The sequence below is a fragment of the Zingiber officinale genome, chromosome 2A (genome assembly GCF_018446385.1).
Source record: "Zingiber officinale cultivar Zhangliang chromosome 2A, Zo_v1.1, whole genome shotgun sequence".
Taxonomy (NCBI): domain Eukaryota; kingdom Viridiplantae; phylum Streptophyta; class Magnoliopsida; order Zingiberales; family Zingiberaceae; genus Zingiber; species Zingiber officinale.
Window position 1 is genome coordinate 20,324,975 of NC_055988.1, and position 72,089 is coordinate 20,397,063.

Sequence of the window (72,089 nt, forward strand, 5' to 3'; positions counted from 1 at the left end):
GAAGAAACCTGTGGGACTCTGAGGCAATATGGGGTAAAGCTGAATCCCCTGAAATGTTTGTTCGGGGCCAGAGGAGGGAAGTTTCTGGGATACTTGGTGACTGAGCGAGGGATAGAAGCCAATCCTGAGAAGGTTCAAGCACTTCGTGACATGCAGATCCCACAGAATCTGAAGGAAACACAGAAGCTGGTCGGCCGGATAACAGCACTATCCCGATTTATCTCCAGATCTGCAGATCGAGCTGCGCCCTTCTTCAAAGTGCTCAGGAAGGCAGCCAAGTTTCAGTGGACGGAGGAGTGCACACAGGCCTTGGAGGAGCTAAAGAAATACCTGGAATCCTTACCGTCGCTGTTTAAGCCTGTTGTGGGAGAGCCTCTTTGGGTCTACTTGTCGGCTACCCCTGAGGCCGTGGGGGTTGTGCTGGTTAAGGAGCAGGACAATGTACAACGGCCAGTGTATTTTTTCAGTCATCTATTGAAGGGGGCTGAGTCTCGGTATACGACCCTAGAAAAGTTGGTTTACGGACTTGTTCTAATGGCTCGGCGCCTCCGACCGTATTTTCTGGCGCATCCCATCACCGTCCTGACAAACAGTACTATGGGTTGAGCCCTCACCAAGGTGGAGGTAGCGGGTCGGCTTATCAAATGGGCGACCGAGCTAGGGGAATATGATATACAGTATCAGCCCCGAACCGCGATCAAAGCACAGGCTCTGGCGGATTTCTTGACAGAAGTTTATCAAGCAGACTCGGAGGAGGTCTGGAAGATTTATGTAGACGGATCAGCTACCCATCGGGGAAGTGGTGTAGGCGCACTTCTAATATCTCCACAGGGAGATATTATGCAGCTGGCTGTACGGCTGAATTTCAGAGCTACTAACAATGAGGCAGAGTATGAAGCCCTATTGGCAGGTCTGCAAGCAGCTCGGCATGTGGGGGCAAGCAAAGTTGTGATATACTCAGATTCACAGCTAGTAACGCAGCAGGTGGTCGGGCATTTCGAGGCAAACAATGAAAAGATGCAAGTTTATAAGGAGGCCTATGAGAAGATGAGGAAAGATTTTAAAGAGGTCATAGTCACCAAAATTCCCAGGGCTGAAAATGAAAGGGCAGATGAACTAGCTAAAATGGCCAGCTCCCTGACTACTTGGGTGCTGGACAGACCTATAGCGCAGACCTTCCTTATAGCTCAGATCGATCTGCAAAATAATCTGGGAGAAGTAATTGATTGGAGGGCGCCCATAATAAGTTTCCTCCAGCAGGGAATTATACCCACCAACTCAGAAGAGACACAAATGCTCAGGAGACAGACCCATTCTTATGTTATGATTGGAGATCAACTGTACAAAAGATCCTTCTCCAGACCTTTGCTCAGATGCCTGAATACGGAAGAAGCAGATCAGGCCTTACGAGAGATACACTTGGGGTGCTGCGGTAATCACGCAGGCGGGAGAACGCTGGCGCAGAAAGTACTATTGGCCGGATATTTCTGGCCTACCTTGCAGAAGGACGCACAGAAGTTGGTGAACACCTGTCTGTCATGCCAAAGGTACCAGAATCTGACGCACCGACCTACAGAGCTGCTGAGAACTTCTATAGTGTCTTGCCCATTTGACCAGTGGGGTATGGATATAGTGGGTCCTTTCCCGATGGCTACGGGGCAAAGGCGTTTCTTGCTGGTAGCAGTGGATTACTTCTCCAAGTGGGTGGAAGCGGAAGCTCTGGCTAAGATTACTGAAGATGCGGTGATCCAGTTCTTATGGAAGAATATCTTTTGCAGATTCGACTTGCCTCACAAACTGGTGTCAGACAATGGTAGGCAATTTCAAGGGCGCAAGATACAAAATTGGTGCAAGGGGTTCGGCATAACTCAGGCCTTCACATCGGTGGCGCATCCGCAAAGCAATGGTCAGACAGAGGTAGTCAACCGAGAAATAGTGCGGGGGCTCAAAGTCAAGCTGGATTATACGGGAGGCAGTTGGGTGGATGAGCTGCCAAGCATTTTATGGGCCTATCGTACAACACCCCGGGAAAGTACAGGTCTGACACCTTTCCATTTAGTGTATGGCAATGAAGCAGTGGTACCTCCTGGAGGTCGGGATACCGTCTGCGAGAAGAATGATGTATGATGAAGGGAACGCAGAGCGACGGCTGGCTGAGCTAGATTTCATCAGCGAAATTCGTGAACAAACAGCGGCCAGGTTGGAGGCCTACAGACAGAAAATGAGGCAAAACTATAATAGAAGGGTGATCCCTCGTTTCTTCGGAGAAGGAGATCTAGTCTGGAAGCAGGTGAAGCCCTTGGGGGAAGTGACGAAGCTAGCACCACAATGGGATGGACCATACAAAGTCATCAAGAAGCTGGCATCAGGGGCCTATTATTTGCAAGACGCTCAGGGAAGGAAGCTAGAGCGACCTTGGAGTGCTAACTACCTACGGCCCTATCGGGTGTGAGGGATACCGACCCCGTTGCTGTAAGCCAGGGCAGCCAAGGGGGCTAGAGGTAGCATGGTAGTCAAGCCAAAACTCGAAGATACGTATGTACATGTAAAATTTTCATCGGATTAAGAAGTCGATACAGATCATTTGAAAGGAGCAAAAATATCATCTGGAAAGCCTTGAATGATTTGATGGCGATCCAAAAAGTCTGCCGGGGGGGGGGGGGGGGGGGAGCTCAAGAAGCCCTGCGCGTGTAACTGACGAATAACCCCGGCCGCCGTGTATGGTATGGTCGCAGAGAAGCGTGCCCCAGCCCGGGACAAAAATTCGACTTCGTAGGAAACGGTCCTCCTCTCCTTCTTGATAGACGGTCAAGGCGGTGGATACTCCCGACAGAGCCGCTCGAGACTGGGATAGTTCTGCCTTCAGAGCCCTCAGTTCAGCTGCCTGAGTCTCCAGTTGGGCCGCCTGCACTTCCAATCTCTCGCCCCTCTCCTGTAGAAGAGTATCCTGGGACTGTAGTTCCTGAGCCTGATAGGCTAGTTGTTGCTGATACCCCGCCTCAGATGCGGCTCTCTCCTCTCTCACAGCTCGAAGCTCATTTTTGACCTGCGTCAGGGATCGCCTCTGCCGGTCGGTCTGATTAGTTAAGGCTTGGATTTCGGCTCGCAAAGCATAGCTGGCTTGGGCAGGGTCGTTCAGCTGCAGCTCTAACTCGGAGACCCTCTCCCGCAGTTCTTTACTTTTATGATGGAGGGTGTGGAAGGATTGGTTCAGCACCAAAGATTCTGCATGAGTCTGGATGGAAGACATAACCCTCAGCTAAGACAAGCTAATGCCAAGTATAAGGTGAAGAGTACTTACTTTAGCCCAGGACTTCGAAAACCTATCCATCTGGGCTAATGGAGGCGAGTCACCCATTTGATCCATACTCTCCGCCCAAAAACTGTCGAGGCAGCCTTTCATCATCAAAAGACTCGTCGGGGCGTCAGGCCGCTGAGCTAAAGCAGCTTCAGAGGGGATGGTGGTCCTGTAGTGATGGCGGGCGGAGGAGGAAGGTTGAGAAGGGTCGGCATCAACATCAGGAGGAGCAGGAGGTTGGTCAGGAACGGGCTCTATTGGCGTAGGGTTTTGATGACCGCCTGGAATGTGTTCCTCTACATTGCTAGAGGCAGAGCGGAACGCAGCGGGTCGCCCCCTGTAGGGGTTGGGAGAGGCTGCCAGATGAAGGAAGCAAAAATGAAGAGGGAAGGATGTCATAGCCAGTTATGACGGCAGCAAGGGGGCAATGTGGTAGTATAAGGAACGGAAGCAAGCGTTGATGAGGTCGGACCTGGTCTTCGGCGCCGCCTGTAAAGCAGGGGCTGGTTGTCAGAGTCAGAATCATCAAAGTGAGGCCGGCCCTGTGAAGAGGTTGCCGCAGCCCTGTCTGTGGCGCCCCGGCCAGAAAAACTTAGACCTGCGCGAGGAAGAGCTGCACGACCACGTCCAGAGGCCCGGGGGGCTCCTCGGAAGACGCGCCTGGCCGAACGGCCGGTTGGAGTACTACCCCGGCCTCGGCTCGGAGCAGCAGGCGGAGGAGAAGCGGCGTGTGGGGCAGGGCTGGGAACAGGCTGAGTCGCTGCCCCGACTGAGGCAGATCCAGGGTGAGGGAGTAGCCTCCTGTCCAGGATTGCCCGGCCGCACCGCATTATTTCCAGGTCATCGAGGGGCAGAGGCAGAACCTCCGACGCACGATGTAAAACTTCAGCTGAAGGCATCAATGCGAGAAGTCACTCTCACAGGGAAAGTGATCGAAAAGGAGGCATTCAACACGAACTTACCTAAGGAGCGCGGTGTGTCAGAGGTACAGCGGCTCAGCCTGAAAAAAGAAAGTAGGTCTTCAGACAGCAATCTCGTCAGATTCAAGCGCTAATCCTCCATTTGAGCAGCAGCCGTGACATAAGAGAGGTCCATGTGGAATTCGTCCAGCGCTGGAGTCATAGGCAGTTCAAGTTGCCAATGCATGGGCCAGTCTGTTCCCTCCGGAAACCGGAGAAAAAAGAACTTTTTCTTCCAGTTAGCACTGGGAGGAGGAAGAGGAGAAAAGAAAGTAGTCTGGCTGCGGGCTTGGAAATCAAAAAGACCATCGGCACGCCGAACGAGAGCGAAGAAGCAATGGAAAAGGGGAGCTGACCAGGAAACCTCACAAACTTTGCAGAGTATTACAAAGCCACATAAAATCTTTATGGAGTTGGGGGTTAGCTGACCTAAGGGAATCTTAAAGTAGCAGCACACTCCAGATAAAAAAGGATGCGGGGGTAGACGAAGGCCAGATACGAATTGCTCAGTAAAGAAAGTACAAGAACCCGGCGGGGGATCGAAATACAAGTTCACACCGGTAGGGATGATGGGGCGAAAGCTGGTAGGGATTTCGTAAGTGTACCGTAGGTCATCCCAATCCAACTCAGCGAAAGTTGAAGCGCCTGGGAAGTGTTCCGCCAGCAAGGAAATCCAAGAAGGAGAGGCCATTGCAGGGGAGATTATCTCAGGAGGCAGAAAGAACAGACGAAAGGAGTAAGCTTAGAGAAAAAAGAAGAAGCGCGGCGCAGTCTCAGAAATGATCAGTCGCGGCGGCGACGTTTGAGTACTTCGTGGCGATGGCAAACCATAACAAAAGGGAGAGAGGAAGAAGATATTTATAGGTATGGTGGAGGAAGGATATTTTCGTAAATCAACAACGGACGGTGGACGCAGGGGCGGAGGCAGGCAGGGAGCGCTTTGTGATGAGCCTCGGAAATATAACCGGAGGGCATTATGGGAAAGGCGAGGGCTCGAAGTACGAAGCGTCCCCTAAAAGGAGGCGCTCCAACCAAGACAAAAGTATACGGAAGAACCAGCAGGGAGACAGGCGGTGCAGGTCAGCAGGCTTCAGGGACATGCGAGGCAAGAGTTGGCCCGGGCCGGGCTAGGTACAAAGGCAGCTATCGGAGGAAGAGCTACGTGGCCGAACAAAGCGAGCAAAATGAGCAAGGGCAAATAGATTAGCATAGATCTACTAAAACCACGGACGACCTGCTAAGGAAAGAAACAAGTTAAAGATGCATGAAGGGGAAGCGAGACAATCATCCGAAATTCAACACGACCATACGATCAAGTACAATCATGGGAGGTTCAGCATCAACACCCAAGAGGTGAACATTACAACACATCGCTCGTCATACAACATCCGGGGGAGAATGCGCAGAATCAACGGAAGCCGGAGGAAGGAGCCCGGGGTCGGCTGTCGCTATATCGGAAGACGCAGGATCAACGGACGCATCAGATGCAGCAGCAGGAGGGGCCTGGGCAGAGATATCCCCGAGAGCTGGATCGGCCGCAGGTGGAGGAGCCTCCAAGAGGAAAAGTCCCTCATCCGCTTCAAAAGAAGGGAAGGTGTCCTGCGGCAACGTGGCGGGAGGGGCCGAGCGTAGGAAACCCTGCTCAAAGGCTTGTCTGACCCCACCAGCGGCCCCATGGCAGAGTAGCAAGATCATCCAGCGTCCCAGCTTATGGAGGAAGAAAGAAGAATGGACGTAGGCCAGCCTGTAGGCCTTCAGCCGCTCTGATTCGCCAGCCCAGTATTCCTCCAAACTGTTTTGGGTCGCCACAGCCTCGGCTCGCGCCACGGTTAAATCGCCCTGGCCTCGAGACACTGTTTCCTGGGCCTTCAAGAGATCCGCTTGCAAGGATTGAAGAGTGGCTTGGCACACTTCCCATTGAGCCCGCATGGTTGTTTCTCGAGCAGCAGCAGCACTAGCCAGGGCCTGGGCATCGGCCAACCTCATTTGCAAGAGCTCCTGACCTTGTTGTAGAAGCGTCAACTCCTCTGATTGGGAGAGCAGCTCTGCCTCTTTGGCTTTCAGCTCAGAAACTGTCGCTTGGCGATGATCCACTTCAGAAGCCAGGGAAGACTCACTTGTCTTCAAAGCCGCCTCCAGCTGTTGAAGTTTATCGAAGGCAGCATGGGAAATGGTCCGAGCAGAGGCCGCTGACTCCCCGATGGCACGCAAATAGGCATCCAAGCTTCCCAGAGAAGGCTCGGGAGGAGGTGATGAAGCCGCAGGGTGCTCCAGTTCCTGAAGACGTGCCTTGAGCACCATGTTCTCTCGCTGAAGCTCGGCCGCACGTTGCACGGTGCTCAGACTCACGGAGCAGGTCTGTAAATAGCCGGAAGAGGAGAAAAGGGGTTACAAAGACACACGGACACCAGGAAAAAGAAGAGAAAAAGCTTACCGCCACCAGAGAACGAGCAATTTGATCAAACTCCCCCATAGGGGAACGACTCTCCCAGAACTGGTCACTGGCCGATTGCCAGGAGATGGCCAGGTCCCCATAGAAATCAACCCTGCCGAAGATGGACGACGAATCGACAGCGGGCGTGTAGGCCGGATCAGTCTCCGAAGGGAGCCGCCATGACGCTTCAAAGGCCGGGTCTGTAAAGGGCAGGTTCGGAAGCGGCATGGCAGGGCTCGGAGGCGCTATGAGAGGAGATGCGGAGGGCATCGGTAGGTCCAGGGGCTGATCGTCAGGGGACAAGGGCGGAGCAGGTAATGTACTCTGAATCGGCAGTGGAGCAGGTAGGTCCGAAGCCGGGTCAGAAACCTCCGGATTGGAGGCCTTCTCCTGGACCAAGCTTGCCTCTTGGACCGAGCTCGTATCCGAGGACCGGGTGGGGGAAGAAAAGCTCACTACACGTTGGCGGCGAGGAGGTGGAGGAGAAGTTGCAGTGGCTGGGGCCGTCCGTTTGGCCTTGCGGGTCAGGCGCAGCTTCATAGTCGGAGGAAGAGAAGAGACTTGTTCTGCAGGCGACGGCTCGGCCGTAGGTTGGTCAGAGGTACAAGGCAGGGCTGAGTCCGCTGGATTAAGTGCAGGCGGCTCAACAAGCAGCGGAGCCTCCTCCGCATCAGAAGGCCGGGGTTCCGACAGTTGCGGACCGGAGGCGACGGCGGGATCAGAAGGTAGACCTTGCGTCAGCTCTTCGTTCAGAGCTTGCAGAACGGCCATCGCAGGTGTCTCTTTGCTAGCAAAGGAGCGGAGTAGGGCGGCCACTACAAGAATAAGGGGGAAAAAGCACCTTAGTTAGCGAAGAGCGGCATATAAAAAGTAACATCTTACCAAAAGGAGCTCCGATTTCTGTGGAGACAGGACTAAGACCGAAAGCGTGCAGAATGCCTTCCAGCATCAGCACGGACAGGCAAACAAGAACACCTCTTAGCTTGTCCGCAGCTGCGGAGCAGGCAGGTTCGTGGACATGCGAAGGGAAGTCCGAAGCGAGGAAAGAACGCCATTGAGAAGGCCCCGTTAAGGGGGCAGGGGGCTTAAGGAAGAAAAAGCGAGACCTCCAGCCTTTATTGGAAGAAGGGAGGTCATCAAAAAACTTAAGGCCGGCTTGGCCTGAACGTTGAATACCCCCGCCTCAGCTCGCCGGAAGGAATAGAAGTGATGGAACAGTCTAGCAGTCAAGGGGATTCGATAAATGCGGCACAAGATGATGGTTCCGCAGACTGCGCGGAATACATTGGGGGCAAACTGAGAGATACCAATCCCGTAATACTGACTCAACTCAAAAAGAAAAGGATGTAGCGGGAAGCGAAGACCGCCTACGACCTGATCCTTAAAGACAGTGATAAACCCTTCGGGGGGAGAAGAAGGATGTTCGTCTGTCGTGGGAAGGCGAAAATCATATGCCGGGCCTACCCCCAGGTTGGATTGCAGTGCAGACATGTCGTGGTGGTCTAAATCAGAAATGTAATATGAATACCAGAGGGGGTCCTTACCATCCATGGCTGTGAGGAGCAAGCAGGCGAGGGGGATGAAGACAAGAAGGGTCACAGGTCAGGCGTAAGCAGGAAGACGAGGAGCTGCACTGCTAGAAACGGCCGCGAACGAAGGGAGGAGGAGGATGGCGAAGCGTCGGGGTAAGGAAAGCGGACTGCCTTTAGGGTTTATAAAGCCCATTCATTCCTAGGAAACATCGAGAGTTGAGCCGCATATCTTTTTGGGGCAACGTGCCTCAACGCCGTCGGATGGGAAATAAGCGCCGAAGGGTGCAAAAGGGGGTCAGATGCTGGCATCACGGGGCGTGCGCAGTAAAGGCGCCAGACAGGTGTCATCGCGAGAAGGAACGCATTAAAGGTCGACAAGGCAAGGTAATCATGAAGAGGCGTGGCCTAAAAAAAAAAAGCATTCTTTGTGAAAGGCTCGAGGCTAGGCGGGAAGTTTCATGAAGCTACAGAAGCCAAGCAATTCAAAAGGGTCGCGGGTAAGGCGGCGCAGTGGAAGCGATTGTCAGACCAGAAAAGTAGCAAGCAGGTCTGCGGGGGTGTTCCTCGTGCGGATTGGCCGAGCGAGTAGCTCTGCGTGGGTAGCCCCGATCTGAGCAACTAACCGGGCGCGTCGCGAGGACTGCGGGGTCACCATAAGATGCAAGGGCACTGTGGCCCAGGGGTTGAGTAAGGGTTTTTACGCTCCCTCTTCCGTTCTTAATTCTATACTGTGCGTAATGCAATTGCAGGAAGAAACGCGACACAAATGAGTATGCCCAAAGCTAGCAATAGCGACCAGATTAACTAAAGCAATAAGGTCGGCGTAGTCGGCACGGATGGAGGCGAAGAAGAGTGATGCATCTAGGCCTTTGCCGTTTGGGAGTATTATTACTGGTCTCGGACCAGCGCCATCGCCACCGGTCTCGGACCGGAGTATTCTTACTGGTCTCGGACCAGCGCCATCTCCACTGGTCTCGAACCGGAGTATTATTACTGGTCTCGGACCAGCGCCATCGCCACCGGTCTCGGACCGGAGTAGCCCCAGACTCTCGCCCCAGTGCGAGTTATAAGTGAGCTCTGCTCTCACGCCCAACGACCTTTCAGGTCGGCTCCCATGCGAGAATTAAAAGTGAGTCTTGTGCTCACGCCCAACGACCTTTTTAGGTCAGTAGTCCCAAACTCTCGCCTCAGTGCGAGTTATAAGTGAGCTCTGCTCTCACGCCCAATGACCTTTCAGGTCGGCTCCTATGCGAGAATTAAAAGTGAGCCCTGTGCTCACGCCCAACGACCTTTTAGGTCGGTAGCCCCAGACTCTCGCCTCGGTCACGAGTTATAAGTGAGCTCTGCTCTCACGCCCCTTCAGGTCGGCTCCCATCTGAGAATTAAAGTGAGCCTTGTGCTCACGACCTTTTAGGTCGGTAGTCCCAGACTCTTGCCTCGGTTGCGAGTTATAAGTGATCTCTGCTCTCACGCCCAACGGTCGGCTCCCATGTGAGAATTAAAGTGAGCCCTGTGCTCACGCCCAATGACCTTTTAGGTCGGTAGTCCCAGACTCTCGCCTCAGTGCGAGTTATAAGTGAGCTCTGCTCTCACGCCTAACGACCTTCCCAGCCCATGCGAGAATAAAAGTGAGCCACGTGCTCACGCCCATTTTAGGTCGGTGGCCCCAGACTCTCGCCTCGGTGGCAGGTTATAAGTGAGCTCTGCTCTCACGCCCAGCGACCTTCCTGGTCGGCTCAATGCGAGAATTTAAAGTGAGCCTTGTGCTCACGACCTTTTAGGTCGGTGGTCCCAGACTCTCGCCTCGGTGCAGGTTATAAGTGAGCTCTGCTCTCACGCCCAACGACCTTTCAGGTCGGCTCCCATGCGAGAATTAAAAGTGAGCCCTGTGCTCACGCCCAACGACCTTTTAGGTCGGTAGCCCCAGACTCTCGCCTCAGTGCGAGTTATAAGTGAGCTCTGCTCTCACGCCCAACGACCTTTCAGGTCGGCTCCCATGCGAGAATTAAAAGTGAGCTCCCATGCGAGAATTAAAAGTGAGCCTTGTGCCCACGCCCAACGACCTTTTAGGTCGGTAGCCCCAGACTCTCGCCTCAGTGCGAGTTATAAGTGAGCTCTGCTCTCACGCCCAACGACCTTTCAGGTCGGCTCCCATGCGAGAATTAAAAGTGAGCCTTGTGCCCACGCCCAACGACCTTTTAGGTCGGTAGCCCCAGACTCTCGCCCCAACGCGAGTTATAAGTGAGCTCTGCTCTCACGCCCAACGACCTTTTAGGTCGGCTCCCATGGGAGATTCAAAAGTAAGCTCTGTCCTCACGCCCAACGACCTTTCAGGTCGGCCCCATGCGGGAATCAAAAATCAACCCCTCTGCGAAAATCATAAGCGAGCTTGGTGCCTATACCCGACTACCTTTCTGAGGGATGTGCCTCACATTGAGCGGAGCATTTTCTATAATCAGGTCAGCTACATCTAGCTTTATTTTATGCAAATTGCAAATATACAGCAAATGCGCAGGGCAAAGGATGTGAGAGGCCATCTGCCCTACTCCTACAGCGTCGATATTAACTACGAAATCAGGTTTTCCACGTCTACTACAGTTTTTAAGCTTTATATCAGTTTTACTATCCAAAATTCATACATGAAAAGGAATCATGAAACAATTCTGGGCTCTTACATACGGGCCAGTTTCTAAGAAAATACTTGCTAGATGAAAATTGAGCAGGAGAAACTTGGCCAAAAGGGGACAGATGTACAAGCATTGTAGCACAATCCAATAAGAAGGCGATACAGCCAAGGCCACAAGCAGGAACGCCGTATGGCAAAGGAGCCACTGAGACAACTATTCCCCAGGCCGGCTTTGACTCGGGAAAGGAATTGGCCCTGGGGAATGAACACTTCCGCGTGAAGACCTGTCGAGAGATTCAGGGGCGTTCACAGCTCGAGCCAGCTCCGCGCGTAAAGATCTGATGACCGTTTGCTGCTGAGTGATAGTGTGTTGCTTATCCTCGAGGCCCGCGCGGAGGAGGGATAGCTCCTTTTCATGCTCTCGACGCAACTGTTCCTGGAGACCAAGTTGACGCTGCAGGCTAGCCTGGCACTGCTCCTTCCTCGTCTTCTCCACGTCCACGCAGTACTTTGCAAGGCGATACTGGTCTTCCATGGAACGCAGAGCAGCTACCTGGCGATCTCGATCCTGAGACACGCGATTTAGCTCGCGCTCTCTCGAGACAAGTAGCGTGGTGAGTTCGTTTACCAACATTCGGGAGGGTGGTTGGTCAACTTCCTGAGAAGAGGGAGGAGAATGCATCGTGTGGGGAAGCGGTTGACGGAACGCGGGTAAGACAGCGTGATAGCACGGAGAAGCGACCTTAAGGCTCCTTATAAAGAGGAGTAGCAGCTAAGTCAAAGCAACTGCGTGGGCGCGGCGCCCCAAGCGGCTGGCGACGCAATAAAGGAGGCATGGTATCCCAAGCGACACGACACAAAGGTTGATGTGAGAGCCTAGGCGACGCGACACAAAAGTTGGTGCGTGACGCAGGAAGCAGAAGCGCGCAGAGATATGCTGAGATCACAGAGATGTGCTGAGGCAGGAGCACGGAGATATGCTGAGGTCTCAGAGATATGCTGACGTCGTAGAGAAGTGCGAAGGTCTAGTCAGTCAGACTGTCGTCCTCCTTCGACTAGACTTGTGAGGGAGGCTTGTGATACGGTTGGTAATGGAGGGGCCCATGAGGAAAGGGTTGGAAAAGTCAAGGCCATATGGCAGTCAAAAGTCAAGAGGACGTGGTGGTCAATAGTCAAGGTGATGTGGCAGTCAAGGGTCAGGCTGACGGGGCGGTTAAAGGCAAGCAGGGATGATAGTTAGAGGTCAGGCAGGCTGGTCGATCAATGGGGCAAAGTCGTCGGAAGACGGGGGAAGACGTCAGGCGGAACACAGGTCGCGGGTCGGCATCGGCAGGGCTGATCAGAAGCAGCCCGAGTTACAGACCTGCGGTTAAGGGCCAGGAAGTACAAAGCGCAGGATGCAAGTCGGGATCGGCTATGCAGAGGCCAAGAACTGGAAGTATAAGCCAATGGGTCGGAAGCGGCAGAGATGATCAGAAGCAGCCCGGGCTACAAACCTACGGAGTAGGGCCAGGAAGTACAAAGCGCAGGATGCAGGTTGAAGATCAGCGTAGCTGTGTCTAGACAGCTAGGGCTGCAGGTCTGCGAGTTGGAGGCCTGGAAATGCGAACCACAGGTGCAGGCGGGTGCAGGGACACAATGGATCGGAGGAGCTAAGTAATACGATTGTGGAGAATCTCAACGGTCCGTCGAGGAGAGTCATTACATATCAACAATGCGGGCGAAAGCGGAGGTTCCTAAAACGAAAAGATGCCCTCATAACCAGTAGTAGCCTGCCAGTTGTCCCTCACTACAAGACAAAATCCATGTACGAAGGCGGAGGTTCCTAAACGGAAAGATGCTTGCGCGACAAATAGCAGCACGACAGGTGTCCAGAACTAGGGGACAAAGCCCAGCGTCTAACGTTTTTTCTGACAGGATGGCAGGCTCCAAAAGCAGGAGGGCATAAAAGGCGAGAAATCCCTCGTATGCAGGTACGCGCACACACTCTCTAGTCACTTTTTTCCACAACTTTTTTTCTTCTTCTTCTCTCTGTTCTTTCTGGGGAAAAAGGACCTGACTTGAGCGTCGGAGGGCCTAATCCGGGGACTTTTTCCCTGGGTTTCGGTCTCTAACGTGAGGGGGGAGATTGTCTGAGTGTGTGCAGGGTCCTGCAGCAGCGTCAGCCACCCGTGGGAGCCGAATCATCTTCTACGACCTTCCGTCAACCATCGGGACACCTCGACCAGCCTCCGTCCGACTCAGCCTCCGGACGGGATCATCTGGAATTATCAAAAATCGCCTACCCTAATTTAAAATTCTAACTACAACACTACCCATGGGAGATGGTACGGTCAAACTAGGAGTGAGATATCGATAAAGGTGGAGGTGGTAGACTTGTGCAGGTTGCATACCCGTGCTAATGAGAAGGATTATAAGATGGACCCGAATGTAGGGAGAAAAAGGGATGTTGGTCTTAGGGGCCAAGGAGGGTGGTGATGACCCACATCATTTTGGATTTGCATCATAACTTAATAGTCCATAGATTGTGGAACAAGAACCAAAGAGTATTGAATCATATAAACCCATTGTTAGTGTTTGTTCTTTTCTCCAATTGTGTTTATATATTTGTTTGATTTTGTAAGAGAAAGATGTTGATGATGCAGAAGTGGTTTGGATCGCTAAAGATGAGAGGTGAATAGTATACCTATAATTAAAATTTTGTTTCACTTGCTACTGGTTTAGCAAGAACACAAACATTAAACAAATAAACAAAACATAAAAGTTAAGGACATGTGGCATCCGGTCGCCCGATCGGGATGTTCAATTGATCGATTTTCCTTTAGTGATATCTTGTAGATAGATAATATTTTATCTCTTGTATTGGTTGATCGAATCGTTGGTCCGATTGACTGGTTGCCATAACTTCTTGACTCAACCAATTACGCCTGAGTTTGCCTAGAGTTAAGTGTACCCTTGTCCACAACTCACTTAACTCTTGTCTCTAGCTTACATTACACATTCATCCTTCGGCTTCTCATTCCTCATATGTCAAAGTATTCTTTTTCAATTCCTCGTCCCTCAGATGCATCAAGTTCGTCGGTTCCCTTTTCATGTTATCCTTCTCACTCGTTGAGTCTTCTATCAAGATCTACCATCTTCGATGCTCCTCATTCTTTTCGATCTCTTGGATGTTCCATACCATATGAATTCACCGGAACCAAAGTCATTTCCGGTCACAATTACATCAATCTCAGCATATTTAAAAACAAATTTAAACACGTATCTCATCCTAATAAATTCATATACTATATTATTTTCCAAAAAGAAAAATGAAAGAATTTTATCAATTACCATTTAATCTGCTTCCATTTTATTCATTTTTTATTTTTTTAAATAAAAATGAACTATTTTTCTATTTACATGGTTGAACCATTCCTTCAATCTAATACTAAAATAGAACATACTAAAATGTCATTCAATGCAGTGAAAGAGAGACGAATGAATAAAAAAATTGATTGGCTATATTTAGAAACATATTATTGGCATGACTAATAATAAAATAATCATAACAGTCTGACGATTCTTTCAACATTTTATATCGATAAATTCTAATTCATTTCATTCTAATTGTCCTTGGCCTTGAACTATATGTCATATTAATTTTTCTTTTTTTATAATTCAGACGTTCAAACTTCTAACTTTTAAAATATTCATCTTATTTAAAATTTATATTATAATACTCTTCAGCATACCCATGATGTTTTTGCAATTTTAGTATTAATTTTTTTCGTTACTTTATCTCCAAGTAACCAATAAGCGGACCGTTTCAGCGACAGGATGAATGTTGAAAGGCAACGACCTTTCCTTGATAAACTAAACGATCGCCATCAATACTCAAACCGATTTACCAGTCAAAATCACATTCTGACATCTTTAACTGCATGTTTGTTGTCGTATCTGAAGATTTTAGTTTTTAAAGTAGGTGACGAAAGTCGTCATCATAATCAACAATTTCGGCTTCGATTCATAAGCCATGCGTGATAGACCTAACAACAAGAACAAACTGTGGATTCTTGGGAGACATGGGATTGGTCCCCCCGGTACCCCGATTGATTTGTGAAAGATCGATTTGTTATAATGCGGTGGATTTTAATTGTCGATGGATATATACTATCGAATAAAATTCTTTTCATTCTTATTCATTTTGTCCGAAAATTGAGTAGACGGAGAAGGACAGTAAGGTGGTTAGAATGTTGATAGAGGAGAGACCTCGAGCTGAGAGTTACGGATCTAGAGTTAGAATCTGTGAACCTATGTATACCACTGACAAAGTCAACGGGAATGTTAGAGTGAGAATCAAAGAGGGAGTCTCTGACAAAGACACTCCGACGCTCAAATCAAAACAGTAGTAGAGCGAAATGGAGAAGAAGATGACCATAGAATAATGACATTTGAGTGTCTTTGGATGCGTTCGAATAAGTGAGTGTACCTAGCTAACAGAGAGAACTCATTTTTATACTGTCTCTCAAAACTTCCGAAATTAATGAGCTAGCAGAGAATGTCTGGTGTCAGAATGTGTTAAGAGATGGAAGATGTATAGTCATCCTCCGAAGAAGCTTGTGTGGTCATTTGAAGAAGAACCCCCTACCTAATAAGTATAGGGATGTAGTTTAAATTTAAACTCTAAAATCCAAATTTTAGATTTATCTGTCGAGATGACTTAAATAGATAATCTCAAACTGCCAAGTAGGACAAATGAACTACTCAGGATGATTAACTATCATTTGGAGCTTAGATGAATTTTCTCGGGTTTAAATGTAATTCCATCTTTGATGGGGAATGTTGATTAGATTAAATTGTACTGTATTTTGAAATATTTGTCTCAATTCCTTGATTCCCAAATATTCACAAAGTCAAGAATAGACCAAGAAATTCTAGTTCACGACTCCTACATTGTAGCGGCGATGCATTTGTCGAAGTCCTCCGGAGTCATGGTGATGTTGATTGCACCGGCTGCATTCATCTTTACATTCTAGAACAGACAAAATTCCCACAAACGGTGTCAAATTTGATCATGCCTAGAAGCTGAGTAGACGGAGGGGGCCAGTGAGGTGGCTGGAATGTTGATGGATGAGAGACCTCGAGCTGGGAGCTACGGACCTAGAGCTAGAATCTACGAACCTACGTACACCACAAATAGAGCCAACATGAATGTTAAGGTGAGAACTAGGGAAGGAGTCTCTAGCGTAGACACTTCGACACTCAAGTCGGAACAGTAGCCGAACAAAATGGAGAAGAAGATGAAAAGTAGAACAGTAGAACAACGAAATTTGAGCGTCTTTGGATAGGTTCGCGTAAGTGAGCATACTTGACTAACGGAGAGGACCTTTTTTATATTGTCTCTCATAACTTCTGTAATTAATGAGACAACATAGAATGTATGGTGCCAAAAGGTGTTGAGGATAGAAGATGTACAATCATTCTCCGAAGAAGCTTACGCTACATGTATATAAAGCGTCTTTTATAACCTCCATAATAATACGTCCTGATGTCAAGTAATGGAAGATGTACAACTATTCACATAAGAAAGTTCTATTGCATGCCTATGTCAGAGTATCAGAGTATTCCTTTATGAGCTACTGTTATTCTCTGATATGTTATGATTCCCTGACAATGCTATCCCCTAGAAGTAATTTGACTGGATTTGGATTTGGAGAGATGTATGCTGAGAGATTTGTACAAGAAAAGTAGAGAGCTATGCCCCGTATGTCCAGTTGGCTCTAGAGTCCGGTCCCGTATGTCCAACTGACTATAAGATCACCTGAGTTTATACTGAGAATCTTACATTGGAAGAGTGGAGAGTTGATCTCTGTAAATCCAATCAGCTCTGTGGCTACCTAAATTTATGTTAGAACCCCTACTTCTCAGTGATGATTTATTCAGATACATATGATCAAACTTTAACTATCATCTTATCCTACTTTTAACTATTATATCATCTTGAGCATCAATTTTAAATTAGCTTTGCATCCACTCACAACATATCATATCACCCATAATTTATTTTCCTCGACATCATTTATAAACTTCACATAATTTATAAACGGACTGACTGCAAAGGGCGCTTGGAATGCAATCATATTTTTTTTGTTATAATTTTTTAGGCAGGGGATTGGGCAGAGGCCTAACGCACCCTTTCAAGTCGTACATCGTCCAAGTTGACCCACAGTCAACAAGGGCGGCCCTTCTGTTTCGCACTAGACAAGTTGAGAGTCAAAGAGGATTACTTGTCTGCTATAAACTAAGACAAATCCAACAAAACAAGCAAAGTTCGAGGTCATTCATCGGAATTGCAGAGTTCTGTTTCGCTCCGACGTTCTCAGGAGAAAATATAAAACGGGCAATTGCTTAGTTCAGGATCCTCTTCCTCTTTCAATGATCGAAACTAGATCATGTGGCGAGAGGAAATTAGATTCATATGCTGTTGTTGGCTGCTGATTCTTGTTTCAGGTACTATACTTGGCTTCGCTCTCTTCCTGTGCAAATTTTGTTACCTTAATTAGTATTCTTATCCTGCAGGTCAGTCCCTGGACAAGGACAAGCAGGTTCTGCTTGATCTGAAGACCCATCTCCTGGACAAGAATCGCATACGCCAAGGCCCCTACGCTCGCTGGAACCAGTCCGATCCCTTGCCTTGCAACTGGACTGGCATCGCCTGCGACCATGCAGACCGTCGTGTGGTCCGCATCGACCTCAGAGAATCCAACATCTCCGGCGACATCTTCGCGAACTTCTCCCTTCTCACTGAGCTCGCCCACCTCGACCTTTCGTCGAACACCATCGGTGGTATCATCCCTGCCGACCTCAGCAGATGCAGCCGTCTCACCTACCTCAACCTCTCAAACAACCTCATCGAGGCGGGCTTCGACCTCGCCGCCCTCACCAATCTGGTCACCCTCGACCTCACGCACAACCGGCTCAACGGCAGCATCCGCCACAATTTCCCTGCACTGTGCAGCAATCTGGTCAGCCTCAATATTTCCGCAAACCGCTTTACGGGAGACATCACCGGATGCTTTGACCAGTGCGCCGGCCTCAAGTACCTCGACCTGAGTTCCAACCACTTCATCGGGCAGGTGTGGCATGGCTTCGCCAGCCTCCGGGAGTTCTCCGTCTCCGAGAACAACCTCACCGGAGAATTTGCCTTCACATCCAGCTGCGACCTCGAAATCTTGGACCTTTCGGCCAACAATTTTTCGGGGGCATTTCCGAGCTCCATCGCGAATTGCTCGAAGTTGACATCTTTGAACCTGTGGGGGAATGAGTTCGCCGGGCCTGTTCCCTCCGGCATCGGATCTCTCTCGGAGCTTGAGATACTTAACTTGGGGAAGAATCAGTTCGACTCTGATATCCCTGAGGAGTTGCTGAATTGCCCCAAATTGGTGTTTCTCGACTTCAGCAAGTGCAACTTCAGCGGCGATATCCAAGAAATCTTCGGCCGGTTCAAGACGGTGAACTATTTGATCCTCCAAGGGAATTCATACACCGGAGGCATCGAATCGTCGGGGATTCTGTCGCTTCCCGACCTCGTCAGACTCGACTTGAGCTCGAATCTCTTCTCGGGCCAAATCCCGGTGGCGATCACGGCAATGCCCAAGGTTAAGATCCTCATTCTTGCAAACAATTACTTCTCCGGTAACATCCCGCCGGAGATTGGAAGGATGACCCAGCTTCAGCTGCTGGATCTGTCGTACAACAATCTCACCGGCGAGATCCCTTGGGCTGTCGGTAATTTGACATCCCTCCTCTGGTTGATGGTGGCAAACAACAACCTTAGCGGTGTGATACCCCCCGCCATAGGCAACTGCAAAAGCTTACTGTGGCTGAACCTCGCCAACAATCGGCTTTCCGGTTCGATTCCTCCTGAGATAACAACGATCGGGAGCGATCCATTCTCGACGTTTGACAGTAATCGCCGGGAGATGGCGGGAGCCGTCGCCGGATCAGGAGAGTGTCTGGCAATGAAACGGTGGATCCCGGCCAGTTATCCTCCTTTCAACTTCGTCTACGTGCTGATGACGAGAAGCACCTGCCGGACTATTTGGGATCGTCTCCTGAAGGGTTACGGGATCTTCCCCATCTGCACCAACTCATCGTCCCGGTATCAAAGCTTAGCCATCTCGGGCTATCTACAGTTGTCCGGCAACCAGTTGTCCGGTGCCATCCCGCAGGAGATCGGGAAGATGACGAGCCTAAGCCTGATCCACCTTGATGACAACAATCTCTCTGGCCAACTCCCACCGCAGATAAGTGAGCTGCCTCTCGTCGTCCTCAACGTCTCCGACAACATGTTGTCGGGTGAGATCCCATCGGAGATCGGGTCTTTACAGTGCCTCTCTAGTCTGGACCTCTCGCGAAATAATTTATCCGGCAAGCTGCCCGAGAGTCTGAATGGTCTCTCCGAGCTGAACAAGTTCAACGTCTCCCACAATCCTCTCCTCTCCGGCGAGATTCCTATCACCGGCCAGCTTGCAACCTTTGAACATGACTCCTTCATCGGCGATCCCCTCATTAGCTTTGCCGCATCGGCCCGCGGAGCGCCGCTGCCACCCACTAGCCGTGGTATTGCCCATGGAAGTGGCCGACATCGGAGGGTGGTTGCATTTTGGGTATTCCTTGGGGTCTGCTCAGCCTTCCTCGCGTGTGGCGTCTTCACCTCAGCGATCTCCATTTTATGGGGAAGAAGTGTGGCAGTAGACCCATATGCTGATCCGGAGGAGTTCGACCCGGAAGGAGTTCTACTGGATGGCATCAAACGCCGGAGTGATGCGGCCGGATCATCGTCAACCACAACTGTCTTATCTTCGTCGGCGGCGTCAAATTGCGCCGCTGTCGACGGTGCGGTTAGGGTGTTCCCACTGGAAAAAGGAGAAAGGGAATGCGCGTTCACTTACAATGACATAGTAGCAGCGACAAGGAATTTCGACGAGCAGATGGTGGTCGGGCGAGGAGGGCACGGGGTGGTGTACCGTGCGGTGCTGCCAGGGGGGCGACAAGTGGCAGTGAAGAAATTGCAACGAAACGGGAGGGAGGAGAAGGAGGACAAAGGGGAGCGGGAGTTCCAAGCAGAGATGGAGGTGATGGCAGGGAGCGGCCACCCAAACCTGGTGACGTTGCACGGGTGGTGCCTGACGGGAACGACGCGACTGCTGGTGTACGAGTACATGGAAGGAGGAACCCTGGAAGAAGTGATCGAAGACCGGAAAGGGTTCGGGTGGGAGCGGCGGTTGGCGGCCGCGACGGGTGTAGCACGGGCGCTGGCATTTCTACACCACGAGTGCACACCGGCAGTGGTGCACCGGGACGTGAAGGCGAGCAACGTGCTGCTGGATGGGCAAGGGAACGCGCGGGTGACCGACTTCGGGCTGGCGCGCGCCGTGGCGGCGGGGAATAGCCACGTGAGCACAGTGGTGGCGGGGACGGTCGGGTACGTGGCGCCGGAGTACGGGCACACGTGGAGGGCGACCACACGGGGGGATGTATACAGCTACGGCGTGCTAGCAATGGAGCTGGCGACGGGCCGACGGGCACTGGATGGTGGGGACGAATGTCTGGTCGAGAGGGTGCGGCGGGCGGCGGCGGCGGCGACAGAGGAGGAACTAAGGCTGCACATCGTAGGGGTGCAAGAGGGCGAGGGCACCAGGGTGATGTTGGGCCTCCTGAAGGTTGGGCTTCGATGCGCAGCCGAGGCACCGCAGATGAGACCGAACATGATGGAGGTGCAAGAGATGCTGCTGAGGGTAGGAGACAAAAGTGAAAGCGAGGGCGGTGCTTCTTCTCCAAATTGGTCCCCCAATGCATCCTCCCCCTCTGCATCATCAGGGAAAAGCAATTCGGAGAGATTCTTTTCATCGGAAGCAAGATAGTGATTTTTTTTTCCGAATGCACAGATTTTTTTTTTTTTTTTTTTTTTTTTGCTTTGATACAAAATTGTTAATTTAAGAAACATACAAAAGCTTTTTTATTTTTAAATTTGATACGTCATTTTTACGACGAATAAAACTTATGTCGTCAAACTTTCTGGCAAATCGATGGTGATATCTTTTAGAAGATAACGGTTCTTTAGCATGCCTCGTATGTTTTTTATTTGAGGTATCTAACTTTTACCATTAATCCCGAAGATGACACATTCTCACATAAGTTTTTTTTTTGGTGTAATAATTCGCGGATTAAGGTTAACTAATTTTATTAAGTTGGAACTTATTTGAGTTTGAGTTTCAAATATTTGACAATATATATAAGAGAGAAATCAAGTATATTAAAAGAGGACTAGACGCTTACTAAGAAAGTCTTAATCGAAGGTTAGACAACGGAAAATCCTAACTAGAAACGACAACGAGAAACCCTAGCAGGACTAGACAATGAAGACTTAGTTAAAAACTAGGCAATGGAAGTCCTATTGGAGCTAGGTAATGAAGCTCTAGCTAGAAACTAGGCAATGAAAATCCTAACGAGGTTAGTCACGAGAAAAATTCAAGTGGATTAAAGCTTGACCGAACACTTTATGATCAAAAGTCCAACAAAGATTTGACACAAGATGGAAAGTTCAAGTGGGTCTGATCGGACACTTGGTGAAGAACTCTTGACAGATCAAGGTTGACCAGATGCTAGGCAACGAGAAGTCCCACAAGTCAAGGTAGACCAGAGGTTGGGCAAATGAACCCTAAACTCGGATTAAGGGAGTTAAGGTTGGCCAATCAATTAGAATAATTAATCGAGAGAGTTTTAATGAGAGCACAAAATGTATTGGAATCGATTCAGTAATCAATTTAGACAATGCCAATCGATTGAGACAATCCATTAGGCTATGCTTATTTCACGAACAGTAAGTCTTCTAATCGATTGAGACAATTAATTAAGGCTAAGCTAATCTATTGCCCCGAGCAATTGGGCAATCAATTATGCAACTTTTCTTTCTCAAACAAAAGCTTTGAAATCGATTAAAAGTTGTCAATCAATTGACATAGCTCATCAATCGATTGGTAGGGCGAAAATGAGTTGTTCTACAGGTTTTAAATAGTCAAGCTGACATGTTAATAAATTAGGGATAATCCAATCAATTAGAAGGCGTCGAAGGAACCCTAAATTTCAAGAGGTTTTTGTGGAATTTCTTCAAAATTAGTTCTTAAGGATTTGGAAGAAAAGTTTTGTTGCATTTCCAACCACCGAGAGGCAATCTAAAGTGATAAGCATCTAAAGCAAAGAATTCATTGTAAAGTGTTGTACTTTCATTTTTTTTTTTATTCATTTTGGTGTTGCTTGTATCTTGTTCTTGTGAGTACGAGGTTTCTCTGTCTCTGGAAAGTTTCCAAGAAGGAAGGATCTCATAGTGGATGAGATCGTGAGAGTCAAACTCTTGGATTAGTCACCTCAAGGAGGTGATAACCAAGTAAATTGAAGGTGTTAGCTTTGTGGTGTGCTCAGCTTCAGTCCTAATTGTAGGACCTTAATGCATTCCCTAGAAATACAAAATGGGCATCATTAGTATATGCCTACTATATATTTAAGGATTTAGAATATGTTATCTTAGAAGAGTTATTTTCAACTTTTGAAGTCTATGAATCAATATGTGCAGATACAAAGAATGAGCTGAAGCACGACATTGCCCTTAAGGTAAAAATGGACGAGCAAGATTCAGAGTCCTCTCTTGACGATGACAAAACGGTAATGATGGTAAGCCATTTTAAAAAATTACTTAAATCTAGAAAATCTAACCATCCGTAGGGTAGAAAGAGAAGAACAATCAGATGCTACCACTGCAATGAAGAAGAGCACGTTAAAGACAACTGCCCTAAGTTAAAGATCAACGAGAAGGACAAAGGCAAGAACAAGAAACTCATCCAAAAGAACAAATACAAGACCCTAAAGGAGACGTGGGACGAAACATCGTCCGAATCAGAGGTTGAGACCTTTTCTGGACTTGCGTTGATAGTAAGTCATCAAGAAGATGAACACGAAGAAAGTTCGTCCGAAATAAGCATTGAGAACATCGATGAAGGAGGAGTGTCAACAGAAGAAAGCAGCAGTCCAGGGGGAGCTACAGACAATGAGATCGACAAGATAAGTCAGACACGATCTCTTCCACCTGATAAGTTGTTTGCATATGTTAAATTATTAACTAAAGACTGTTGCAAACTTGAAAAACAAAACAAAGAATTAAAAATAATTTTAGCTAAATCCTGCTTATTAGAAGATTTTGAAAAATTAAAATTGGAAAACGATAAATTAAAGATACAAGTAGAAAACTTGAAAAACCATATATGTTCAATTATTCAAACTCAGAATTTTAAAAGACTAAGCTGGTATTTTAGATTTCACAATGGGCAAATTAGAAAAGTTTCAAAAAGTTATGTACCCCTCAAATTTCTAACTAACCCAGTAGGAAAGAACCTATATTGGGTTCTTAAAGAATATTTGAATTGAGATTTTCGGTAGGCTTTCAGAAAGTAAAATTAAATGTTTAAATTCTTTAAGAGGCTTTGTCTAGAAGTGGTTGATGATACAATAACCAAGAAGGCCCAGTACCTTGCCACAGCCTAAAAGTCAATTACTAAATTAATATTTAAATGACAAACTGATAAGCATGTAATAATTAATTAAAATAGTGCTTTCAATCTTTGTGAATTTCATAACTTAGATTCTTTTTTTCAAAACTTAAAATATTGACATTGCAATTTTTTTAATAACAAAATTACTTTCAAAATTTGTCAAAATTATTTTCAAAAACTTGATAAGTTTTTATTTTTTAAAAAAACCTAATTTTTTTTTTACCCTTAGATTTTTTTTACCCTAATTTTTTATGTGATCAAAGGGGGAGAAAGGAAGGTTAAGTCTAGGGGAGGTAGTAGTTAAATTTAAATTTAAAAATCTTTTTGTACTTTATTGCATATTTACAATTTTATTATATTTACTTGGTATTACAATTTTATTATCTCTACTTGATAGTTGGTTTACCATAACTTAACTTGGGTTGCTCACATCAAAAAAAGGGAGATTGTTGAAACCCCAAGGTTGTTTTTGGTGTGATCAACCAAGTTTGGTTAGATCCTGTTATGTTCTGATTTCTGTGTCTAAGTGTATAGGAGCTTAGGAGTACAGGAAGTCGAGCAGAAGACGCGGCTAGCGAGAAGAACGACATGGGTGAGAGCCTATGGGCTCAGTGCGTCTGAGGGATGAGGTGTTGCCAGAGAGTACATCGGTGGACGAGAAGAACGTGTGTGACGTTCGAGGGACGAGAAGCCGGGAATGAAGGCTGCTCGAGGAGAAGGCCGAAAATTGAGTTCGAGTGAGACTTATTTCGGTTGACCGCAATCACCCAGGTGATCGGAGCATCGGAAGAGCGAAAGAAGCTGATGAAGACTGTCGGAGGTGCCCTCAACAAGGGTTGAAGGCGCCTTCGAGGTGCGCCTACACCTCCTCCACATACATGTGGAAGGCGCCCTCCATAAGCATGGAAGGCACCCTCCATGAGTATGGAAGGCGCCTTTGGCCAGTTAAAATAGTCGTTCGCAGTGGATAAAGTATTATCCACTGTGTCTTGCTATAGGCACCTTCCAAGCCCTTTGGAGGCACCCTCAAGCTACGGATAAGATTTTTCAGGAGCTATAAAATGACCCCTGGATCTAGGAAATAAACAACAACTTGTGTATTCACTTTCCTAGTCTTTTTTGAGCTTTCATTGTGTGTAAAAGGGTTCTCCACCTTCAGTGAAAGAGATTCTTAGTGATGTTGGATCGTGAAAGTCGATAGAGGGGGGGGTGAATATCGATTGAAAACGTTCGTAGAGAGTACACAACGGAAAAGTAAAAGAACAACGCTAACAAGAACCAATTTACTTGGTTCGGAGCATTGGTCGACTCCTACTCCAAGGCTCGCACTCGTTGAGTGCTTTCGTTGGACAATTACTAATAGTTCGTAAAAGATTTACAAATTTGAGTACAAGTACTATAAATAAGAAATACTAACAACAATAGAGAAAAGGAAAAAGAGCACGTTGTCGGAGAGGCTTTGCAGCGTCGCAGGGGCACAACACAGTAGAGCAGATGTCGTTGTTGTATCTTGTTTCAGGACTCACCCTCCTTATATAGGAGGCTCCGGGTGCCCGGATCCATTCCGAGTGCCCGGATCCATTCCGAGTGCCTGGACCGTGACGTCGTCGAACCAATCAGCGCACTCCAAGTTGTCGAGGATAAGTTTTGCCTTCCGGGCGCTCGAACCACCTCAGGGCGCCTAGATCCCTTCTGGGCGCCCGGACCACCTTTCTCCAGAATGTCCTTCTCCTGCAAGAAAGAGTTAGGCTGAGGCAAAAATAATAGTTTAAACTACCCTGCAAAACATAAGTTAGCACAATAGAAGAAGAGTAGTAATTAGATTCCGTCTCACCGAGACCGGAATCTAGTCAAGATCTCAACTTAGAGTTCTTAAATGATTCTAAGTTGGATCGGCGCCTAAGTTCCCTGACCGGGAACGCGTCATCACCAAGTCACTTCCCTCTAGTGACTTACCTTAACTTACCTGCCAGGCATCCGGTTAGCCCATCGATCCGTCTGGACTTTGTGCTAGCTATCAGGTTAGCCCGTCGACCTAGCTGGACTTCGTGCCATACATTCTGTCAGCCCGTTGACTAGTCTGGGCTTCGTGTCAGCTATCAGGTCGACCCGTTGACCTAGCTGGACTTCGTGCTAGACATCCGGTCAGTCCGTCGACCAGTCTGGGCTTCTCCTGCACACTTAGTTAAAGTGTTATATCATAATGAAACTAACTTAACCTACTTTGTCATTCATCAAAATCTGGATTAGACCGTTTGTCATGCCCCGGGGAAGTCCCTGCCAGAAAAATTTCGACAACATCTCCCTTATACGGGTAACAATATGAAACTTATCTACATAGCTCTCAGGGCTCACACTCATCAGCCAACATGGCTGGAATATATATGACACACAAAAATAAATAATCCACGTAGTTATAATATATCAGCCTCCGACTGTCATCACAATATGAAAAGAAATCGTAAACAACATCCAAACTTACCTCTTCTACCTACCGGTAGGCGCGTAGCAAAACATACCAAATAGAAAATCCACCGAGCAAGCAAAAGTTCAACCATTACAATGTCTTAAGACAAACCACACAAAATACAGAATGCAAAACCAGAACAAGTCTAAAAAATAACTCTAAACAAATAAACACAAAACCAAAAGACCAAAGCGAAAATCCTTGTGGCAAGGGGACTAGAAACTGGAACCTCCTGACGGCTTCAACCTGAAATAGGAATAAATCAACGATGTGAGTTCAACAACTCAGCGGATACCGGATAGACACGTATAATAAGTTATAACTAATAGTAATAATCATGTGGTACAGTTTTCTGAACAATAAAAGGGAATGCAAACTGAAAAGGATGAAGAAAATTGTACTCACCAGGACCTCCTATCTGAACATAAGAGTCGTTAGACCAGATATAAAATGTCACCTATATGCATGTCAAACATATGCAACCCAAACAAATACAGCATCCAAAATACAACAATTACAAACAATAAATGCAATCCATGTATGTGATGTAAAAATGACATGGTCACCCCTGACGCCAGTCAACCATCTCACACGCGATGGTGAGACCGAGTGGGTAGGGCTATGACAACTGTCCACTTTACCATCACTGCTCCTGAGTGACCGAGTGGACAGGATGCTGTCAGAGTATACTTATCCTCTTACCCCAAACAGAGTGGGGGAGCTCAATGCTCTCATCTCCCTGAGATAGTCCAGAGGAGGGATCCCTGCCCACTACCATGCTGCAATCACACTACCGATGAGTGGACCAGCGGAGCCCTGATATAGCAAACTGCACACACCATGCCTAATATACCACTAACCCATGAGTGGTTGTGTGTGCATATTATGTAACTAGCGACGTGCTCAACAATAATGGAGCTGACAATCGCTCAGCATGTAATCATGCAAGATGGTGCATAACACTAAACATGTAGATACCGACAGCATACACCTCCATAAAATATGTACCAAAAAGAAAATAAATTCACATAATGATCTAGGTAACAATAAACCAAGTAAACAAATCAAATATGTCAAATAATCAGTCTACTACACAGTAGGGCAATATATGTCACTATTTCTATGAACAGGAGTAAACATAGAAACAATCAAGAGAATATACGCATGAATACATAACAGATAAGAATATAGGCAACTACAAGAATTAAATAGTGACATACCAAAGCATATGCAAACACAATCATTACTACTAGCTATAAACTACTATGCATATCTAAAATGACCATATCAAGGAGATAAGTCAAAGGTACCCGCCTCTAAAGAAGATCGTATCCAGAAATCCTACGTCAAGACGCTTGTCTCGGATCAAAGTCCTGCATCAATCATATGTATAACTTTTATTTAGCTAAAATCATACGAGTTAAATGGCTAAATAAAATCCTCTAATCGATATAATCACTAACCCGATCTATTGATTAATCCACTAATTATAATCCATAGGTCAACTAGGTTAGATCTACTAACCCTAAGTATCCCACTATTCAATTAGATTAAATCTAAACCTATCTCAACCTAAACTAACCCAAATATGAATATATCATCTACAATATTCAAATCAACCCATGACCTACAGTAAAGATCAATTATCTACACCTTACCTAAATTTCACAGCAACTGTTGATCCACAACTAGGGATGGTTGTTGCCAGAAAGTGTAGCTGCTGGGACCAAGAAAGCACCACTACCAGATTGAGATATAGCAACCAGATACCCCTGGTGAGCAAGGGGCAAGAACGCTTGGTCACATAACAATCTTAACATCCAACAGAGCATGAAATCCGATCCCTATTAACCTAATACCAATCAAAACTTCCCCAAATCTGATCCGTAACCTCCTCTCTAATGAAATCCCAAAGTTGCTGTGGTGGTGAAACTAGAGCAGAGGGCGGCGACGATAGAAGATCGGGTGGAGATGTGATGAAGAAGAAACAAGGGTCGGCGGTCTAGGGCACAGGTGAGGTGGAGACTCGGATGCTCGATTCCCGGTGAGCTCCAGTGTCCGTGACCAGGAGGGGAGAGAAAGAGGCTCGGCTGATGGTGGCTCGAGCGTCGTCGGCATGATCAAGTGGCTGATGCGGCGTTGATGTGGCCACTGCTCGGCTAACTCGAGAAGGAGTGTGGCAGTGGCGTGCTCTCCCGCGACCAACGGCTAGATCGAGAGGGAGGGGAGATCGGCGTTGCTCAAGCGGAAATGAGGAAGAGAAAGGGATGCGACGGCGATGAGGGAGCGATGAAGAGGGGATCGACGGAGGAATAGATTAGGGCACGGGTAGAAATAAGAAAAAGGAAATTAAGAAAAGGAAAAAAATAAAAAAAAAAACTTAGGGTACGAACTCCAATTAATTCCCAAAAAAATCTAAAAAATCTTTAAAATTCCATTAAGATTAGTTCTCAATTAAACTTTATTATTTTATCATTATTTGTTGCTGTATTTTACATTCTCCCCACTAATAAAAATTTGGTCTCCAAATTTTCATTATTTACCATCAATAAGTACTAACAATAGCTAAACAGTATAAATGTTGAACGAAAATCTAACCCACATACTTCAATTAAATAGATGGGGTATTAAGCTCAAATCGTATTCTCGAGCTCCCAAGTAGCCTCCTCGTCAGAATGATACTGTCATCCGACTTTAACTAGTTGGATAGTCTTGTTTCGTAGCTAATGCTCTTTGTGATCCAAAATACGTATCGAAACCTCCTCGTAGGTAACGTCAGACTGAATGGGAACTGATATATCTGACAAAACATGTGCCGGGTCGAACACGTATCTCCTTAGCATGCACACATGAAATAGATCGTGAACGCCTGCTAGAGATGGTGGTAATGCCAGACGATAAGCTACCGCTCCAATCCTCTCCAAGATCTGGAAAGACCCAATGTATCGTGGAGCTAGCTTACCTCGGAGGCCAAATCTCTTCACCTCTTTTGTGGGTGAGACTCTCAAAAATACATGGTCACCAGTAGAGAACTCTAGGGGTCTACATCTTTGAACCACATAACTCTTCTGGCGGTCTTGTACCTCTGATATCCTCCGTCTGATAGTGCAGACCAACTTTGCCTCCTGCTGAGCTCTCTGAGATCCTAGCAGCTGGGCCTCCCCAACCTCCTCACAAAGGGTGGGTGTCTGACACGGTCTACCATACAACGCTTAAAACGGTGTCATCTGGATAGCCGAATAATAGCTATTATTGTAGGCAAACTCTACTAATGGCAAGTGGTCCTCCCAGCTGCCTCTAAAATCCATAACACAAAACCTCAGTAAATCCTCTAATGTCTGGATGGTCCACTCTGACTGTCTATCTGTCCGCAGATGGAATGTTATGCTGAATCGAAGCTGTGTGCTCAAGGCCTGCTGCAGACTCTGCCAGAATCAGGACGTGACCCGTGGGTCTCTATCCGATATAATGCTCAAAGGGACACCATACAATCTAATGATCTCCCGATAATACAGCTCTGCCAATCGATCCAGAGAATCGATTTTTCGGATCGCTAAGAAGTGTGCGGATTTGGCTAATCGGTTAACGACTACCCAAATCGCGTCATGGCCTCGTCGTGTCCTAGGCAATCCCACCACAAAATCTATGGTGATGTGCTCCCATTTCTACTATGGAATCGAAATCCTCTAAAGTAGTCCGGCAGGTCTTTAGTGCTCGACCTTCACCTGCTAACAGACTAGACATCTAGCTACAAACTCCGCGATGTCTTTCTTCATGCTGTTTCACCAATAGGAACACCTCAAATCTCGATACATGTGAGTTCCTCCTGGGTGGATCGTAAATCGAGAGCGATGTGCCTCCTGAAGTAGTTCCTCCAAGACTGGGTGAGATTGAGGTACGCATAACCTGCCTTGGAAATAAATAATGCCCTCCTCATCTCGAGTGAACTCAGTCTGCTGCCAATGGACTGTAAGCGCTGATCACCGGCCTGGGCCTCTCGGATCCTCGTCCTGATCGACGACTGAGCAACCATGGTAACCAGAATATCCTGCTCTATCTGTCCCTGCTCCTAAAGGCCCAATTTGGAGAAATCCTAAATCAAGTTCATGACTAAAGATCAGTGGCAACCTAAAGTCCCTCTGGACTTCCGGCTAAGTGCATCGACAACCACATTAGCTTTCCCTGGGTGGTAGCTAATGGTATAATCATAATCCTTCAGGAATTTCATCCATCTCCTCTGTCGAAGATTGAGTTCCTTCTGAGTGAAAAGATATTTAAGACTCTTATGATCAATGAGAATCTCAAATATAATACCATATAGATGATGCCGCCAAATCTTCAAAGCAAAGATAATAGAGGCTAGCTCCAAATCATGTACTAGGTAGTTCTTCTCATGCTCCTTCAACTGATGAGAAGCATAGGAGACTACCCTGCCATGCTGCATCAACACAGCGCCCAAACCCTGTAAAGAAGCGTCAGTGTAGAGCCTGAATCCGTCCTCTCCAAAAGGCAAAACCAAAACTAGTGCCGACACTAATCTCCACTTCAGCTCCTGGAAGCTGGTCTCATAGGCTTCTGACCACGCCTTTCCTGGTCAGGTGTGTCAGCGGTATAACAATGCAAGAAAAATCCTCGACGCACCATCTGTAATATCCGACCAGTCCCAAGAAACTGCGGATCTCCTGAACTGATTTCGGCTACTCCCAGCTGGTGACAACCTTGATCTTCTGAGGGTCTACGGAAATTCCTCGACTAGACACCACATGTCCCAGAAAACTAACTGAGGATAGCCAAAATGTACACTTGCTGAACTTCGCATATAGTCGATGTCGTCGAAGAGTCTCCAAGACTATGCGGAGATGTTGTGCATGTTCCTCCTCGGAACGCGAGTAGATCAATATGTCGTCAATGAAGACGATAATGAACTGATCTAAATACTCTAGAAAGATGTGATTCATTAAATCCATAAATATCGCTGGAGCATTGGTAAGCCCAAATGACATTACCAAAAATTCATAATGTCTATACCTGGTGCAGAATGCTGTCTTCTAAATATCAGAATCTTTGACTCTCAACTGATGATATCCAGACCATAGATCAATCTTAGAATACACTGATGTACCTCTGAGCTGATCAAACAAATCCTCGATCCGTGGTAGGGGGTACTTATTTCTGACGGTTACTACATTCAGTTATCTGTAATCAATGCACAACCTCAGAGTACCATCTTTTTTCTTGACGAACAATACCGAAGAACCCCATGGGGATACACCATGGCGAATAAATCCCCTGTCCAACTCCTGGAGTTGGACCTTTAGTTCGTCCAACTCTTTCGATGCTATACGGTAAGGGGCTTTCAATGCCAGCGTGTTCCCCAGAATCAGCTCAATAGCAAACTCCACTTGCCTTCGAGGAGGCAAGCCGGGTAGCTTATATGGAAATACGTCCGGATACTCTCGGACCACTCGAACGTTTGAGAGTTGAGAACTACTGCTGTCGTCAGCATTAATTAATGATAATAGAAATCCCTGATAGCCAACTGACAACAACTTCTAAGCCTGAATAGCAGAAATGGTCGATATATCGTCATCCCTGATGCTAGTGAAATCCCACGAGGGTTGGTTCGGAGGTCGAAATGTGACACCCTCATCTGACAATCAATTGTGGCATGATATGCTGATAGTCAATCCATGCCAAGGATAATGTCTAACTCGAGCATTTCCAGTACTAGTAAATCTACAATGAGCATATGGTTTCCGAAGTCCAATGGGCATCCTCTGACCTCCTGAGTGATGTCCAATGCATCACCGGATGGTAGGGTGATGGTCTGTCACTGCAGTCTAAGGATAGGTAGTCTACCAATCTCTCTCATAAATGCACGAGAAATAAAGGAATGCGAACTACCAGTATTAATTAGTATATCAACGAAAATGCATAAAATAAAATCATACTGCGGAAAACAGATCCGTCAGCCCGCTGTGCTTCCTCTCTGGTAACCGCGTGAATTCGTTTGGTCTCTGGCTAGGGTGGAGGTGGTAGCACTGCCAAAGGATGCAGCGTCTGAGCCTGAGCCTGCCATTGAGGCGGTGTTGGATACTGAACCAGAGATGGATATGAGGGCTGCGACTGATACTGGACCGGTGGCTGGGGTTGCGACTGGTACTGAACCAGTGGCTGAGGCTACGGCTGATACTGCACTAGGGGCTGAGGTTGTGACTGGTACTAAACCAGTGGCTAGGGCTACAGCTGATACTGCCCTTGCGTCAGATACTGAGGTCTCGGAACAGAGCTCTGGGATACCATAAGAGTATTGGAGTGCTCCTGTCCATGCATGTCATATGCAGCTACTGTAGGGGGAGTTGTCCGCTGCTAATGATACGAAGATTGGGCCTTCTGCCCCCTCCCTCGCTAATTCCCTATTTGACCAAACTGTCCTCCCTGAACAGAGACTTTGGAAGCCACGTTCTGAGCCTTCAGCGAACAATCTCGGCTCATGTGCCTAGGTGGTTTGCAATAGTAGCAAACTGACTGTCCCAAGGTACAAGCTGATGTGATGTGATCTCTGGACCCACATCTAGTGCAATGAATGTCGCTGGTGGGCTGTTTTTGGTTCTGCTAAGGAGACCGGAAACGTCCTGACAAAGATCGCCCTGACTTTTGAGGCCGATCAGATGCCCCAGAAGTACCCTGACCCGATTGTCTATGACCAATCTAATGCTGTCCGGTAGCCTGTGGCTGCTGGGTCTGCCCTAAAGTCTGATATGTCTGCTTTCGTTTCTTGTCCGTATTCACTCTCTGCTGAGCTAACTCAATCATAAGAGCTCTATCCAATGTCTCTAGGTAAGATGAGTAACCAAACCCCGCAATCTTTACTTAAAGATGTCCATCCAGTCCCTGGACGAACTGAAGCATATGTGACCTGTCCTCGACAACTAGCTCCGGACAAAATCTGGCCAATCGATTAAATTTGACATTGTATTCTGTCATCATGCGGTTGTTTTGTCGAAGACTCAGAAAATCCTGATAGCATGTCATCTGATATGACCGTGGAAAGTACTGGCTCTCAAAAGCCTCTCTAAATCATGCCCAGGTGATGTGTTGCTCGCCTATGATCATGCGTTGCGTATCCCACCAGATATCGACTTCGTCCCGTAAATGGAAAGCAGCCAACTCTGCTTTCTCCCACTCGGAGCAAGCATATAGAAGAAGGTCTGCTCCATAGTGTCTATCCAAGACTGGGCCGCACTCGGATCGGTATCTACGCGGAATAGGGTGAATCGACTTTTCATCGACTCTGCCAAAGCTGGGATCCGAGCTCATGCCACAACCATATCAGTAAGGTGAGTAGGGACTACTGCGAGAACTGGTGGAACCACTAGAACTGGTACTGCAGGTGGTACCGCTGGATAGGTCGGGGGAGGTATCCCCGGTGTTGCTGCATAAACTGGGGTAGGTGCCGCTGGTGGCACTACAGGGTCAATAAAGGTGGGTGCGACTGGAGGTACGGTTGGTGTAACTGGTGCTACTGGTGCGTGTGCCAGGTACGTAGTAGCAAGTACTGCTGGAGGAGGTATCGGATACGCCATAGGCACGGCTGGGGGAGGTGCCGGATATGTCGTAGGCACGGCTGGAGGAGGTACCGGATATGCTGCAGGTGGCACCGTTGGGGGCACTGTGAATACTGTAGTAGTGGATATGGCGAGTACGGTCGGAGTAGGTACCTCTTGTTGGGTCCGAAAAGTAGCTAGAGAGGGGGGGAGGGGGTGAATATCTCTTTGCGTGCTCGTCGTCAGCGTTGCTCGTTTCTTCAGAGATATGCAGCGGAAATACAAGAAACAAAAACATACAACGCTAACACTTGGGATTTTACTTGGTATCCACCTCACAAGAGGTGACTAGTCCAAGGATTCACACACACACACACACACACCTCCACTAATAACCACTCCTTTTCGGTAACTACCAAAGGCGGAGAAGCCCTACAAGTTCATACTACAAGAAGAAAGGGAAAGGATACACAAATACAAGCAAAAGCTTACAATGAGTATAGAAACCCTAACCCTAGCTTTCTTCTTTAGCTGTAGATCCGCCTCTTGACTTGGAAAACCTTCAAGAACCTTCAAGAACTGGCGATCTGATCTTTGTGGAGAAGTTGTGGAAGCGCTGAAGTGATCTCAGATGAATCGGTGAAGTTCTGCTGAAGGAAACGCTCACCTGCAGCTAAATACGACGCCAACGGTCGGATCCCGATCGATTGGATTGCTCCCAATCGATCGGGGAGGCTTTGGATCGATCAACTGATCGATCCAGAGCGCCTCTGTGCTTTCTGGAATAGCCTGGATCGATCGGTTGATATTCGCAACTTCCTCCCAATCGATCCACTGATCGATTGGGACCTCTGGATCGATCCACGGATCGATCCAAAGGGGTTCTGTTCGCGGGGACTCACCCGATCGATCAGCTGATCGATTGGGCATGATCCAATCGATCCAGATCTGCTGGATCGATCGGCTGATTGATCCAGATCTGCTGGATCAATCCGCTGATCAATCCAGATCTGCTGGATCAATCCGCTGATCAATCCAGATCTGCTGGATCAATCCGCTGATCAATCCAGATCTTGGTTTTTGCCCAAAAGCAAGTCCAAATCCCCCTAAACCAACACCCAGTCAACCATGACTTGTTGGTACATAAAACCTAGCATCCGGTCACCCTTGACTAGCTAGGACTCTCTCACCAAGTGTCTGGTCAATCCCTTTGACCCACTTGGACTTTTCTCCATCGTGCCAAGTATCTGGTCACTCCCTTGACCTACTTGGACTTTTCTTCATCGTGCCAAGTATCCAGTCAATCCCTTTGACCTACTTGGACTTTCACCAGATGTCTGGTCAACCTTGACCTATCCGGATTTCCCCGTGCCTGGCTTCACTCACCAGGACTTCCCTTATGCCTAGCTTCACTCACTAGGACTTCTCTTCTGCCTGGCTTCACTCACCAGGTCTTTCACCTAGCTTCACTCACTAGGATTTTTCTTCTTCCTGACTTCACTCACCAGGTCTTTCACCTGGCTTCACTCACCAGGATTTTCTTTTCTGCCTAACATCCTAGTTAGGACTTCCCACTCAAGTATCTGATCAACATTGACCTACTTGACTCTTCTTCAACCAACCTGATCAGACCCTGATCAGAGGGGAATTGCACCAGACAATCTCTCCAAATGCACAACTGCATTGTCAAACATCGAAACCCAAACCAAGACTCAAGCTTGGTCAACTAGGTTAGCCTTGACCTGAGGGATATTTCACCAACAATCTCCTCCTTTTTGATGTTTGACAATACCACCTTTAAGTTAGGCTAATCCCATAGCCTCAACCTCCTTCATGCCACTAGGTAATGAAAGCATAAGTTAAACCCTTCATTCTCCTCCTAAGAAGGCAAACTCCCTCTAGGTAATGAAATCCTAACTTAAACCCTTCATTCTCCCCCTATTGGCACACATCAACTCCACCTTTAGGCACACATCCACAAATTCACTTGTTGAAAACTCTCCCCCTGAAGAGTTGATCATCGTTGTTCACAACTTCACTCGTTGTGATCAACACGATAATGAAAGTCTCATACCCTCCATTATCCTTAACCCTATATTCTCCCATCAATGTAGTCAAATGCCCATCCGTGAGCATTTTTACCTTAAACCACTTGAACAATGAGAATATCTACTCCCCATTAAAGTTCAACCGCTCAACCTTGAGCATGGTCTGAAAAGAAGGTTAACCACCTTCCAAGGTTCATGAAAAAAATAGCTTTCATGTCTTTAAAGAGTCCCTCCCCCTAAAGACATGGTGGTAACTTCTGTCATTGCACCAACAATGACTTGGAATCCCTAAACCTTTAGGAGACCCAAATTTTGAAGTTTTGAGGTTTAAATGTTTAAAATTTGATACAAACCTCAACCTAAACTTCTACTTAGTCTCCCTTAACCAATCCATCCTTGTTTTCAACCTGAAAACACCCTTTTTATATATACAAATGTATTTTGAGGGGTTTGGAATGGTTATATAGACTAAACAAGGTTCAACAATGCTGAAATCAGGCTTTACCAGCCAAAATCAGCATTTTGGATCGATTGGAGTTGGGTTCCAATCGATCGGACCATTCTGAATCGATCCACTGATTGATTCAGGAGAGCTGGATCGATCGGCTGATCGATCCAGCGAGCTTCTACTCACGGGAGAACCTCCCTCAATCGATCGCCCGATCGATTGAGGTACTCCAATCGATCGCCCGATTGATTGGAGCTCTGATAGTTGCTGAAATACCATTTCAGTCAACTTCAGAAACCCATAGAAAATTCTACAAAAATCCAAAAATTATGAAAATTTGTGTAGACATTATTTAGGGTATACTTTATCATGGAAAAATAGTTTTCTATGAAAATACATCACTTTTTCAAGGATTGACACAAATTTGAAAACTTCCAAAACTTTAGTGTTTTCTTCAAGTTTTGTGTCTAACTATTCAATGATGATTACTATCAAAAGATAGTCTTCACCAAGGTTTTCCAAAAGCATTTTAAAAACATTTTCAAAACCAATATCCCACCATGTTCCTTGGGCATAATGCACATGACTTGTACATTAGCTTTCCCAATGATGGGAAAACACATAACTATGTGTTTTGATGAATTTAAAACTCAAAAGAATGCACTAAATCAGCATGTTGAGTTTTGTTCATCATCCTAACATCTCACTTGTATCTATTGTGCACAAAACACATACAAGTCATCTTATATGTCTTTGTGAGATGTAAAATTTGGTTTTACCCTAATTTACGGATCATGCATATCTATCTAGACATTTTGTGGATATTGAACATCCACCTAAGATGTCACTTGTTGACTTATTGATAAATGTCATTTGTCCTTAATTTTAAGGAAATAAGCATAATGCATGATAATTTTATGACATATATCAAAAAGAAATAATTTTCAAAAGAAAATTTTCTTATAACTACATGATGTATGTATGACATGACATGATATTTTTGTATTTTCATAATAAGGCATGAGTGCAAAAATAAAACATGAAGTCATGGCATATAATGGGCAAACAATCATGGCAAAGTCTAGCATAAATAAAATACCTAGATTACCTATCTAAGTATCTTTAATCTTAGCTAATCCTAAAACTTAAATCCTAGATTGCCCAAAGTGCTTCAAGAGAGTGCCAAAACCTAAATGGGCATTTCTAATTCTCTTGATTAATTTATGTCAATTAAAATTAAGATTATTCCTCAAATGTTGGCATATTTCATTTTTCCACAAGAGTAGCACTTTAAATTAAGGCTCAAATTGCTTTTAATTTCCTAAGAACATACCAAAATCCCAACTTTGTAGGTCTTATGATTTTCCAATATGTGTCATTTTAAAATAAAACCAAAACTTCTCAAATTTGGCACATTTTACTCTTTCAAGGAGTAAATCATAAATCCATTTCATTTTCAAAAGTTGATAATAACCTTGAAAATGCTCCTTAAGTGTCAATTTCTTCAAAGTTGGGTTTACTACCCTTCTTCTTAGAGTTGACACTCTCTAACCCATCTATGGGGTAGAGAAGATGCTCCTAGGAACCCAAAACCTATTGGTGCTCCTTGGATGCTCTAGGTATTTACTAGGGATAACTTCCCTAGATACCTTCCTAGTGACCTTGTTTGGCTTCTTAGAAGCCTTGGCCACTTTTTCTAAGTCAACCCTAGGGATTGCTTCCCTTGTGACCTTGTTAGTGACTTTCTTAGCCTTCTTAGAGGTCTTAGTCACGTTTATCGTTGCAAAGATACTTCTAGGGATAACTTCCCTTGTATCCTTGACTTGACCTCTAGACTTAGGGTTGGTTCCATAGCTATATGGAACCCTATGGTAAGTAGGTACATCCTTTTTGATTTTAGGTTTGTATCTCAAACCTCTATGGCCCTTGGATGACCCTTGTAGTATTCCTAAACCTAGGTTTTGCTCATTTTTCCCTTTTAGGATATTTTCCATCTTTTTTAGGGTCTTTTCCATTTTATCAAGTCTTGACCTCAAGACTTGATTTTCTTCCCATAAATCCCTAGATTTAGGTTTTCTATTTAATCCTTGAACATTTTTATTTCTAGGCTTATAGTTATTGACCTTAGTGTTCTTGCCTAGATTTTTATTTACATTCCTAGCCCTAGGTGTAGTGGTTTTAGCATGAAAAGCTACATGATTTTCTTTAACTTTATCATGCCTCCTATTTTCATGGTAAATAGCATTAAAATGATATAGGTTAGTACTAGCATGCTCTTTATCATAATTTAAAGGGGTAGGCTCAATAAAAGTTACCTTTCTTTTTACCTTGGAGGCTCTCCATTGAATTGAGCTTCCTCCAAGAGCCTTGACCACCTTCTTCTTCCCCTTAGGGCATTGACTTCGGTAATGCCCCTTTTGATTACACAAGAAGCACACAATGTGCTCCTTGCTCTTCTTTGTTCCGGGGATGGTCTCCTTGGGCTTCACCTTGCTCTTTTGTGCCACTTGGCCCTTCTTCTTGGCCAATTTAGGGCATTTACTTTTGTAATGCCCTTTTTCCCTACATTCAAAGCATATAATATGGTTTTTTATTATTAATTGAAATTGTTATACTGTTGCTTGTAGGGGTGAGATCTTCTCCTTTTGATCCGGAGGTAGAAGCTTCCTCTTGATCCAAAGATGATACTCCTCCATTTGATTTTGCTTGACTTGTGGAGGTGGAAGCTTCATCATCCTCTTCTTCTTTTGACCCGGATGTAGAAGCTTCTCCTTCTTCTTGATCCGGTGTCACCAAAGATTGCTCCCCCTCAATCCTAGAGGTGGAGGTTTCATCATCTTGTATATGGAACAAGGAGTATGCTCCCTTCTTGTTCCCTTCATTGCATTCCCTCAAAGATGAAGCTTCTTCTTGAACTTCTTCTTTGGAAGTTGAGCATCTCTCAACTTCAAAGTCCTCCTCTTGATCTTGCTCCAATGAGTCGCCCTCTTTGGATTCCTCTTGATTCGGTACAGTGGAGGGGATCTCATGAATTGATGCCAACTTGCTCCAAAGCTCCTTGGCATCCTTGAATTCTCCAACTTGAGCCAAAATATTGCTTGGCAATAAGTTGACCAAAAGCTTGGTCACTTTATCGTTTGCCTTGCTCCTTTGAACTTGCTCTTGACTCCATTTGCTTTTCTTGAGAGGCTTGCCTTTGGAGTTTGTTGGAGCTTCAAATCCTTCCATGAGAGCAAACCATTGCTCTATCTCCATCATCAAGAAATTTTCGATTCTTGATCTCCAAGAATCGAAGCTTGTGGATGTGTACGGTGGAGCCACCCTTGTGTCAAATCCAAGTTTATCTTGGAATTGCATCTTGAAGTTGAGCCTTTTGATGAAGTCTTCGACTTGTAGAATTTCTTCAACTTTTTCACCCTCTAGCTTTGCTTGTTTTGTTTGCCCCTTCCGGCGATGATTCTGGTGAAGAGCGACCTCGCTCTGATACCACTTGTTGGGTCCGAAAAGTAGCTAGAGGGGGGGGTGAATAGCTCTTTGCATGCTCGTCGTCGGCGTTGCTCGTTTCTTCAGAGATATGCAGCGGAAATATAAGAAACAAAAACATACAACGCTAACACTTGGGATTTTACTTGGTATCCACCTCACAAGAGGTGACTAGTCCAAGGATCCACGCACACACACACACACCTCCACTAATAACCACTCCTTTTTGGTAACTATCGAAGGCGGAGAAGCCCTACAAGTTCACACTACAAGAAGAAAGGGAAAGGATACACAAATACAAGCAAAAGCTTACAATGAGTATAGAAACCCTAACCCTAGCTTTCTTCTTCAGCTGTAGATCCGCCTCTTGACTTGGAAAACCTCCAAGAACCTTCAAGAACTGGCGATCTGATCTTTGTGGAGAAGCTATGGAAGCACTGAAGTGATCTCAGATGAATCAGTGAAGTTCTGCTGAAGGAAACGCTCGCCTGCAGCTAAATACGACGCCAACGGTCGGATCCCGATCGATTGGATTACTCCCAATCGATCGGGGAGGCTTTGGATCGATCAACCGATCGATCCAGAGCGCCTCTGTGTTTTCTGGAATAGCCTGGATCGATCGGTTGATCGATCCAGGGCTTATCGCGCATAAACAGCAGCTCCCAATCGATCCACTGATCGATTGGGACCTCTAGATCGATCCACGGATCGATCCAAAGGGGTTCTGTTCGCGGGGACTCACCCGATCGATCAGCTGATCGATTGGGCATGATCCAATCGATCGGCTGATCGATCCAGATCTGCTGGATCAATCCGCTGATCAATCAAGATATTGGTTTTTGCCCAAAAGTAAGTCCAAATCCCCCTAAACCAACATCCAGTCAACCATGACTTGTTGGTATATAAAACCTAGCATCCGGTCACCCTTGACTAGCTAGGACTCTCTCACCAAATGTCTGGTCAATCCCTTTGACCCACTTGGACTTTTCTCCATCGTGCCAAGTATTTGGTCACTCCCTTGACCTACTTGGACTTTTCTTCATCGTGCCAAGTATCCGGTCAATTCCTTTGACCTACTTGGACTTTCACCAAATGTCTGGTCAACCTTGACCTATCTGGATTTCCCCGTGCCTGGCTTCACTCACCAGGACTTCCCTTCTGCCTAGCTTCACTCACTAGGACTTCTCTTCTGCCTGGCTTCACTCACCAGGTCTTTCACCTAGCTTCACTCACTAAGTCTTTCACCTAGCTTCACTCACTAGGATTTTTCTTCTGCCTGGCTTCACTCACCAGGTCTTTCACCTGGCTTCACTCACCAGGATTTTCTCCTGCCTAGCTTCACTCACTAGGTCTTTCACCTGGCTTCACTCATCAGGATTTTCTTTTCTGCTTAACATCCTAGTTAGGACTTCCCACTCAAGTATCTGGTCAACCTTAACCTACTTGACTCTTCTTCAACCAACCTGATCAGACCCTGGTCAGAGGGGAATTGCACCAGACAATCTCCCCAAATGCACAACTGCATTGTCAAACATCGAAACCCAAACCAAGACTTAAGCTTAGTCAACCAGGTCAGCCTTGACCTGAGGGATATTGCACCAACACCTTTGAAACCATCGGAGTCTGAGAGCTCGACGCGCCCGCAATACCATGTGGATTCTGTCCCTGAACGACAGGCTCGACCCCAACAAACATCTCTAGCGACTCCATCGCTAAGGATTCCAATGTTCTCTTGCGTGGACGTCTTGCACCACGTCTCAGCACGGGAACACGTGTACTTCGCCTCATATCTATTAAATTTATTATCCATGTATTAATACAAGTACTAAAGTAATCAACATACCTATTTGCTATCTGGAGATGTTCCGTTGCTGCTAAGTCCCCAAATATTACCTCGTCAAAGACTACCTCGGAATTCTGAAACATAAAAATTGACGAAAATCCGTATAAGTTCGAAAATACCCAGATTAAATCACAAAACTTGGGCTCTGATACCAAATAAATTGTCACGCCCCAGGGAAGTCTCTGCCAGAAGAAATTTCGATAGCATCTCCTCTGTACGGGTGACAATCTGAAACTTATCTACATAGCCCTCAAGGCTCACACTCATCAATCAATACGGCTGGAATATATATGACACACAAAAACAAACAATCCACACAATTATAATATATCAACCTCCGATTGTCATCACAATATGGAAAAAAAAAATTGAAAACAACATCCAAACTTACCTCTTCTGCCTACCGTCAGGCGCATAGCTAAACATACCAAATAGAAAATCCACCGAGCAAGCAAAAGTTCAACTATTACAATGTCTTAAGACAAAACACACAAAATCCAGAATGCAAAACCAGAACAAGTCTGAAAATAACTCTAAACAAATAAACACAAAACCAAAAGACCAAAGTGAAAATCCTTGTGGCAAGGGGACTAGAAACTGGAACCTCCTGACAGCTTCAACCTGAAATAGGAATAAATCAACGGTATGAGTTCAACAACTCAGCGAATACCGAATAGACACACATAATAAGTTATAACTAATAGTAATAATCATGCGACACAGTTTTCTGAACAATAAAAGGGAATGCAAACTGAAAAGGATGAAAAAAACTGTACTCACCAGGACCTCCTATCTGAACTTAAGGGTCGTCAGACCAGATACAAAATGTCACATGTATGCATATCAAACATATGCAACCCAAACAATTGCAGCATCCAAAATATAGCAATCACAAATAATAAATGCAATCTATGCATATGATGCAAAAATGACATGGTCACCCCTGACGCCAGTCATCCATCTCACACGCAATGGTGAGGCTGAATGGATAGGGCTATAACAACTGTGTAGTCTGCCATCATTGCTCTTGAGTGACTGAGTGGACAGGATGCTGTTGGAGTACACCTATCCTCCTACCCCCAAACAAAGTGGAGGAGTTTAATGCTCTCATCTCCTTGAGACAGTCCAGAGGAGGAATCCCTGCCCGCTACCACGCTGCAACCACACTACCGATGAGCGGACCAACGGAGCCCTGATAGAGCAAACTACACACACCCTGCCTGATATACCACTAACCCATGAATGGTTGTGTGTGCAAATCATGTAACTGGCGATGTGCTCAGCAATAATGGAGCTGACAATCGCTCAGCATGCAATCATGCAAGATGGTGCATAACACTAAACATGTAGATACCAACAGTATACACCTCCATATAATATGTACCAAAAAGAAAATAAATCCACACAATGATCTAGGTAACAATAAATCAGGTAAACAAATCAGATATATCAAATAACTACTCTACTACACAGTAGGGCAATGTATGTCACTATTTCTATGAACAGGAGTAAACATGGAAACAACCAAGAGAATATAAGCATGAATGCATAACAGATAAGAATATAGGCAACTACAAGAACTAAATAGTGACATACCAAAGTAGATGTAAACACAATCATTACTACTAGCTATAAACTACTATGCATATCTAAAATGACCATATCAATGAGATAAGTCAAAGGTACCCGCCTCTAAAGAAGATTGTATCTAGAAATCCTACGTCGAGACGCTCGTCTCGGATCAAAGTCCTATATCAATCATATGTATAACTTTTATTTAGCTAAAATTATACAAGTTAAATGGCTAAATAAAATTCTCTAATCGATATAATCACTAACCCGATTTATTAATTAATCCACTAATTATAATCCATAGGTCAACTAGGGTTAGATATACTAACCCTAAGCATCCCACTATTCAATTAGATTAAATCTAAACCTATCTCAACCTAAAATCACCCAAATATGAATCTATCATCTACAATATTCAAATCAACCCATGACCTACAGAAAAGATCAATTATCTACACCTTACCTAAATCTCACAATCACTGTTGATCGACAGCTAGGGATGGTAGCTGCCGAAAAGTGTAGCTACTGGGACCAAGAAAACACCACTACCAAATTTAGATATAGCAACCGGACACCCCTGGTGAGCAAGGGACAAGAACGCTTGGCCACATAAAAATCTCAACATCCAAATAGAGCATGAAATCCGATCCCTATTAACCTAATACCAATCAAAACTTACCCTAAATCCGATCTGTAACCTCCTCTCTAATGAAATCCCAAAGCTGTTGTGGTGGCGAAACCAGAACAGAGGGCGGCGACGAGAGAAGATCGGGTGGCAATGTGATGAAGAAGAAACAAGGGTCGGCGATCTAGGGCACGGTGAGGTGGAGACTCGGATGCTCGATTCCCGGCGAGCTCCAGTGTCCACGACCAGGAGAGGAGAGAAAGAGGCTCGGCTGGTGGTGGCTCGAGCGTCGCCGGCGCGATCGAGTGGCTGATGCGGCGTCGATGTGGCCACTGCTCGGCTAACTCGAGAAGGAGTGTAGCAGCGGCATGCTCTCCCACGACCGACGGCTAGATCGAGAGGGAGGGGAGATCAGCGTTGCTCAAGTGGAAAAGAGGATGAGAAAGGGATGTGACGGCGATGAGGGAGCGATGAAGAGGGGATCGACGGAGGAATAAATTAGGGCACGGGTAGAAATAGGAAAAAGGAAAAGAAGAAAAGGAAAAAAAATAAAAAAAAACTTAGGTTTTCTTTTATTAAAGCCTAGGTTACTTCCTTAATTAATTCCTACCTTATTTGGGTATTCTAAACTGGTTTTTCCCAAACCTATAAATTGATCTTCTTAAATTCGTCATACGAGCTCTAATTAATTTCCAGAAAATTTATAAAAATTTCTAAAAATTACGTTAAGATTATTTCTCAATTAAATGCTATTATTTTATTATTATTTGTTGCTGTATTTTACATCATCATCCACAACACTTTGTGGTTTCAGTTCAACTTCCATCGAGCCTTCAGTGTTATGGTCCTCATCTTGAACTTCTTCAAGATCAAACGTACTCCCACTAGTCTTTCTAGAAACAAAATCTTTTTCTAGAAATACCCCAGTCTTAGCCACAACTATCTTGTGTTGACTGGGAATGTAGAAGTAATATCCCTTCGTTTCCTTGGGATATCCAATAAAATAACACTTATCAGATTTTGGTCCCAATTTGTCCAAGACTTGACGTCGAACGTAAGCCTCACAATCCCAAATCCTCATAAAAGACACCTGAGCATCTCTCCCAGTCCATATCCTATATGGTGTCTTTATTACAGCCTTGGATGGAACTCGGTTGAGAATGAAGGCTGCTGTGTCTAGAGCATAGCTCCAAAGATACATAAGAAGATCTGTGTGACTCATCATAGACCGTACCATATCTAATAAGGTATGATTCCTCCTTTTGGATACACCATTCCACTGTGGTGTTCCAAGATGAGTGAGTTGAGATAGAATCCCACACTCAGCTAGATGGTCACGAAACTCATGGCTAAGGTATTCTCTACCTCGATCTGATCGAAGTATCTTAATACTCTTGCCAAGCTGGTTTTGTACTTCATTCTTGAATTCTTTGAACTTTTCAAAGGATTCTGACTTATGTGTCATCAGGTACACATAACCATATCTACTGAAGTCATCAGTAAATGTAATGAAGTACCTATAACCACCTCTAGAAGCGACATTGAAAGGGCCACATACATCACTATGTATAAGACCTAACAAGTCAGTCATTCTCTCACTGTGTCCACTAAAGGGAGTCTTGGTCATCTTGCCTAGAAGGCATAACTCACATGTCTCATATGATTCAAAATCAAATGAGTCCAGCAAACCATCTTTATGGAGCTGGGATAAACGTTTGTCATTTATATGACCTATGCGACAGTGCCAGAGATAGGTTTGGTTCATGTCATTTGACTTGAACCTCTTGGTACTTATATTATAGATAGGGTTTTCAAGGTCTAGAATATAGAGTCCGTTTATCAGAGGTGCACTACAATAGAACATATCATTTAAATAAACTGAACAACATTTGTTCTTTATTATAAATGAAAAACCTTTCTTGTCTAAACAAGAAACTGATATAATGTTCTTAGTTAAAGCAGACACATAACAACTGTTGGATCGAGAAGCGCTAGAGGGGGGGTGAATAGCGCTCGTGGCTTTCACTCGGTTCAGAATCGTAAAACTATCAGAGTTAAAAAACACGCAGTGGAATAAAGAAACAAACACAAAGACACAGGGGAATTTACTTCGTTCGGAGCCTAGATCGACTCCTACTCGAAGGCCCGCAATCCTTGATCACTTTCCGTGGGCAACAACTAATAGCTCGAATAGAATTACAAGTGAAGTACAATAATCAATAAGAACTAATTAAATTATACCGATGACAATGTGAATAATTGAAGATTCGGAGCTCCAGGTCGTCGGGAGGTCATCGCAGCACTTCGGGATTGTGTCGTTAGCAGCTAGTCGCAGAAGGATTGCTTGGAGTGAGTTATTCTGAGCTACTGGTCGAAACCCTCATTTATACTGTGTTCAAGGCGCCTTCAAACCCTCTCAAGGCGCCTCCAGCCCGCCGAGTCGTACGCGTGGATCAGCACAGACCTGGTCGAACTCTATCTGGTTCAAGGCGCCTTCAGCCTCTCCAAGGCGCCTTCAACCTTCAGTCCAAGGCGCCTTGAGCATCATTCAAGGCGCCTCCAGTCTGCTGCGCTGGCTTTTCCTGGCTCGCACCCGAGGCGCCTCGGACACTATTCATCCGAGGTTAACTTGTGCTCCTTTGGTCCTGCAAAAGTGTTAGTCCCAAACACATACCCTGCAAAATAAAGTTAGCACAAAACAACAGTAAATATGATAACAGAATATCATGACAGTCTCCAGACTGTCCGGGTCTGACTTCGGGTTTCCTACCGGAAACCCTAGATCGACCCGACGCCTATTGTTCCCTCTACGGGGAACGCGTCCTCACCTACTCCACTCAGGAGATTTACCTGATGCCAGTGCGATCCTCCAGATCGACTGGACTTTTGCTCGGTGCTCGATGCTTCCGGACTTTCTGCTGGACTTCCGCTTCCCGGCTGATCAGTCTTTTACCTGGTTCGCGACACCAGGACTTTCCACCTAGGGTTACCCACCCCCCCAGGACTTTTTCCTGAAGCACTCGACCGACCAAGACTTTCCGCATAGGGTTACCACCCCCTATGACCTAGGGTTACCACCCCCTAGGGGGTTTACCTTGCCTAACCACAGTTAGGGCTTTTGCCTAAGTACACTTAGGACTTTCCTGCAATCTCATTCAGACCGTTAGATCACCACACATATTAACTTTGAATCCTTTGCCATTATCAAAACTTAGGTTCGATCGTCGGATGCTTCCCGCACCAACAATCTCCCCCTTTTTGATTATGGCAACCCAAATTTAAAGTTAAGTAAAACAAATGCATGAATATATTAAAAGGTTTTAAGTGAGCAAGCTTAAGTATATAAAATCAAATAAAAGCATGACTTAAGCCAACACTTTAAACTTTGTGAGGCTCCCCCTTAATACAGGGCTTTCTTTTTTAATTAGACTTTCTTTTACTTTTGAATTTCCCTACTCTCCCCCTTTGCCATTTATCAAAAATAAGCCAGTTTTAAGCAATTTTTAATTTTTCTTATTAAAAAACATATTAGGCTTAAAAGTACTGGATAAAAGCTAAATTGACTTTTGAAAATTTTCACCTAAGTTTAAAAGGCTAATATATAGTAGACTGTGAAGGACGATTTTAGCTACTTTTGAAACTTAGTTATTTTTGAAATACACTTAGCTAAATTTTGAAAATCTTAAAGAAAATTGAGGTCTCTTTTTACTTAGCAAAAAAATATTTTGAAAGCAATGATTTTTAATACTTTTAGGTAAGTAAAAATAGCTTAGCAAGAATATATAAAAAGTTAGATTTGAAGGTTGGCTAAGTTTGAAAAAGTTTGAAGGTTTCTATATGAACTACTTAGCTTAGTCTTTTGCAAACATTGAATTTTAAAAATAGAGCTTAAGTTAAAAAGACACTTAGCTTAATTTGAATAAAACAATACTTATTGTTGAAAACATGAAGTAAGAACTTTTTAATTTTTAGGACGAAGAGGGAGAAACTAAATATTTAATTTAGTTTATCAAATTGGTTGGTCCTTAAGTCCAAGCATGAGTCAAATTTTGTTTTGATCAGATATCAGAGCCCTAAAGTATAAGCATGCTTAATCTTAATATTTCCTTCACCAACTGTCTAACCTTTAGCTACTTGCTAATTGCCTAGAGGGCAGCAACTTTCACTTGGTTAGTCAAGTCAAGTCATTTGGTCCACTTAGATTTGACTAAGGCTGGAAGACTTGACTTGATTACTGTTAATAAAGTATTTAATGCCCAGACTTATATTCATGCACAGAAATAAGCATTCTTGAGTCCAGGCTGTACCCTGTGCATCTCACACCATTCTATATTTTTCAAACACAAGCAAGGTATACCTAGGTGTTTGTGAGATGCTCTGGCTTAAATCTAGAGGAACAGGATTTCTAGGGTAGAAGCCTAGGCTAAGTTCAGTTTTGAAAATTCTAAGAAGAGGGGATTTTAAAATCATTATTTTTCCTAGATTTTGAAAAGAATAAGAGAATGAGTTTTGAAGTAAGACAATGAATTTTGAAAATTAATATATATTCTACCCAACACATCCCTATTTGTCTTCTAAGTGCACTGAACTCAAGTTCAGGTAAGGGTTTTGTGAAAATGTCAGCTAGGTTTGATTTGGACTCAACATAGTTGAGTTCTAGTTCACCTTTAGCTACATGATCCCTTACAAAGTGGTGTTTTACCTCTATGTGTTTAGTCCTAGAGTGGTGAATTGGATTTTTAGTTAGATTAATTGAGCTTATATTGTCAATTAAGATTTTTGTATTTTTGTATTCTAATTCATAGTCTTTTAAGATATGCATCATCCATAAAAGTTGAGAGGCACACTCTCCTAGGGCTATGTATTCAGCTTCAGTGGTTGACAGAGCAACACAATGTTGCTTTCTGCTTGACCAACTTACTAGGCACTGACCTAGGATTTGGCAGCTACCACTTGTACTTTTTTTTGTCTAATTTGCACCCGGCATAGTCTGAGTCAGAATAGCCAAACAGGTCAAAGGTGCTAGTTCTAGGGTATGAAAGTCCTATATTGAGGGTGCCTTTTATATATCTAAGTATTCTTTTAACATATGTTAAATGTGATTCTTTTGCACAAGATTGGTATCTTGCGCACATACCAACTGCAAATATTATATCTGGTCGACTTGCAGTTAGGTAGAGTAGGCTTCCTATTATACTTCTATAGTACTTTGGGTCTACTGATTTTCCTTCTGGGTCCGAGTCAATGTTGATGTTAGTGGCCATTGGGGTATTTATGATTTTTGATTTTTCCATGCCAAATTTTTTAATTAGTTCTTTAGCATATTTAGTTTGGTAAATGTAGATTCCATCTTTTGTTTGTTTAATTTGTAAACCTAAGAAGAAATTTAGTTCTCCAACCATACTCATTTCAAACTCATTTTCCATTAATTTAACTAATTCTTTTAGAAATTTAGAGTTAGTTGAGCCGAAAATTATATCATCAACATAGATTTGGGCTATGAAGATGTCTTTTTCTATAGTTTTTACAAATAGAGTTGGGTCTATGTGACCTTGGTTAAAGCCTTTGGATGTTAAGTAAGTATATAGTCGTTCATACCATGCTCTAGGAGCTTGTTTAAGTCTATATAAGGCCTTTTTCAATTTAAATACATGATTAGAGTAGTCTAAGTCCTCAAATCCTGGGGGTTGGTTTACATAGACCTCTTCTTTAATGAACCCATTTAGGAATGTGGACTTTACATCCATTTGGTACAATTTAAATCCTTTATGTGCTGCATAGGCTAGCAGCATCCTAATGGATTCGAAACTAGCTACTAGTGCATAGGTTTCGTCATAATCTAAACCTTCAACCTGACTAAAACCTTTGGCTACTAGTTTGGCTTTGTTTCTAACTATTTCACCCTGATCATTTAATTTGTTCCTAAATACTCATTTGGTGTCAATTATGGACTTATCTATGGGTTTAGGTATAAGTTCCCAGACTTGGTTTCTTTCGAATTGTGCTAGCTCTTCCTGCATAGCAATGATCCAGTCTGGGTCGGGTAGGGCCTCTTCTATAGTCTTAGGCTCAATCTTTGAAATAAGGGCAATCTGACTTAGGTTCCTATATGAGGATCTGGTTCTGACTCCTAGGTTTGGATCACCCAAAATTTGGTCAGGTGGGTGAGAGGTACTTGTTCTAGTTGGTCTTATATTTGGGTCAGAAATCGGTTCCTCTGGTTTATTAGTGTTGGGATGAATTTCATCGTCTTCAATAATGCTTGGATTAATGTCAACATTTTCATTTAAGTTAGGTAGATTATTTTCTTCATCAAATATTATATTAGTTGTTTCTTCAACTTTCAAGGTATTTTGGTTATAGACTCTATAGGCCCTACTGGTTGTGGAGTACCCTAAAAAGATTCCTTGGTTTGATTTGGGTGTAAATTTTCCTAAGTAATCTTTAGTATTTAAAATATGAACTTTACATCCACAAACTTTTAGGTAGTTTAGGTTGGGAATTTTATTATAATACATTTCATAAGGAGTTTTATTGTGATATTTGTTAATTACAATTCTATTTTGAATATAATTTATTGTATTTATGGCTTCGGCCCAAAATTGATGACTTATGTTATATTCATTTAGCATTGATCTAGCGGCTTCTTGTAGGGTTCTGTTTTTACGTTCCACTAGACTGTTTTGTTGGGGGGTTCTAGGACATGAAAAATCATGTTGGTATCCATTGATTTTACAGAATTGGGTAAACCTATGATTTTCAAATCCCCCCCCCCCCCCATGATCACTTCTTATTCTTTTAATTTTAGTATCTTTTTCATTTTCTGTTAACTTGCAAAAATGACTAAATTCTTCAAAAGTTTCATCTTTTGTTTTTAGAAATTTTACCCAGGTGAACCTAGAGTAGTCATCAATTATTGCTAAGCAATACTAGTTCTTGCTTAGTGACTTGGCTCCATGTGAATCAAATAGGTCAAGGTGAAGGAGCTCAAGTAAAGAGTTAGTTCTTTCTAGATTCGTCGATTTGTGGGTTGACTTGGTTTGTTTTCCTTGTTGACAAGCATTACAGATTGAGTTTTCAATAAATTTAATTTGGGCAAACCTTTAACTAGACCATTTTGACTCATGTTTGAAATGAGTCTAGTGTGAGTGTGACCCAATCTTCTGTGCCACAACTCAGTTTCCTCTTCTTGTGTTAGAAAACACTTTATTGAGGAAGTAGGTAGATCGATTGAGTACATATTATTTTTCCTAAGCCCTTTAAGTGTGATTTCATGGTTTTCAATATTTTTAACTAAACAACTAGATTTGTCAAAGGTAACTAAGTATCCACTATCACACAGTTGGCTTATACTTATAAGATTAAAATTGAAGTTTTCAACTAGTAGAACTTTTCGAATAATAAAATCGGAACTAAGTTCGATGTTACCTCTTCCGATTACCTTAAGTTTGTCGTCGTTGTCGAATGCAATAGATCCTAAATTCTTTAGTTTGAGCTTTGTGAACTTTAATTTATCTCCAGTCATGTGTCTGGAGCATCCACTATCTAATATCCACTGATCCAATTCTTTATGTTCCTATACATAAATTGTTTGAATTGGACTCTATTTGATGAAAAGAAAGTGAAGTGATTAAGTTTGAGATTGTATTTGTTGAAACAAAGATCTAACTTTAGGTTTATTTTGAAGTTAATAATTTTAAAATAATTTTTAAGTTAATAACTAATTTTTAAATACTTTTGAAATTACATTTTTTTAATTTAATTTAATTTAATTTAAATTGTGATATGAGTTTAATTTTAAGTAAACTGTTTTTGAGAATCAAGTTTTAAAACATTTTGTAAATAATTTAAGTTAATTAATTTGAAAGATAATTTTAAAATTAAGTTTTAAAACATTTTTAAAAATATTTTTAAAAGATTTTTAAAATTAGGTTTTAAAAGATTTTTAAAATGATTTTTAAAAGATTTTTCAATAATTTTGAAATTAAGTTAAAAAGATTTTTCAAATGATTTTTAAAAGTTTTTTCAAAAAATTTTGAAATTAAAAAGATTTTTCAAATGATTTTTAAAATATTTTCCAAATAATTTTGAAATTAAGTTTTAAAAAGATTTTTCAAATGATTTTTAAAAGACTTTTCAAATAATCTTGAAATTAAGTTTTATTTGAAAAAATAATATTAATTATGAATTTGAATTAATTATGAATTTAATTTTGAATTTCAATTAATTATAATTATGAATTTAATTTTGAATTTCTATTCCTTAGTCATCTCACCCGATCTAAATTTTTAATCAGAGATTCCTATAATTTTTGTGAGATGAATTGAGATTCAATTTTAGGATTATGTTTAACTTTTTGTTAGATTTAGGTTTAGCTTTGGGTTCAACAAGTAAGCATTCTTTGGATAAACTTCTGGGCTATGGTAAGTCACAAGGAACTCATTAAAGTAACCATGCCTTCGAGGTTTTCCAAATAGTCCTACCCATTGAACTTAATACTAAACCTTGGTCTAACTAGTTAGGATCCATTTAAGGGTAGCTTCGGTCAGTTCCACTTGGCCAAATGCACCAGGTCGAAGCCATATCTTCCTAGACATGCGATGTCCAAGCTTCCCTAACGTACTATCATCTAAAAACTTCACCAGTACCGTGGGTCAAGTTAAACCTAACTCCTTTTAATCTAACCTTAATTACCCTGTCGGGTAGTCTACTCTTGTTTACCCATTTCGGGTAGATTAAGTTGGGTTACCCAGTCGGGTAGTTTAGTTGGGGGTGCCAGCTATTCTGGATCCTCCTTCTAATTTTTATTTGATTTTAGAATTTTAAATTTAATTTCAAATTTTTAATTGAATTTTAACTTTTAATTTCAAATTTTTAATTTATTTTCGAATTTTGAATTTCAAATTTTAATTGAATTTTGAATTTAATTTCAAATTTTTAATTTATTTTCGAATTTTGAATTTTAGTTTCGAATTTTTTAATTTATTTTCGAATTTTGAATTTAATTTCAAATTTTTAATTGAATTTTGAATTTAATTTCAAATTTTTAATTGAATTTTGAATTTAATTTCGAATTTTTAATTTATTTTCGAATTTTGAATTTTAGTTTTGAATTTTTTTTTTTTTTTGAATTTTGAATTTCATTTCGAATTTTTAATTGAATTTTGAATTTAATTTCGAATTTTTAATTTATTTTCGAATTTTGAATTTTAGTTTCGAATTTTTAATTTATTTTCAAATTTTGAATTTTGATTTTGAAATTATGTTCGTTTTATTAATATTGTTTTTCTTTTTTCTCCCCCTGGATCATAGCCTCGATATGGTCTATCGAGGTAGTGTATTTGATCCTTCGGGATCCAATATTGACCAAGTCCAACTTGATTAATCAATTTGGACTTGGGGACCCATGCTTGGACTGCTTTTCTATTTGTTCTTTCTACAAGAGATAAGTAGGATTTATATTTTCTTTTTGGTTTAAATCCTAGACCAGTTCTATTGTAAACGTCTCTTTGTGTCCCAAGAATTAGGTCAAGATTCTTAGAACCTAAAGAAAACCATTCTAGTGTTTTCTCCATATCCTTGACTTGATTTTTCAGACTAGAGTTCTCTTCTTCAAGTTGTTGAACTTGAGTTGAGTTTCCAGTCTGAACTGGTTCAATCAAAGATTTGAAGTCAGTCACTTCTTTAAGGACAACTACTTCCTTTAGAAGTGACTTAATTCTAAGATTCAACTTAGCTAATTTTCGTAATAAATAATTGACTAAGTTATTGAGTCGAGGGATATTTACAGAGGGATCAGGCCCTTCGGAAATGGATACGGATCCGTGGCTTCGCTCGGACTCGGCCTCCGACTTGATCTCGCTCTCGGATTCGTCGATCTGGTCCCGGGCCATCAGCGCAAGTGAATTCGTTTGATCGAGTTCGTCGTCGTAGACTTCTGAGGAAGATTCGTCCCATGTTGCCTTTAAGGCCTTCTTCCTTCTCTGCTTCTTTGCATCCTTTTGATTAGGGCAGTTGGCCTTGATGTGTCCCTTCAGGTTGCACCCGTAGCAGATCACTTCGAACTTTACCTTAGAACTTGGTTGGGCCTCCTTGGATTGGACTGCCTTCTTTAGGTCCTTCTTGTTGAAGCCTTTCTTCTTCTTGTAGAGTCTCTTCACAAGGTTCATGAGCTCGGTTGTTAGTTCTTCATCTTCATCATCTGAGTCGGGTTCTTCTTCTAACTCTAGTTCAGTTCTTCGTTGTGATCTCGGTTCGCGCATTCGACTGGTACCTGCAACCAAAGCAACCTCCTTCTCGGTTGGCTGTGCATTAGTCTGCTCATGTAATTCAAACTCACAGAATAGTTCATCTAACTTTATTGAAGATAAATCCTTGGAGACTTTGTAGGCATCTACCATTGATGTCCACAATGTGCTCCTCGGAAACGAGTTTAGTGCGTACCTTATGACGTCCCGATTCTCTACCTTTTGCCTGATTCCGTGGAGAGAATTGAGGATGTCTTGAATGCGCGCGTGTAGCTGGCTTGCCATCTCATTTTCCTGCATTTTTAAGTTATACAATTTATTGAATAGTAAATCACGCTTACTTACTTTGGTATCGGAGGTCCCTTCGTGAAGCTCGATCAGCTTCTCCCATAGCTCCTTGGCGCTTGAGAATGGACCGACGCGGTTTAGCTCCTCCTTTGTTAGTCTGCACTGGAGGGTACAAGTTGCTCTGGCATGTGCCTCCACCTTCTTAATTAATGCAGGTTCCCAGTCCTCGCAAGGTGTAGGATTGCCGTTTTTATCGTTTGGCAGATCCAAACCAGTCTTGACGATCATCCACATCTCGAACTGGATCTTCAGGAAGTTCTCCATTCTGCCCTTCCAGTAACCAAAGTCCTCTCCGGTGAAGAGCGGGGGACGGACAGTGCTATAGCCCTCTTGTTGAGTCATTTTAGATCAACTATAAAAAATAAATGACAAGAAAATTCCAGGACTTGGTCCTGGATTAGTAGTGTGGGAAGTAGTTAAAAGAAAACGATCTCGAGTGGTATTGCACCAACTTCGAGCAAAAACTGATTCGAGAAAAAGAATTAGAATTTAGCTATAAAGCTAAATTCTAATTGACTCCGAAAATCTGAAACTACCACGAAAAATTGTTTTGAATGGTGGTTCCACCAATTCAAAACAACCCCGCTCTGATACCAATTATTGGATCGAGAAGCGCTAGAGGGGGGGTGAATAGCGCTCGTGGCTTTCACTCAGCTCGGAATCGTAAAACTATCGGAGTTAAAAAAAAACACGCAGCGGAATAAAGAAACAAACACACAGATACAGGGGAATTTACTTCGTTCGGAGCCTAGATCGACTCCTACTCGAAGGCCCGCGATCCTTGATCACTTTCCGTGGGCAACAACTAATAGCTCGAATAGAATTACAAGTGAAGTACAATAATCAATAAGAACTAATTAAATTATACCGACGACAATGTGAATAATTGAAGATTCGGAGTACCGGGTCGTCGGGGGGTCGTCGCAGCACTTCAGGATCGTGTCGTTAGCAGCTAGTCGCAGAAGGATTGCTTGGAGTGAGTTATTCTGAGCTGCTGGTCGAAACCCTCATTTATACTGTGTTCAAGGCGCCTTCAAACCCTCTCAAGGCACCTCCAGCCCGCCGAGTCGCACGCGTGGATCAGCACAAACCTAGTCGAACTCTATATGGTTCAAGGCGCCTTCAGCCTCTCCAAGGCGCCTTCCACCTTCGGTCCAAGGCACCTTGAGCTTCATTCAAGGCGCCTCCAGTCTGCTGCGCTGGCTTTTCCTTGCTCGCACCCGAGGCGCCTCCAAGCTCCATGGAGGCGCCTCGGACACTATTCATCCGAGGTTAACTTGTGCTCCTTTGGTCCTGCAAAAGTGTTAGTCCCAAACACATACCCTGCAAAACAAAGTTAGCACAAAACAACAGTAAATATGATAACAGAATATCATGACAGTCTCCAGACTGTCCGGGTCTGACTTCGGGTTTCCTACCGGAAACCCTAGATCGACCCGACGCCTATTGTTCCCTCTACGGGGAACGCGTCCTCACCTACTCCACTCAGGAGATTTACCTGATGCCAGTGCGATCCTCCAGATCGACTGGACTTTTGCTCGGTGCTCGATGCTTCCGGACTTTCTGCTGGACTTCCGCTTCCCGGCTGATCAGTCTTTCACCGGGTTCGGCGACACCAGGACTTTCCACCTAGGGTTACCCCCTCCCCCCCAGGACTTTTTCCTGAAGCACTCGACCGACCAAGACTTTCCGCATAGGGTTACCACCCCCTATGACCTAGGGTTACCACCCCCTAGGGGGTTTACCTTGCCTAACCACAGTTAGGGCTTTTGCCTAAGTACACTTAGGACTTTCCTGCAATCTCATTCAGACCGTTAGATCACCACACATCTTAAATTTGAATCTTTTACCATTATCAAAACTTAGGTTCAATCATCGGATGCTTCCCACACCAATAACAACAATCATCCAATTCTAGTACAAGCCCAGAGGGCAGAGATAGAGAATAAGTTCCTACAGCAACAGCAGCAACCTGTGCTCCATTGCCTACTCGTAGGTCTATCTCGCCCTTCATCAATGCTCTGCTATTTCTCAGCGCTCGTACATTAGTACAAATGTGAGAAGCACATCCGGTATCTAATACCCACGATGAAGAAATAGAGAGGTTGACTTCTATAACATGTATACCTGAAGTAGAAATCTTATTTCTCTTCTTCTTAAGATCTTCCAGGTATCCAGTGCAGTTCCTCTTCCAGTGCCCTACTTGTCCTTGATACAGTTGACGAAGATGTTCAACCATATCATAAGCAGTCATTAACTCATGTTGCTTTTGAAGCTCAGAGTTCATGGTTGCGAGCATAAGACATGATACATCTAATGCATCATCTTGATGCTTCTTGTAAGCATCACGATCAGCTCCCGTGGCAGTGGCAGGAGGTGCCTCGGGAATGGGCTACTCTAGGACGTACAGTTTTCTTTCCTGAGTGAGAACTATTCTTAGATTTCTGTACCAGTCCAGGAAATTAGCTCCGTTGAGCTTGTCCTTCTTAAGGACGGAACACAAGGAGAAAGAGTTCGTATTTGACGTCATGGTTATCTACAACAGAAAATGTAGAAAAATAAATATCACATTCTATTAATCATCTAATTAGACCTTTAATTAAATGATGCTCCCACTGAATTATAGAATTTTTGTAGAATTAAGTGAGTGATGTGGTCAAACCACACTAACTAGATTCTAACCAACTATCTATAATTCGTGTGGGACAAGATCCACATCATACTATGCCTTGAGTTAGCTTTGGCTAAATCGCCCAAGACTTAGTATGATCGGTAGGTAACTAATTACCAATTACATCTCTATGCAACTCTTGTTTATAGGATCAAGATCCGCATTTATATTAAAACTCGAGTTAGCTTTGGCTAATACGCCCAAGAGTTAATATAAACGTGATTTTGACCTATCTACCAACCATTGGAAAATGCCTATAGTTAAACTCGATCCAATTGAGTTAACTAGTTACTCAATCTAATTGAATTGTACTCACCCATGCGTTGATAGGCGGGACCAAAATTGTCCCTCCGTACCCTACCAAGATAGTATGCGTTGCTCTGCTTTGGCAGATTCAACAACAACATGCGATCGAGGTAGTGATAGGTATCACGGCATGGTAGATTACGAGTTGACATGATTGAGATCTAATCTAATCGACGAGGTGTATCATATACGCGATTTAGATTTAATCTAATCGTTAGGGCACATCATGTACGCGATTTAGATCTAATCTAATCGTCGAGATGTATCATATACGCGATTGATCGAATCGAATCGTTAAGGCGCTAATTAATTACTTATTCTAGCATGCATCACATATACACACACAAGCAATTAATTAAATATTTTTGTGATTAGTCATGACCCTACTACGATCTTCTCAAGCCAATGAGAAGATCGGATGGTCAACCTAAGGTCAACAGATTCTCAAGCTCCTTCCTTGACCACCTTGTGTTGCTCGCGCCCTCCTCGTAACTCCGTCTCGAGTGGACCTTCCACCGCTCCATTTTGTACATTACAAAAGTGAAACTCGAGTTACATTCGAGTCTAAACTAATTTATAATAGGAAAGGCATGACGCGCAGGTCGCGTATCACATACAATACGCACATCACAGATAATGGCACGCAGGCCATAATATGAATTACAACACAGAATTTCCAATATAATTGGGTCTTTTGGACCATGACCATCACAAAATAATACATAATTCTAAATTATGTAATTTCTATAAATTTCTGTAATTTTTCTTACAATTTTTATGAGTAAAAATTCCCAGCGGTCCCGTTTAGCGATTTTCGGGCGCAATCGCAGAACGAAGCCCCTTGCGGGGTCAGGGGTAGCACCCCTACCCGCGATATAACCATCGCGAGTGTTCCTAAGCGATCCTACAGTGCCTTAGTCCACTGTCCCAAAAGGATTTGGGACGAAACCTTGCCGTTTCGGAAATATCTTCTCGGTAGTCGAAGCCTACAAGTGTCTAAACACTTGTGCTTCGCTTCTACGAGAAAATTACCCATAAAATCAATAAAAATCATAAAAATATAGAAATTTACAGATCTGTAGAATTTCATAAAATTCAAAATAAAACATGTATACGCTTCGCACGTGGCTCTGATACCACTGTCGAGTTTTTCGGGCCACAATTTTACGTTGCAGAAACCCCGAAACCCCCATGCCACGGATCCGTGTGAAGAAATAAAATTATGTAAAACTTTCATATACATGTTTTCTACTCCTAGATCTACATTAGATCTACAAAAGAAAAAGGATACCCTTGATGCGAAGCCCTTCGCAATCCCGCTCGTCCAAGGTTCGTCGCCGGATCTCGAGAGTATCAAAGTAGATACTCCTCTATGTGTATCCACACGAACAACTCGATGGAGAGAATCTCTAAGGATGTGCTAGCAACCTTAGAAGATCAGTAATGGTGGAGGAGAGGGAGAGAAAAGAAGAGTTTGAGGAAGAAGGAGTTACTCACCAAGCACACAAAATGCACTAACTCCCTCATCTAAAGTGGCCGGCCACTTTAAGAGAGAATGTAACCTCCATGGGATGCCAAGAGTCACAACTCTTGGTAACTCCCATGAGGTGGCATCTCACTTAAGCAACCATGATGATGTGGAGCATCATCATTGGTCCACTTCTTGCCAACTCACCAATGAGGTGGTAAATGATCAAGTCAAACTTGACTCTTCATCTTCCTCTCAAGTCAAGTCAAACTTGACCACTTCTCTTCCATGGTTGATCAAATCTAACCATTGGTTCAAGTCAATTTTAATTTAATGAATCCCTATTCATTGAATTAAATTGATTCAATAAGTCTAAGTCCAAATTAGACTCATTTAATACATGAACCAAATTGAGTCCAACTCAATTAGCCTAATTTGGATTACTATTAATCTAATTTGGTTCATCACATGAACCTAATCCTTTAGGTTCATCAAATGAACCTAATCTCCATCTAATTACCCTTTGTGTGTGACCCTATAGGTTCTTATAACGTTGGCAATGCTCCTAAACCCATTTAGAAGCATAAGTAATGAGCAGTATCTAGCAACACATCATTACTAACCAAGTTATAAGAATGTTGAGATCCAACATCACCTTGTGACTACTAATTGTGACCCTTCACAATATATGATAAGTGTTCTTCTATCCTTGACATCTAGATTGATCAATGTGAGGCATAGACCGTGTCATCCTCTAATCAATCTAAATCTTGAACTCCAAGTAGACTCACTCAATCAAATGAGCTCAATATCTCATATTGACTCATTTGGGCATGGCCATACACTTAGTGGTCTCACTCTATCAAGAATATCGATGTCACTCCTATCATGTAGGAGGGATAGATCCCATCTACATCACTCACATCCCTCTGCATAATTCGTTACATACCCAGTAATCGCCTTTATAGTCCACCCAGTTACGGGTGACGTTTAACGAAACCAAAGTACGTAACTCCTTATGTAGGGAACCATGGTGACTTCAGGTCCAAGGACTAGTAGTCATACTAATAGTCACATGAGAAAGTATATGACACTCATATAACGATCCATGATACTTTCACATAGCGGGTCATTCAGTATACATTCTCCAATGCATACCCATGTGTCAACTTGATATCTCCATATCCATGACTTGTGAGATCAAGTCATCGAGTTGACATACATGCTAGTCTCGTCACATTAACATTGTCCCTGAATGTTAATACTCGACTAGGAATGATTAAGAGTAGTGTTCCCTATATCATCTCACTATCGATTCAACCAATCGATTGATATAGGTAAGAACCTTCTACTCAAGGACGCTATTATACTTAGTTATTTGGCACAAATACAAGCAAGTATAATAACCAAAACAAATGCCTTTATTTATATACAAGAATATGATACAACGAGTCCATACAACAATCATCAAATGATTGGCTCTAGGGCTCTAACTAACAAATGGTCCTTCTAGTTCTACTCTTGCTTCTTGAACTTTTCCTAACATGAGATTTGTTAGTTGAAATAATTTTAAATGTTTTTCTCATTTTTCTTACCATATATGCCTCTTGATCGCTATCCATTGAGGCACTTGATTCATTGAAGTCAGAGGATGGTGGGGATGAAGACTTCTTCTTTTTACCCTTTCTTTTGTTTGCTATAAAGGATACTCCTCTTGATATATGAGCTTCTCCATCTATCTCTCGATGCGAGTTTTGTGAAGCTCCATAGTTGAGAAGAACTCATCTAGAGTACACTTCTCTAGATCCTTTGAAATGTAGAATGAATCTACTATTAACATCCATGTAGTGGTTTTTGGGAAAACATTGATGGCTTTCATCATCATATCTCAATTTGTAAGTGTCTTACCTATACTTGTTAGTCCATTTGTAATTTTCTTAATTCTAGAATGTAAAATAGATACCTTTTCTTCTTTCTCAAGCTTGATATTGTTGAGTTGAGATCAGAGGATGTCTTTTCTTGCCAATTGAGCTTATGACGTCTCTTCATGTAGCTCAACCAACTTTTCCCATAAGTCCTTGGCACTTATGTAGTTTCTATCCGAGTTATTTCTTGTTGGGGAAGTACATTTAGTAGATGATGTTGGAACCCCAAGATTATTTTTGGTGTGATCAACCAAGTTAGGTTAGGTCCTGTTTTGGTTTAATCCATATGTCTAAGTGTGCATGAGCTTACGAGCACAGGAAGTCGAGCGAAAGATGCAGCTAGCGAGAAGGACGACACGGGAAGGGAGCTGACGGGCTCGGTGCGTCCAAGGGACGAGAGGGCTGTGAAAGAGTACACCGGTGGATGAGAAGAACGTACGCAACGTTCGAGGGACGAAAAGCTGGAGCGGAAGCCTGCTCGAGGAGAAGGCCAGAAATTAGGTTCGGGTGAGGCCTATTTCGGTTGGTCGCAATCACTCAGGCAATCGGAGCAGCATGAGAGCGAAAGGAGCTAGAGAACATTGTTGGAGGCACCCTCAACAAGGTGTTGAAGGTGCGTCCGAAGCGAGTCAACGCCTCTGCCACCTTCAGGCGGAGGGCGCCCTAAGGCGCCCTCCACGCCTATGGAGGCCGCCTTAGGGCGCCGACCTAGTCAAAATAGTCGTTTGCAGCGGATAAAGTTTTATCCGCTGCTGCCTCGAGGAGGCGCCCTCCAAACCCTTGGAAGGCGCCCTTGAGCTATGAATATAATTTTCATGAGCTATAAAAAGGCCCCTAGAGGTAGGAAATATATCAACAACTCAAGCATTCATTTCTTAGCAATAGCCTAAGCGTTCAAATATTGTAAGAGGCTTCTCTGCCTATACAAAGGAGATTTTTCCTAGTACTGTCATTGTCTTGAATTAACAACCACCCCGGTTGTAACCAAGTAAAATTTTGAGTCTCTTTCTTTCAGTTTTTGTATTGTTTATTTTTATACTATTGCTACTAATCTAATTCCAAAACTCGAGAAAGGTCTTTAGTTATTTTTTAGGCAAAACCTTCTCCAGTCGGCCTATCCGAACCTACAGATGATACATGACCCTTGAGTTTGCTAAATGTTCTTCCTTTTTCTTCTTGTTCTATCTTTCTTTGTTGATTATTGTGTTATTTTCATCCCTAGGTATCTCGAAACTATTTTTCATTATTAGCATAATATTGAAATCAGTATTGAAGAATGCCTCCATTCTCTTTTTCCATAAGGGCGTCCTCACTCTCATATCACTTGTTGAAGATTGGTGAGCAACTAGGCTAGAAGGGGAGGAATAACTTGGTCACCCCAAATCAAACTTTCTTTCTACAAGATGATTAGTGCGTAGCGGAAATACAAATACTAAGACAATGAAAGCAAATAAGAATACAAACGCTAACAAGATCAATATAACGTGGTTCGGAGATTGTTTACTCCTACTCCACGACTTGTTTTTGAGGTGGATGATCCTTCAATCCATTGGTGGATTAGTCCCCAGCAATCTTCGGCTAGAGTTTACTCATTCTCGAGGAGAACAACCTCTCACAAAGCTCTCTTCCTCTTTTACAAGATGAAACTTAGGTTTAGGAGGAAAATAAAAGCTTGAAAACTTGAGGGATGTCTTAGGAGTTTTTCAACAATAATTAGTAACCTCCTTCATCCCTCAAAGCTTCTTTAAATAAGGTGGAAAGAGTTGATCCCGAATCAACTCATTTCCTACACCAGTCAACTGGTCCATGCACCAATCGACTGGTGTAGCCGTTAGACACAGCCAACAATACTCCGCAGAATCCAAAATTCTACCAACAATCGCCAACGGCTTTCTACCAGTTGACTAGTGCAGTACCAATCGATTGGTCTCCATAACCATTGGGCATAGATCCATTTTGTACTCTCGTGAATTTGAACCAGTCGACTGATATCTTACATTCACTAACACTCATCCTTTTTCGAAGTCGCCTTTGAAGCCCTCCTTCTTGACCTTTATCCCTCAGATGCACTTGAGCTTGCGACTCCTCTCCGTGTCATCCTTTACATTGTCTTGAAGTCCGCTTCCTTTGACCCACTCCTTTGTTCCTTGTTCGACGGTCCTTCGAATGCTCCATCCTTCACCGATCTCAATGACCTGAGCCATAGGATGAGATTTTGCTCATGTGTTTCATTAAGTCCTGCATGACTCAAACACCTATCAAAACAATATGAAAATTTAACTTAAACTCTTTGACATACATTAAAATCATACTACTTTAGGACATTGCTTCTTAGAGATACTCTAATCATTAGATTCTGACTTGAGTATTAGAATAACTTTACTAAGATTCACTTTAATCTCCATTCTAATTCTCTTTGACCATTGTAGAGATTCACCTCGAAGATGTCTGATCCATCACCAACCTCTTCATTGATGATTTACTCGATCTTTTGGAGTGATTTCCTCATCCTGATCACCAGGTATAGAATGACTCATTTAATACTATATACACGCGAGGCAATGACCATTTGGCGTGTCATTGGTGAGGCCATTTGAATGGGAGCACAGGTCTTCTGGATCATTTTTTTATAGTTCAGGAGATGTGCCATTTGTATTTACAGTCGGATCACGATCGTGATCTGGTCGCAAATGGTTGCGATCCCTTTCTAGGTTCATCGCCCCCATCAAGTTATAGTTTTTATTCGGAGCGGGCGGTCGGAAGCCGCCCGAAGGCTTCCGGTGGTGGATAAGTGGCCAGGTTACTGGGCATCGAGTGAGGGTGTCCTCCGGACGGCCTCCGCCCGCCCACTTCGAACAAAAACTATAATCTGATGGGGACGATGAACCTAAGAAGAGATCACAATCATTTACGACCGAATTATAATCATGATCTGATCATAAATACGAGTGACATATCCCTGGATAAAAAAAAATTGATCCAGGAGATCTTGCCTCATTTGAATGGAAAGTGTGGAAGACGAGGAAAGTTGTTCTTTAATGCCTTGTTTTCTTCCATGGAGGATAGAAATAATGGATTATATGAGAGCGGAAATATTTTTTAAATTTATTTGATGTAAATTAGAAAAAAATAGAATCCGTTGATTTATGTTTCGTTATTTTTCATTCGTTCATTCTAAACTAGGTGAAAGTAATTGTTCTCCCTTCACGCAATTCCCACTTCTCTATCGCTTACGCGTGCGCTCCGATTTATCCAATACTTTTTAATTTATCCTGATAATAAATGAAAAAAAATTATAGGACTAAATCGATCACTCCAGATATAGTCATTGAAACTAACTGAGTTTATCATTTAGTCCCCGGGCTATGATGTTATGATAGGACATCTAAATTATCATCTAGGTACATGTAGTTTAATCCCAGTTATGATGTATTTATAGGAATTTTTCCTTCAAATGAAGGGTGTAATCAAAGGATATTGAGTTTTTGGGCTGGTCGTCGTGTTCGCTTTCTGATTTATCCTAGTAATCAGTAGGAAACTTCTGTATGATCGAACCGAGTACCTCAGGGATAGTCAATAAGATAAACTAAGAATTTTTTTTTTTATCTAGGACTATAGTATTATAATAGGATGTTCATATTATCATTTAAATAATTATGATTTGATCTTAACGTATTTATAATTTTTTTTAACTAATTATGATTTGATCTTAACGTATTTATAATTTTTTTAAATAGAGAATATAATCAAATTAATACTATACTTTTAGATTCATCATCGTACGCTTTCTAATTCTTTCTAATTTACTAATAGAAAAATTGGATAGGATGACTGACGAGGTTATCTGAATTTATTATTTTCTATCGCTTGCGCATTTATATCACTGAAATTGACCTTTGCGATATGCCACCGACCTCGTGAAGAGACTGGAGAGGTCACAATCACGCCTCACCCCTGCGCGATCAAACCAAGTTGAGGCGCACCATGAAGCGACAACCAGGCTAAGCCTCGCCACAGTGAGACTTGATCGCGACCTTGTAAGGGCGAGGTCTAGCCACAATGGCGAGGCTAACCCGACAGGCAATTCCAGTCCTTCCTCGTGAGTTTTGTTTTCTGTTTTTTTTTTTTTTATTTTCCCTTCGGCTTAATTACCTACCAATTCAGTCGAACTGTTGATCTTCCATATTTGTCCTTGCTTTTTAATTTAATTGTATATAGAAAGAGCTATTCTATGACTTCTTAAATATCACATCAACACTATATTAAAAGTAAAAGCCTTTATATATTTGTTTATTGTCAAAAAAAAAAAAAAAAAAAAAATCAACAACTTATTGATGGATCTTATATTTTTTCATTATATATAATTTTTATCTCTCCTACATATTTTACTTTACATATAATTAATTTTTTTAAAATCCATAAATTATTGACACCCATAATAACATTAATAGTTTAAAAAATATATAAATATTATCCTACATCAAATAAAAAGACAAATTATAATAATATATAAAAAATAAACTTAAACACATCTACTTTAGGTCATGTCTTTGGTTAATTTTTTTCAACCATGTTCTCATGAAGTTGTCCTGGTATCATCTCACTTGTATTCTTCATAATAATTTCATAATCCTTATGAAAGATCTCAACTTTTCACAAAGTCATTTTTTCCATTTGATATTCTTTAATATTTTTGTCATTCTTTGTCGAGGATATGTTCCATTATATCGCACTCTCTAACTTTGGAATTGCCCTTCCTCTTCGATATCTTTTGCTCTATCAGACGAATGCGGGCTTTAGAGTCATCCACATTAACACTCGTATCTGGATTTGGATTTGATGTTGAAGTGTCCCCCCCCCCCCCCCCCCCCCAATTCGAATGTCCTTATCTTCTTGTGAGAGGAAAGAGCAACTAATTGTGGGGCATATTTCTCATACTCTTTGAAAACCCTCCGCACATGCATATACTTAAAATCCTTATTTTTATTGTTGGCTTTCCACATATTCAGTGTATTCGCCAACACATTCTCGTCAATCTATCCGCTTTAACGATGAGTATACAAATTAATATAGGTTGTAAAAAATTCATTTACCATCGGCACAACTTATAATAATGTGATTTTAGCACATGATAGCTTCTCTTCATAGTTCCAACAGGTTGATGCTTGTTGTAGTAATTAGCTATACGTTTCCAAAAAACTTAATCCTTCTGGTCATTACTAATGACTACGTCAGTACTGATAGTTGTCCATGACTTCACAAGGACTATGTCTTCATCAAGAGACCAAAATCTCCGTTTCGAATCATCTTTTTCCAGTTCAACTTAACGCTCTTTTTGTGATGAGTGTGGTGGTCACTAAGATATTGGAACAGACGATAGCGTTAGAGGTTCTTTGTCGCTGATAGATGGGCTGATAGTAGCCCTTCTTGCTTCGTTTGAAAACATAGCTAATGGTTGAGGAGGGGAAAATGCAAAAGGCAGAAAAGGTATCCCAAATTGATTGCTCATGGCTGACCAATCTTGGTGTGAATGCATACCAAATGGAGCTAGGGCATCCCAAATTGGTTGCTCATGGTTGACCAATCTTGGTGTGAATGCATACCAAATGGAGCTAGGACGACGTTACTCTAAAGGTGGTGCGCAAATTTTTGAGAACATTGGGAATTTGAAAATTTTGGAAGACCTTGAACATATGAAATATTTTGAAAATTTGGATAGTATTACGTGTGAGAGAAAAATTGAGGATATTGGGCATCATGGTTTGGAGGAATGCGGATATTTTGAAAAGATGTATTTTCTTCTGCATTGAAAGAATTTAAAAGATTTGTAAAAGAAGTATTGAAATTTTCGTCCATCTCGAATACAAATTGAGAATGAAAGGATGAAAGAAATAGAGAATGAGGAGAATGAAAAAACAAGAGTTCGTAATATATTTATAGAATTTTTTATTAAAAAAATTAAACTTTTAACAACGGCTATCAAATTAGCCGTTGTTTAACGACTCATCTTCTTCAACGTTGAATATCTCATATTCAACGTTTGTTTTTTTTTTATATACAAATATTACAAAAATAATTAAAAACTAAAAAAACTAACGAGAGAACGGCCCTACACTCCGTCGTTTGAGGGACTGACCTCCCCCCACTGTGGGAGGGAGGTATGACCCATGTGCCAACTCAGCAGTTGGAGATCCAAAGGAACTCCCACTGCAGATGCTCTAATATACTCTACTTCCCTAGAGTCTTGAGTCAACTAATAAATTTTAAGGATTTTCAATTAAACAAAAATGTTGTCTAGGCGGTAGCATAGATGGTGGATGCATGACATTTCTGGCATAATGATGAGAGATCGATTCTCAAGAACTGATGACTTGTATAGTTTACCCCACCATGTATCTCTCATCTATGTACCTATTTTTACTTCTCTCTATATCCATAGGGTCAGCACTAGGGGCTGTTAAGATAGTTGATATATTTTTTTTATTAAACAAAAATGTTCATTGTCTAAGGATGTGCATTCATTCTTAATCATCAAAGATACATTTAAAAGGTCCCATGGATTGGTATAGTTGGTACCAATATAATTGGTTTTTTGAATAGGTTTTGAGATCAATTTTCAACGGATATAAAATATTTTATTAGAAGTAAAATACTATTTACTAGGTGCATAACCTTCTTATACAAAAAGTCACTATACTAGGATAAATTCTCCATATAATTTATCCCTTTTAAAAAAATATGGGGCCGCCTTGAAGGGATCGCTATGATGACTTCTTTGTTTTTTTTTACTTCAATAGGTACATTTAAAGTACTCAACTATATCCCCTAATATCATTTTTTTTTTCTTCTATTTTCAATGTTTAATTACTCATTAATACTAAAAACTCATTTATGGATGTAAATATATTCAAATCACTTCAAACTGGTTCTCTTCTTGACACTTTACTAAATTTAGTAAATATGATCAAAATTTCTAATTTCAAAACCTTTTAAGCCATTGAAGGGAGCAAGAGAAAAAAAATTAGTAAAAAATGATAAATTTATGGTTGTAAAAAGTAAAATTTGTCATCCTAACGGTTCATACAATCAATCTCATGATCATTTATGAAAAGGTAAATAAGAAAACTATAATTGATTAGTATGGAAAGGACTTTTTTTTCTTACCTTCACCGAAATTCAAACTCTTACTTTATGATAATAACTGTGTCCCATGCTAACCAATTTAACTCAGCCCTAAGGCCAATGAATGATAGACTTAGATCATAGATCTTGATCTATTAGAATTTTACATCTGCCAAGAAGCCTCGCTTCCAGGCCTTCCTCGTCTACCAGCTCTGGTTGGGCTTCTATTTTGGCTAACGCCCAATGAACTTTTCCTTTTCCGAGTATGCAGTCAACCTAAACTCATTTAAACTTCATCCATTTGCCAACACTTAATTGGACTTCCCTTCTCTACAGAATGTTTAGTCAACCTCAACTCCCCTATACTTCATCTATTAAGCTTGCAATGTTAATGTTTAGTAACTCGGAGATTAGAAGCCATTGGGATGAGAAAACCAATTGACTCATGGTGGGCCTAGCTAACTAATCAATGGCTACATAACATAATAGTCAAATAAAGCTAAAGATAGTGAACCAAGGGAAGCAATTTTAGCTAATGTTATCGAATTTTTTTTGTGATTATTAGAACTATCTTGTCCTCTCTCTCTCTTAATCTCTACGTTTCATTGTAATCTTATTGTAAAATACTTGTAAGAGTTTTCTTCACTTTCAAACAAAATTATATCTAAGAAGGAGAAAAATTAATGATATTTTAAGAATACTTGTTGAAGAGTCATTAAGCCATGGAATAGAAGGTCCTCGGGACTATGATGTTGGGTAAGATATTCAATTTATCATTTAGGTATCCGTAGTTCAATATCTAATTATGATATATTTGTAGGAATTTTTCCTCTAAATGGGAGGCACAATCAAAGGATGCTAAACTTCTAGGCTAGTCACCGCATACACTTCCCAATTTATCCTGATGGTCGGTGGAAAACTTTGATAAGACCTGACCAATTACCAGGAATAGTCAATAAGACTTACTAGGATTATCATTTTTATTAAGCCATGAAATATAAATGAAGGTTTTGAACCATATGTATTACATGTTAGCATTGGTATATTTTGATTATTTTTATTTCCGTTACACTAATTATTTGCAGTTAACCTCACTAAACCATTAGCAAGAGTTTAAGTTAACATCACATGGAGAATCGCTATTCACCCCCTATCACATCAATCTCAATATTTATAATTTTGTGGGTTGAGTTATATTTTATGAAAATTAACACTTTGCATCTCTTTCAAGATTTTTTTTTTAAAAAACTCTTCTCATATCTATACAAGAGTTCAAGAGATAAGAGATAAGAGATAGTCATAGAAACAAAGTATAAAATTCTTATCATAAAAGACTTTAGCATCATAATATATCCTTTTTAAGAATTTACTTTAGCAATTAAATTTTTTATATCAAATTTTAACATATGATGCAATGATACCATCCAAAGAAAAGCTTTTAGGCCATAATTCACAGAAACAATTATACAATAAATCATTCAATCATTTTTGGATTTCAAGGATGTTTTGTAGCTATAGAGACTAATATGGAATGTGAAACTATTTTTCATATATGGTGGAAGCCACAAGATTAAAGCTCTTTTAATGGTATTCCCATCCACATTTGAGCTCTAAATCTTTAGCCAAAAGCTTTCAAAATTTAGGTCTTACTCTTAGATCAAGCAATCAAACAGTGAGTATGACCATAAAACCGTTTTCATTATTTTTCTTAGCAAAACAATAATAATATTCTTACCATGGAAGTGCATGAACTCTTATATTATAATTACAAATCAAGGTCAATTATCAACCTGAGCATATTACACCTAAAAAGTTCAAATATTACTTGTGACACTGGATCATCCGTCATGATTCATATGTGTTTCATTCTAACGTGCAATCTTTATCATGAGCAACGTGCTATATGAATGATGGATGGATCTTTCATGTTCTTTCAGTAATACAGATTAATAACTGATTAATCAGTAATGGCAAAGCAGCAGCAAATGAAGAATATAATTAAGAGTTTAGCACTTTGGCTTGATCATGGCGCCGGAATCCAAGCTGTGGCAAACACAACGTTGTGGCCCTTCCATGTGAGCGTGAGATCATGGTCGTCGTCCCTCTTCATTCCCCAGCCGGCGGCGTGCTCGTCCAGCATCCCTCTCACTTCCGCCGCGGCCTCCTCCGTCAGACCCACCGACCGGAACCCTGCCGCCCGCATCCTCCCCGCCCACCTCCCCTTCGTCTCCTGCCGCTCCACCCTCTGTGTCCCCTCCTGCGCGATCACGTTCTCGATCTTCCAGCACACCCCTCCCTCGTACCACCGCCTCTGCTCGCTGCCCTTCCCGACGCACGTCTCCACCGCGTCGTACGGTATCCACAGGTAGTTGAACGCGGCGCGCAGCCGCCTCATGAGGTCGCACGGCGTCAGGTCCGCGTCCTCGTCGACGACGGTCACCAGCGTGGGTTCTAGCCCTCGGAGCGTCTTCAGGAACGTGCTCCGCGGAGACAGCGTCGGCGAGGGGGAGCTGAGCACGGCGGCCGCCGTCTCCTCGGGGATGCAGTGCAGCATCATGTGGCAATTCACGATGACAGCTTCCCCTTGCGTGACTAGTCGCCGGACTCTCACTTGCTCCATCAGCGTGGCGAACGCTTCGGTCGGATCGGAGGGGACCGCCAGGAACTCCATCTGGATGTTCCTCGACCGTGCGAAGTTGACCAGCCGCGCGCCGAGCTCGTCGTACGACATGTCGAGCAAAGGCGGCGCAGCCGTCGCGGTGAGGGCCGGCACGGTGAGGCGTAGCAGAGGAGGGCCCTCGGGCCGTTTGGCCAGCAGGTCGATGAGCGTCGGCATCTGCATGCAGTGAGTGGTCCCGAGATCGACGAGGTGGACCGCCGGCAGCCCCTCGACGGCCTCGGCTATGGCGGTGTTGGCGGCGGCGAAGCCGAAGCGGTGCCAAGGGGTGAGATCGATGAAGCTGGCCAGGTCAACGGCGGAGAAGCGGTGGAGATAGAGGGCGAGGTTGGTGCCGCCGGCGGCCGCAGCGACGAGCATATTCTCGCAGGAACCGGTCTTGGAAGCGCGGACGATGAGGGCGCGGAGGAAGGCGGAGGCGAGGCGCTGATCGGAGTCGCCGTCGGAGGGAGCTATGTTGTTGAGAACCCAGATGATCTGTTGGGCCAGGGTGGCATCGTTGGCCTCGATGGCGGTGGCGCAATGCACCAGCAGTTGCTCCATGCAGCCGGCGCTGCTTATGCTGCCTCCTCCAACACCGATATCCGGCTTCGGCGAGGAGGAGGAGGAGGAGGAGACGAGGCCAGGCAGCCAAGGCCACGAGTGATGCTGCGGCAAGTACTGCAAGCAGCTATGCGGCTTCGATGAGGAGGAGGCCGCTTCGTCGTCGTCGTCGGAGTAGAAGACTATCCCGTCGCCATTGGGAAGCAAAGGAGCAGGAGGCAGTACCGGTGCACTAGTGAAATATTGCATCATGCATAGGTAATTAATTAAGTAGATAAGCAAGCAACAGATCGAGAGCAAAAAAGAGGGCTTTGATCGATATCTGACTCTAAAGGTATTCAGCTACTACGATTATGATAATCCAAACAACACGAGAATAATTTGATCATATATGTCTGACTCTGAAGGTAAGATCATCAGAGAAATGAACAGAGAAGGAAACTCAGGTGCTTCTTTTGAGGATTGAACCGAAAAGAGAGCTAGTATGAGATCGAGAACAATTATTCATGAACTTCTTCTAGTTTAAGATGGATGGAGCTGGCGATCGAATTGTCGATGGACGGATTTAAATAGAGTAATAAAGATTGCTGGGAGAGGATAGAAAGCAGGATTGAAGACGAAAGGTATGGAGATAGTGACCTTTTTATATGGTTTTTGGTGGCATGTGAGGATGAAGGGCCGCCATGGATGCGTCTTGGCGGTACATGTGTTTTCAGAGCGAGAAAGAGAGGGAGAAAGCTCACGGACCAAATCAAGGAGAAATCATGGATGCAGCATGCAGTTCATGAATTCCCAATGGGTACGGCGCATTGGCTGGTTGTCGATCGAGTGGCGTAAGAAATTAGAGAAAGGTCGGTGGTTGTGGTCTCTCGTTGCGTAAAGGGACAGCACCTCTCAATTTCTAACATAGAAATAAGGGTGGTCTCATCTGGAAACTGAGTCAGACAGAGATGGGTGATATTGAAATTGAGATTGACGGAAAGTTACTGTGAGGCCTGGTCGATCTGGCACCTACCGGGAGCACTGTCACGAACGGATGACGAGGGTAGATGACGGGGAAGGTGAAGCAAGGATGTCGTACACTCAGGCGAGCTTCCAAGTCGTTAGAGACTAGAAACCAGGGAAAAAGTCCTCGGGTCAGGCTCTCCGACACTCAAGTCAGGTATTTTTTTCCCAGAAGCACAGAGAAAGGACGAAAAGTAAAGACGAGTAAGAAATGACGAGTGAGCGTACCTGCATAAGGGGCAAAACATCCCTTTTTATACCGCAACGGATGCTTCTGGAGTCTGACGGGTGTTAGGAAATGTCAG

At 43.3% G+C, this 72,089-nt stretch overlaps 3 protein-coding genes across 3 annotated transcripts; 1 reads left to right on the plus strand and 2 right to left on the minus strand.

Moving 5' to 3' along the window:
• Window positions 1-17,081: 17,081 nt before the first annotated feature.
• Window positions 17,082-20,865, plus strand: LOC122040910 (probable LRR receptor-like serine/threonine-protein kinase At1g74360). The gene is made up of 2 exons (XM_042600399.1): window positions 17,082-17,341; window positions 17,411-20,865. The coding sequence occupies exons 1-2, from the start codon at window positions 17,284-17,286 to the stop codon at window positions 20,755-20,757; spliced, it is 3,405 nt and encodes a 1,134-aa protein (XP_042456333.1). The 5' UTR covers window positions 17,082-17,283; the 3' UTR covers window positions 20,758-20,865.
• A 5,030-nt stretch (window positions 20,866-25,895) lies between these two features.
• LOC122043572 lies at window positions 25,896-31,168 on the minus strand. Its single transcript, XM_042604190.1, has 5 exons — window positions 31,121-31,168; window positions 27,766-27,908; window positions 27,565-27,678; window positions 27,221-27,279; window positions 25,896-26,152 (listed from the first exon to the last, which is right to left on the minus strand). The coding sequence occupies exons 1-5, from the start codon at window positions 31,166-31,168 to the stop codon at window positions 26,148-26,150; spliced, it is 369 nt and encodes a 122-aa protein (XP_042460124.1). The 3' UTR covers window positions 25,896-26,147.
• Window positions 31,169-69,459: 38,291 nt separating this feature from the next.
• LOC122044447 (scarecrow-like protein 32) lies at window positions 69,460-71,782 on the minus strand. The gene has a single exon (XM_042604923.1). It carries the CDS (start codon window positions 71,029-71,031, stop codon window positions 69,583-69,585), a length of 1,449 nt encoding a protein of 482 aa, XP_042460857.1. The 5' UTR covers window positions 71,032-71,782; the 3' UTR covers window positions 69,460-69,582.
• Between the last annotated feature and the right edge of the window lie 307 nt (window positions 71,783-72,089).

Bases quoted from the DNA above. Each gene is read 5' to 3' on its own strand.
- LOC122040910 (XM_042600399.1), top strand. From the start codon at position 17,284: ATGTGGCGAGAGGAAATTAGATTCATATGCTGTTGTTGGCTGCTGATT. The intron at 17,342-17,410 runs GTACTATACTTG...CTTATCCTGCAG, and splicing joins GCTGCTGATTCTTGTTTCAG to GTCAGTCCCTGGACAAGGAC.
- LOC122043572 (XM_042604190.1), bottom strand. From the start codon at position 31,168: ATGGGGTTCTTCGGTATTGTTCGTCAAGAAAAAAGATGGTACTCTGAG. The intron at 27,679-27,765 runs GTATTAGGTTAA...CTTGCTCACCAG, and splicing joins ATTTGGGGAAGTTTTGATTG to GGGTATCTGGTTGCTATATC. The intron at 27,280-27,564 runs GTAAGGTGTAGA...TGATTGATGCAG, and splicing joins ACAGTTGCTGTGAAATTTAG to GACTTTGATCCGAGACAAGC.
- LOC122044447 (XM_042604923.1), bottom strand. From the start codon at position 71,031: ATGATGCAATATTTCACTAGTGCACCGGTACTGCCTCCTGCTCCTTTG.